Source organism: Schistocerca nitens, chromosome 4 (genome assembly GCF_023898315.1).
Source record: "Schistocerca nitens isolate TAMUIC-IGC-003100 chromosome 4, iqSchNite1.1, whole genome shotgun sequence".
Lineage (NCBI taxonomy): Eukaryota > Metazoa > Arthropoda > Insecta > Orthoptera > Acrididae > Schistocerca > Schistocerca nitens.
The window spans coordinates 477233543-477305631 of record NC_064617.1 but is presented as its reverse complement, the minus strand read 5'-3'; the positions used below and the strand labels follow the sequence as shown (position 1 = coordinate 477305631).

The 72089-nt window shown below is 42.7% G+C and overlaps 1 pseudogene; it reads right to left on the bottom strand.

The window, feature by feature from the left end:
* Positions 1 to 44551: 44551 nt before the first annotated feature.
* LOC126254043 (5S ribosomal RNA) lies at positions 44552 to 44669 on the bottom strand (annotated as a pseudogene).
* Between the last annotated feature and the right edge of the window lie 27420 nt (positions 44670 to 72089).

Genomic DNA, 72089 nt, shown 5'->3' with positions numbered 1-72089 from the left:
AGTGAATAAAAGAGAAAGGAAATTATGGTAACAGTAATAAAATAAAAACTTAACATTTCATTCATAGTACAAAAAAAAAAAGAAGTATCCTGTGTCAATATAATGTCTTTATCTGCTTGTAGCCTTTAAAAACGGACAGATTAGCACGAAAAGTACAGTTCTTAAACCACAGTTTTTACCCTTTAGTACTGACTATTCATAATGCCCAAATAGTCGTATGATCCCGATTAAAACATGTTTTTTGAGCAGAATTTCACAAAAAATTAGAGTCAATAAGAGGATACTGGTGATTTTCTGTAGTATTTAACCACTTATAATTTTTCGAGAAAAACAGCGAACGGTCGATAGATTTAGTCTCTTTTTTAATTGTCTATTTAATTTCAGTTTTTAATTCCATGTATCTTGAAGCAAAGTGAACAAAAATTTTTAAATCTTTTGTTTGATTTATTGCAGTAAAAATTGGGAATAAAAAAACCAAAAATCGGTTATTTCAGAAATCAGTTATTTTAATCGGTTTAACAGCCAGGTTAAACTGGCGTGGGAGAAAACGATATGCACGAAAACCTGTCGTTTTAGCGATAATCCGATGTCGCCGATAGAAATGTCATAACACAACTTTAAGGCAGCAGTCGTCGACAAGACTCGTAAAAAACAGACTTCTCTTTCTGCATCTCATATTTCATGGCTGGACATCACTCTCATGCCGGATATCACCCTAAGCCTGTACTGCGATGTCGTACAAAATGCCCAAGTGTATTATATGTTACCTTACTTCTAAATTTTTGCCGGCCGGGGTGGCCGAGCGGTTCTACGCGCTACAGTCTGGAACCGCGCGACCGCTACGGTCGCAGGCTCGAATCCTGCCTCGGGCATGGATGTGTGAGATGACCTTAGGTTAGTTAGGTTTAAGTAGTTCTAAGTTCTAGGGGACTGATGACCTCAGAAGTTAAGTCCCGTAGTGCTCAGAGCCACTTTTTTTTCTAAAATTTACGTATTTCAATTACTTGTTTATTTTCCACGTGAAGTAAAAACTCTCTGAGATTCTTCACTCACCAATTTATTCTCTGAAAGAAATAAGAAAAGTAATCACCAGCAATAATTTTCTAATTTGGATGGCTCTAAAAATATTCTTGTTTTATAACTTTGAAAAAAAAAAAACCTACAACGCGGGTTACGAAGAAGAGATATTTTAAAGACTCTACCAGCACAGTAAATAAATCTTAATTTCCGTTGACTCCTGTTGCAGAGTGTAGTGTTTTACTTGTGCGTACTAGAGAAACGTGTCCACTAATTACTTTATGTCTGGCTACAGACATTTTTTTCGCAGATATATTTTGCTTTCTGGCTTGGTACAGACTACTGACTACAACATTAAGGAAGTGCACAAACGAGCTTTCTAGTAAGGATGTTTGCGAGGGATGGGACGATGGTTGAGTCACACACACACACACACACACACACACACACACACACACACACACACGCATTGTGAGTGGGAGGCATGTGAAGCCCGGGGCCACAGTGAATTCTCCACTTCTTGATGGGGAATCGTGCTCATCATTCTCAGCTAATAGCTGCGGTGGGTGGCCCGTGGCGCTGCAGAACGTCTGCCTCCACAGCCATCTCCAGAGGAAATTAATTTTCTTGCGAGATGACTCTTAACGAGCTCTGATACGCGTCTTAGGCGCACGGTAAGCAGACGTTCACGTATTTTTATATATAATTTCATATTATATTGCAGGAATGTCTACCACATTGCGTCTCCATCATGTCAAGGACTGGGGCTGACGATTTAACTATCGCAATTGTTTTCGGCGTACGGGACGTTATTTCTCCATAATTACTTCCAGAACATAGATTGACTTCATAAATGATGTCAGAAATGACGTCTTCCATGTCACTTCTTTACTACAGTCCACCATGCTTAAGCATCTAACCTAACTTCAGGTCTTCAATCAAATTGTTCAATCTCTTCTGTCATGCAGAGTCACTAGGAGGGAAATTAATATTCTGCATAATTATGTGGCCAACTCACTAGTGATGAAGGAACGTGTAAGTTGAGAAATATCGATAGATTGATGTCATCTCAATAACATTTACTCTAAGTACGCATTTCACGATAGAGAGCTGCAAACACAGTGGACATGAAAATTTTAATTTCAGTATATTTAACGGACGATAAGATTAGGAAATGAGATGTATGCAAAGATGTTAAAAAATGCTTAGGTTCCTTTTCGTCAATTGATAGTGGGATACACAAGATGTAGAATACAAGAATGAACCGCCCGCAGCATTAGTAATCGGAATCATAAATCACCTGGAGGATCCTGACAAGTATTCGAAGAAAATTTCTCCCAATTACGTGTAAAGTATGTAAAGGTTTTTAACTACCGCTACCAGTCACAAAGTCTGTTAACTACGTATTGTGCGACATGTTTCGAGTGTATACCTCATCTTCAGGCTATATGGCATTACAAAAACTATTTCAACACAGGATCATGCAGATGTTAAACAGTCTTTTCATAAATGCTGTGGTTATCTTTGTTCGTATGGCGTGGCAGTCTCGTTGTGATGAGCTGAAGTGTTTCCATTTCTGGTCAAGAGAGCCGCAGAAATGGAAAAACTTCGGCTCATCACAACGAGACTGCCACGCCGTAAGACCACAGACAACCACAGAATTTATGAAAAAACTGTTTAACATCTGCATGGGCCTATTGTGAAATTGTTTCTGTAATGCCATATAGCCTGAAGATGAGGTATACCCTTGAAATATGTCGCACAGTAAATAAATAATAAATAAGTTAACAAATTTTATGACAGGTAGCAGTAGTTAAAAACCTTTAAGTAATTTTTGGGACAGTCACGGTCGAAAAATAGGCAAAATGGCTTCAAAATCACGTGTGAAGTAAATAAAACGTAGAAATAATTACCGAAAACGATCAAACTTATTGTTACCTCACTTACCGACGGATATTTTTTTTTCTTCATTTCGACGACTCCAATGAACTGCATACGCTAGGAGTGAAAAGGCTTGACTTAGGTATAGCTTTTAAGGCTGGAAAAACTCTGTGTAACTTTAACACACATTTTCAATTCATACATATCTCTTCCTAAAATTATGTTGTTACAATGTTTTCTCGCATTTGAATTTTTCTGGGAGGAGCAGCAGAAATATACTGAAATTCAAGTAGTAAGGATGGATTTTTTCCGTATCTTTAAAAATTCAAAATGTCTGATTATTCATGATCGATATGAATCTCATGTTTCTGATAGATTTAAATCAACAAATATTTTGTAGATAAAAAACGAACATTTCGTTACTATCAGAAAATAGGTTTCATATTACGAATCCATCAATTCGTTATCTGATCAACAACAAACTTTCAAAAAAGCTTCAACTTTTATAGTAAAAGGCTACATTCCAAACTTGTGTAACTTACTACCATGGGCAAGAAAAGAAAGTACCTTCAAGATCGCTTTAAAAGCCAATGAACTGCATTTTTAGTTATTTATTGTATTAATTATTTACAGTTGTATATGTCGTTCAAGTAGTTTTTCTATTTTGAATAAATATCGTAAAAATAGATATTACATCGATGCATAAGCAACATTTGCCATTAGAGGCAATTTACTTTGCTACCTATTGCTACATATGTGTTACAGTGCTTTACAGCTTCTTGTAAAAAGCAACACATGTTCTGGCGCTGATCTAAAGGTTGCTGGTGTGTTTGTTAGTAAACTTTCGTAGACACCAAGCAGAACTATGTTGCCATTACTATTGCCATATTAATTTAGTGATAGTAAAGATGGACGTATAAATAAACAGTCACGATATCAGACTCCACGTGTCAACAAAGAAGCGGGGCTGACCAGTTCCCCTGCTGTTATTATAAGGCTATGTAGCACTCATCATCTGTTATCTGCTATATTAGCAGGTCCGTTGCCTCTCCATTTTCTGCGATCCATTGCTTCCTTCTTAAGACTGCTGTATGTTGTACCGACCATCATGTCATCCAGCATCTGGAATCTCTTCCTTCCTCGCTTCCTTTTCCCTTCTACACAACCTTCTAAAACTGTTTTTATCAGTCCGTCATTCCTTCTTAATATATGCCCAATCCAATTTCTTTTTCTTCTCTTTATTACATCTAGTAACTGTCTGTTCTCTCCCACTCTTCTCAGAACCTCTTCATTTTTTACTCTGTCCATCCAACTTATTCTTTCCATCCTCCGCCATGTCCAGATCTCAAAAGCTTCCAGCCTTTCTCTGTCTTTTTTCCTCATAGTCCATGTTTCAGCGCCATATAGAAGAACACACCATACAAGACATTTTATGAGTCTCTTTCTGAGTTCTCTGTCCAGACCGCTGCAGAAACTTCTGCTTTTCGTATAAAACGCCTCTTTTGCCATTGCTATCCTCGTTTTAATTTCTGTGGTGCACTTCCAGTCGGTGTCTATTCTGCTTCCACTCACTGTAACACTCACTGAATCAAGAAACATTAGATTCTGTTTCAGAAATATTCATACGCTACATGACATGACTCCTTGGTCGGAAGAAACGGCTGTCTAAGTGCTATACTAGGTGTATAAAAAGTGCGTCCGGAATATCAATTAGCTGAATATTGTGACTCTGGAAAAACAGCGACAGAGGAGACTAGTCAATTACCTCAACAAATTAAAACATACCGGCAAACCTTGGACAAGTTGCGTTAATTCACTATCTTCTGAAAAAAACACAAATTACTCATTCTCAAAAATGGTTCATATGACTCTGAGCACTATTGAACTTAACTTCTGAGGTCATCAGGCCCCTAGAACTTAGAACGACTTAAACCTAACTAACCTAAGGGCATCACACACATCCACGCCCGAGGCAGGATTCGAACCTGCGACCTTAGCGATCGCGCGGTTCCAGGCTGTAGCGCCTAGAACCGCTCGGACATCCCGGCTGGCTACTCATTCTCAGCTTTCAAGGCAACTCAATAGATAACGTATTGCTGAAAAAATTTAATCACTCTGTTTCGATTATATCATGTCATTACATTTCCGTCAAGGTAATAAATAAATATTATGAACGGGAGGGGGGGGGGGGGGAGCATGTAGACCCGCCTCCATGTAGCCGAGGGTGTTTCGAATACGCTGCAGAAGTATCGCTGAGAAGACCTTTGACATTCCCCATACTGTCCCGATCTCTCACCATGCGACTTCGACATTTTTGGAGGCCTGAAGGTAGATATTCGTCGCTGTCGATTTGCTTCGGACGAAGAGGTGCAAGCCTGCGTAAAATTACGGTTCCATAGGCAACAGAAAATATTTTTCCATTTCTGCAATGACTGTCTTGTCTCACAGTGAGATAAATGTAGTATAAACAGTTATGGCGATTATGTTTGACATAATAAACAATTTGCTTACTTTTTTCATTTATCTCGTTTTCATTTGACTGCCCCTTATATTTACAGTTATGGCGATTATGTTTGACATAATAAACAATTTGCTTACTTTTTTCATTTATCTCGTTTTCATTTGACTGCCCCTTATATTTACAGTGATCTCTTAATGCCTAGTACTATCTTACATTTTGTGCGTTATATATCATACTAGGTACAAACGGAAACTACTTACAACAAGTGTTTTAAAAACAACTAGTCAGTCGCATTATCACTTCACCAATATCTTTAAAATCATATTTTTTGGTTGAGTATTCCAGTGAGAGCTTTATCTTGGTTTATATTTCTTTACAGCGACCGTGTACACGTTGACACCGTCGATGATTCTTAGTTCGCCGTGCAACGGCCATGAATCTGACAACTGTTTTACAAGATGAACGATTCGGTGAGTGAACGAGTCAGTCTTCCTGTCAAACACTGCTCCTGCTATGGAGCAGGCTTACAAGCTTGACGATACTACCAAGGCGCTATAGTGAGATAAGTGTAATGGTTTACGAAAGATTTCAAATTCTGTAAATCTCGCGTACAGTGATCATCATTTTTTCATTTACTATTGGCTGCATTTGTTGCTATATGGACAATTTTCTTCATAACAGCTCATTCATTTTTTCATAAATTAAATAAATTTTTGAACTTCCACTGCTATGAGTATGAATTCTTCCTGTTCATGCTGACGAAGTTTTATGAATTTATTTGTAAAAGTACAGACAGTGGAAATTAAAATGTCCTGTGGTGCCTCTCCTGCTCCAGGTCAGCGCCTTTGACGTCCTAACGCCCTTACGGAACACTATCGCCATTTCTTGCAGTGTTTATCAGGATGATACGCAGTTTCAATCTGGCGTCGTTTAAACTTTATATGATGCGTTTCAAACACAAAATCAACCCACACACTTATGTGGTTACCATATTTTGTGTTTGAGTTCAGCCAGAATAATCACCTCTGTCTCCCCTTCTTCCAGAGAATAACGGAGCGGCATCCATCCAGCTCAGAAAATGAATGAATGAAGAATCCGTTTCAGTGAACGAATGGGAAAAAAAATTACAAGAGCCACATAAGCAGCAGAAGCAGACAAGGGGAGCGGGGATCCCTATCTCACGAAAATAATTAAAACATGTTTTTTCTTAAAGACTTGTTACTACTATGAGGAGGATGCCAGTTCAAATGGCTTTCGATGATTCAGAACAGTTACATTTTTGGAAGCAGCATTAGTGAGTCTGTGTACGTGTGCGTTTGTGTGTGTGTGTGTGTGTGTGTGTGTGTGTGTGTGTGTGTGTGTGTGTGTGTGTGTGTGTGTGTGTGTGTGTGTGTTTTCCATAGGCGCCGACCAGAGTGGCCGAGCGGTTCTAGGCGTTACAGTCTGGCACCGCGAGACGGCTACGGTCGCAGGTTCGAATCCTGCCTCGGGTATGGATGTGTGTGATGTCCTTTGGTTAGTTAGATTTAAGTAGTTCTAAGTTCTAGGGGACTGATGACCTCAGAAGTTAAGTCCCATAGTGCTCAGAGCCATTTGAACCATTTTTTTTCCATAGGCTATGGAATGAAAAGCATCACTATGGAGACGACTACTTCGTAAATTCACTACAGTGACAGCCTATTTTATAAATTTACAAATACATTTAAACAGAACACTGTCCATGAGATACGTATTTGATGTATTATATTGTCTTCACACACGTTAATTTTAAAGTTACGTCAAGTCGAAACTGGTCGACAGTAATAAGTACATCTACTACTACATCACATTCATCACATCTACTACATCACATTCATCGCATCATACATCTACTACTACATCTCAATAAAGTCACATTCATAGCCGTTTGCACATGATTCTGAAGGTGATTATATCCTTCTAATACAAAAATTAGCCGTGCAGCGCATGACGCAAAACATTTGTCAGTTTAATATGACCTCTTGTTATTAAGATGGCTAACGAAAATAAAGGCCATAAGAAATGTTTTCCGTGATATCTACGTATTTTCTACATGCTTACTTCATACACCGCCTACACTGTGTGGCAGAGGTAATTAGGAACTATCTGTATTACTAAACGGCTAAAGCGGAGCACGGTCATTCGATCAATTTCAGGATGTCTATCTACTAACGGCTTCCAGGGACAGTAAAAAATTGATTTTTTAATATTTCGCATAATTATTGACCGAATTTAAGATGCTTTCATAATCTACTCGTTAGGAGTACAGTGTGTTACAGGTTTAACACAGTAAGATAATTAGTACAGTCAGAAACTGTGTATTGTCTATTTCGTGAGGCTGCATAACCTACGGCGCTCAAAAAGTTGTATTTTACTCATCCAGTGTTTGAGAATGAGCGCATTTAGCGACTTCCAAAGTACTTAACACATAATTACAAACTTTTGCGATATTTTTTATCGCCAACACTCCCCACAAAATGATGAAAGGAAGAAAGATGGTCGCTTATCAGGGTACTCCACTGTCTGAGGAAATTAAATTAGGTTGGCTGGTTCAGGGAAGGTGAAGAAACAGCGACGTCATCTGTCCCATCGGATTAGGGAAAGATGATGGAAGTCAGCCGTGCCCTTTTAAAGGAACCATCCCGGCATTTTCCTGAAGCGATTTAGGGAAATCACGGAAAACCTAAATCAGGATGGCCGGACGCGGTTTTGAACCGTCGTCCTCCCGAATGCGAGTGTATTGTGCTAACCACTGCGCCACCTCATTCGGTGATCCCATTATCACAGGTGCACTACTTTTTTCAACATTCAAAAGCTAATATAAGTAAAAATATACGAAAGAATGACTGGTGATCATTTGAGTACTGGATTTATCTTCCCCAAAAATCTGAATACGAGAATTTTACAAACTGATCTGCCGACCAACCTTAAAACTGTGTCACTGTTGCTACAGCATAGCACATAGGATGTTCACCACCATTTTAAAAGAACTCTTTGAATTGTGCACTTATTTTTTTGTGGAAACATTGAATTCACACGGATAAAACACTTTTAAAAATTTATCACTCACAGATACTGTACAGTCTACCTTTCATCTGCTTACACAAAGTCTAAATTGCCGGACAATTCATAAAATAGGCGTTCATAACAAGTTTTAGGTCAGCATTCTGGAGAATAACAAGAACTTGTTCAATTTCAAAGTAGGATACATCCTTCTCGTCAGTTTTGAACACCTTTGCTGAGTTCATGAAGATCTCATACACATAATGGACATTTTATTTTACAATTGTTCTGTATTTGACTAATCTCTGTGAAGCTGTATTTTTGTAATTGAAGAATGGTCTCAAAATGTCGACGAGACTGGTGTGTAGTTAATTTCTAGGAGATATGAGAATCTGAAGATAACAACTAGTTACTGTAAAAACTTGTCATGAAATAAACTGTTTCACAGCAAACGATCTTGGCTTCTCATATTACAAATTACTGAATTACTCCACTTTCTTCAACACCTCTCTGTGAAGTCGCAGCATAACTTTATTTGGTTGATTCACTTCTTCTTTACTGAATTACACTCTGTAAAAGGATCCTGGGAGTGGTGCAGCCTAGTCTTTCCATAAATTAATTAGCTATTGAAAGATTCCGATCTGTTCGTGAAGGTGATGTAATAAAAGCGGTTTTATGCTGGTATTTAAAATTTAGTGTTTCCTTAGCTTCAACTAAAATACACTGGATTGTATTGACATATTATTTTAGAGATCGGGTAACCTCAGCCACAAATCCTCTTATCTATGCAGATACTGTAAAACAGATGTCTTGTCAGTACCTTTTATTTTCTCCACGGATCGTTTCGGGGGCTTACACTTTTATCTTCATGGGGATAATTGTTTTCATTTGTCTTTTATATCTTAAAACAGTCATGGTTTTCTAGTCAGAATACAAAGACGAAATGAGGGAATGCGCCTGACAGGCACCAATATTTTTCCTTGTTGGAGCTCAGAGCGTCTCTGTCATCATCGGCGATGCCGCTGCCTTCACACCTGTCATACATGTCACCGCCGCCATTATCACCTGCCATGTTTCTCAACGCATACTTCTTTGCCTGTCATCTGTGTGGCAGGTCCCTTCATCACCTGTACGACATTCGTGCCATCGCTGTCGCCCGACTGTTCAACTGCTGTTTGTACTACATTGTGTATGTTTGTTCCTGTTGTCTTCCTTTTCATACCCTGAAACATCCTTTGCTTGATGATCTCTCTGTCTACATGCATTTCTTATCGTAACCAGAAATAGATCCTCGACCACCACAACAATAGTTACCTACACTCACCTCTATTCCAACAAACGCCTATACATTTACCCTTTGCTAATGACTTCATTGATTCTTCCCATCTTTTCCACTTACCCTTCCGCCAGCGCAATTCCAATAGCCTCCGCAACCATTTGCTTACCGGTACCAGAATTTTCTTTTGCGTCTTGTGAGATATTTGCATATTCTGTATCTTCGCCGGCCGAAGTGGCCGTGCGGTTAAAGGCGCTGCAGCCTGGAACCGCAAGACCGCTACGGTCGCAGGTTCGAATCCTGCCTCGGGCATGGATGTTTGTGATGTCCTTAGGTTAGTTAGGTTTAACTAGTTCTAAGTTCTAGGGGACTAATGACCTCAGCAGTTGAGTCCCATAGTGCTCAGAGCCATTTTTCTGTATCTTCACTACCACCTTCTTGTGCAGTATACCTACACTGCACTTGTGAACAACAGCACTAGCATCGTAAACAGCATCGGATGTTACATCCATACCGTCCTCCGCACAACAGTCACAGCCTCATTAACATCATCCGCGCACAGCCTCATTAACATCATCCGCGCAAACCTGATCAACGCCAACTTCAAATTCCTGAACATCTTAAAGTCAGTTCTCAGCTTCCAAGTAATCCATTCCTCCGCAACAAACCGATTTACTCCAACCAACGACCATTCTCGCACACAGTGGTCCAAAACTACATCTGTAAAACATTGATTCGAAGACCAGACGTACCACTGCCTGGATTGCTTAGGTACAAAGTACATATAGGTCATATTCTTCCCATTTGTCTCCAAACCAATGTTAATCATCTCCTGAAAAAATACCCCATCTTATGATTGCCACCTCATACGTAATAGCTGAAACATATCTTACCCCACGTAATCCTAAACATATAACGCAAATCCCCCTCCCACCGAACGTGATTCAACCTTCCTCTTCCATCCTACCTATAGACCACTCCACTCAAACACATCGTTACTTAAACTTGCATACTGAAACTTATTACCGCGCTAAACAACATCCCTTTCAGTGCTCCTACATTCTTACATGAACTTATTGTCACTTACGTAGGACTAATTCACAACAGTCGTAACTCTGTTGTCATAATTACAGATCCACAATTTCAAACTATCACTATGTGTTTTATTTCTGTTTATCAGGAATTGGTTTTCATGTATCATGTATATTAGCAAAAGAGACCTTTTCGCAACAGATATTAGAAAAGAGAGGAATGTGAAGTTAGAACGTTTGAAAACTATCCAGAAAAAAATCGTTATTAAAATAAGCGTTATATGGAATCTCGCTCCGAGCAAACGATTCAGTTAACCATGTGATGTTACCTGATACAGCTGTAGTAAAATCTAGCTTGATTTTGAAGAAATAACAAACTGGTGTTAAAACTAGCCTCTAACTCATAATTTTGACTTATTTACTTCTTGAAACATAAAAATGTAGTAGACTTGGGCAACATAGTTAATGAATTGCAGTTAAAATGTAACACAAATTTGTTGATGGAAGGAATGTAGAGTCACGAAGTAGAATAACCACAGAAGTCCACTCTAGGTGAAGCAAAGATAAGGCTACAATTTGCAGGAAGCATACACGGACCTGATGTCTGCCTACGAAAGAGATCTGTTTCACGATACTTTTTTGGCCAATGAGTACTGGTAAAGTACGCGGGATCCATACCAGATCTGGGTAACAGGAGACAAATAAAGGTGAGCGGCGCGAGATGACACCGGACTGTGACTGATAGGAGAGTGACACAGAAATTACAAAAACCCTTAGGTGAATTGTCAGCCAAACAGATACTATAGGTCGGTCTCCGGGGAATCTACGTAGAAAATTACAAGAACCGACTTTCGGTGTGGGAACTACGAATATTCATCAGTCTTCTCCACCCCGTGTATTGACACACATGAGATCCTGTGGATAAAATTACAAATGTGTGTTTGTTCACAAAATTACGTGGTGATTACCAGAGACCGGAACGTTGACAGAAGGCCTTTTTAAATGTTAAGTCTACCTTCAGTTTCAACGTGAAGCTTTACGATTTACATCTTTTGCAAGTTTTACGTTAACTTTTTTTGCTTTTTCTTGCACAAACGCTATTTGTTGCTTTTTTAGTATCATTTAATCCCTTATTATTAAAAACAATGAGTGTCCCCGTAAAACGAGATAATAGTTTACATGGCTTCTTTACTTGGCTTCCTAATGGATCATACCTCCTTTAGAAACACCAATGAGCGCCGGAATGAAAACACGATATCATTATTGTTACAAATTTATGTTTCTTTCTGTTTCCATTGTGACGACGTTGTGCAAGGTGGTTAGTAACATGCCGAAATTCAGAGTTCCTTTACGCCTTAAATTGTAAAGGTACGTTAATCCGACTAACGATAAAATACTGCAATGGGAAATACGTGAGCGGTCAGTGAACTACAAAGAGAAATATTTCATTTCTCAACACATCAGAAGAACCAAAGGCAAAAATGACTTCCTAAGCCCACTGGGAAGAAGGTTTCTTTGCTACCAATGGAAATTGCAACATAGAGTCGAGAATCAAGACTACCGTAAATCTTTCTGTGATGCTGCCATCTCTTTTTGGAAACTACATAATCCTACATTAAGGCAGTTTTTGGTAAAGTATACTGACCAATCTGTGCTCAGTGAGTCAAGTTTGCGAAAATGTTACTTAAGTGACAGTTAGGATAAAGTAATGAATATCATTATAGTTTTAAGTAAAAACTGAAACGGTTTATGTTTCAATTGACGAGTCAACTGATCCTAGAGTGTTTTTGTTGCGAATGTCAGTATTGGATCTCTAGATCCTTCAGAAACTTGATCAATTAAAGCATTCCTGCTTACAACAGAGAGGCTGGAAGAAGTTAACAACTCAATTATCGCACAATTACTAACCAGTTTATTGAAGCGACTGTGGCCTTAAGACACTGGGTGCGGCACTGTACTACTTTTCATGACAGACGCTACACCTGCACGAAAATGGCCGGGATAACTTTAGAAGTGCTATTTCCAAACAAGCTTCACGTGACCTGCGTAAAAAACGGTTTTCACATCACGTCAGGAAATATACGAAGCTTGCTTCCGGATATCGACAAACTGATTTTCCGTGTTAAGATTTTTGTGAAAACCAAGTCAAGGATTTAGACATTTATTGGCACTAGGTCTACCTCTGCCACCTTAGCCTATCATAATGAGATGGGGGAGGAGGGGGGGGGGTTGTATTTCAGCAGCATTTTACTACGCTTGCGTCCCGAGCAAAACTACAGTGGTTATCGCTCTGGAGGATAAAACATCTTCAGCTGCAGCATCAAAGAAATTTCGCGAATCTTCGTAAGTGAGATATGACAACTTTCATTGCTGCCGAGTTCGGTTTCCCGCCACAAGTGATTGCCAGCTTCAAGAAACAGCGCAGTCTTTGACGAAGTGAATTGTGGATGATGCAGAGCGAAGACTGTTGAGTGTGCCAGGGAAACGTGGTTCATTAGTTAGGGAAGACTGTAAAATGGTGTTGCCGAAAAATCGTGATCTACACAAACTTATAAAGAATTCAAAAATTATAAAGGCCGACAGTTCTATTTCAGTAGCAATGTACCCTACAACAGTTCATTGTTTTACATTTGCTGTAATTACCTATGAAGATTTTGAGAAGTCATTTTCTCAGACGAAAAATGTATTATCTGATAAAAGTGAACATTTCCGCAGAAACTTTAAATAACAATTTCGTAGTCATGTGCACAGGATAAGCCGATAAGTCATTGTATGCATACGCTTTTCGTTCTTATGTCTAGTATAATTAATATTTTGTTCAAAAGTTTCAAGTTACTTTAAAAATATAATACAACACCATGTTGACACAAATATATTCATTGTATGACTAAACTGTGCAATCTAATAAATGAATAGGCATAACGTAAGACTTTTACTAGATTGCCTTTTATTGCCTATTGTACTGTCTTTTTGTCTGAGTATTTTAATGATTTATAATGCCTAAACTTCCGGTCTCCGGTTTTACACTATTGCCGGTATTGTTACGGCAGCCCTCTTCTGGCAATATTACTGCTGCGACAGCACAGCAGCAGAGTTCAGTCAAAAAGAATAACTACGCACTGGCCTGGGAGCCGAGAAAAACAAAATATACATCAAATTAAGGCGAAAGGTTTAAGATAATGTTGGCTGCATGAGAATCTGAAGTGCAACAGTTTGCTCAAGACATACAGCAATAAGTTACATCGCAACTATTTGAAAGACTGCCTAGATTTCATTTCTTACCATAATTTAAACCATTATTCGTACATCGAAGTCATTCTAGACAAAAACATGGCTGGAAAAACATCGTAGCGATACAGTTCTTTGAATCAAAAGATTACAGAATCACAAGAAAATATGTTACAAATTTCGCTGACCGTTCCAAGCAATATCTACCGCTAAATTCAAGTATATTTAACGTAAGCAACACTGTACACGATAATGAAGTAGGGGGCATTTCAATTCTTATTAAGTATTCCAAAATGGATGCGTGATATTTAAGATAAGAAGAATATTAACTGCTGTCGACAGATATGACTTTCACTCTTTACCAACGAAATTTACTTGAGGCTTAAGAAGTGCAAAATTTCTTACGAACGCAGCCAAAACAGCAAGCTAAATGCTAACGCTCTCTACAACAAAGCATAAGCATCGAATTAATTAGCAATGCAAAATCGGAAACTTACGCTTTAGTGTTTTTCACGTCTCTTGTTCTCTGCAGTTCCATGCAAACAAGGATGAAAGAACCCATCAGTCTCTGATCTTGTACGTGTAACATTTACGGTGGCGGACGTAACCTGCGACTGGTGCAAATAATGTAGCTCTTTACGAAATAAACGCACACGCTGTGCTGATAGTAGCTGTTGAACCGCGTATGAACGACGACAATACACGTCGCCCTCAGTTGTGTCAGAGATATAACGCTACGTTTATAAACAAGCAGGATCGCATATAGTGAGGGACGCTGCTTAACACTGACAATAAAACTGCAATAAAAATGTAACACTGTCCAGATTATCGTAGAATACCCTATTTATAGGCAACAGTGAATAATTTAAATCCATCAGTTGTGGTAACAATGCTACAGTCTGTCAAACGAAAATACATGCCTACGAAGCTGACTATTTTCTTTGACTGATGCGCGGCACCTAGGTGAAATGCAAGTGTTAACACTCAACTTTTCACCTTTCAAAGCTTGTTTAAGAGTAGCTAACATATCTTTCTTCGCAGATAACATCATATTGTCGGATACCCAACTAAACAAAAGTTCATATTCGTTTTTTATGTAGCAGAGTTGTTGTGAAGCAGGACCCGTTTATTATTTTTAATTTGCTTTATTGTTTGCTTATTTGACACAGCCAGCTTAAATACGAAACTGTACTCTTAACTGAGAACAAACTAAAATTCTGAAATACCAAATATATTTTTAAGCTGTGTAAACTCTTACGACAAATCGCACAAGATGTTCACAGTACCTAAAACGAAAGTAGTTAGTTGTTACGACATTTCTGTTGCAATTAGCGTTGCCATACGTCCCGATATATCGGGACCGTCACCATCATGACCCAGCTTCGTACAGATTTTGCAAAATACTGTTTCGAGCTTGGCTCAGATTGTGAAGTAACGCAGTCTGTTAGCGCAACATGTAAAGGCAGCCTCAGTTAGTTTTATTTATGTCAACGAGTTTAATTAACAAGGTAGTCTGACAGATGGCGTTGCACGTTGCGTGTCCTGTATTGACGATGCAAGCACCTTCTACACCTAGCACCATCATTCGAGAAGATACCAGACTTCTCCAGTACTACAGAGTTGGAACTATTTAAGGAGTGCCACACGGAAAAATCGGGCAGTTTCCATTTGAATAGTGGTCTGATAGGACGATTCTTTCGAAATCTGATATGAACGAGTGCAAGTTAGTAATGTTTGAAGTGTTTACTACGGCTATGATGTGCATAGTGACTTCGATGACTAAAGTGTGATTGTCGACTGTTTACCGTCTAATAAACATATCATACCTTACGAAAATGCATGAAGATGGGAAGAGAAAATGTCACTTTTCGCATGATTACACAAAAGAGTGGTCTGTTAAGATAGGACGTATAGATCACGAAGCGTTGCGTGAGATATGCAGCTGCTTCATTTCATCATATTTCTACAAAGAATCATACAACTATATTCGCGGCAGCATTGACATCAAAGCCTATTTATATTTTAATGGTCAAAGAAGATACCCAGGAAGAACTGCTCGTTGCTGCTACAGAACTAACAACAGCTTGTAAAGTTGTTAAGCATCATCCATCCTTCACTGTACCGTAAAATTGAATGCCGCAATGTATCCTGACTTCAAAGTCGCCGCAAAGCAGTCTACAGCCAGGACCAAAGCTACAGCGATTGTTAGAAATACTGTCGCATCACACTCCGTGTTCGAATGCGTAGAACAATTGTAAGAAGTTTCATTTTACGGCACAGGCACCGACGCATCGAACTACACGGCTACTGTTTCCTTTAGTTGATCAATACTTTACTAAAACTGACAGAATCCAACAGAAGCTTTTGATTCGCCGATTAACGAGACATCCGAGACAATTGCAAAGTTTTGTCTAGACACTTTAATAAGACAGATGCAGATTCCAGATAAATTAATCGCTTTTTGTGGAGACAATGCCAGCACCAACTTCGGAGGGCTTCATCGGCACGGCCAGCAGTTTCCCATGTTCTGCACGACACTATATCAAACGCTCCTGGAGTTTTAACTGTCGACATTGAAATAATCGTCATGAAAATATTTAATTATTTTTCAATGTACACGGTAGGGGCAGAGAAGCTGAAATAGTTCTGCAGAAGCGTTGATATTACTTATCAGACTCTTCTATCTCTCTCAAAAACAAGAAGGCTGTCGTTAATGCCCGTAGTTGGGATTCCATTAAAACACTATCAGATTTTTTCAGAAGTCCGATCAGAAAAATTTACTTCGTTTCTGCACTCAAACCTGACTCTGTTTGAAAAAAAAAAATATAAAAATCGTAGTGAAGAATGAAGTCTCTATAACTGAAATAAGAAAAACGTTAATCGATACTCAAAGATACCTGATTGAAAGAAGAGCGTCAGTTTTATTGGCTTGCAAGCCAAGATGAATTGGAACAAATTAAAGAATGAGAACCCTAAGTAAGGGACGGCCGCTGTGGCCGAGCGGTTCTGGGCGCTTCAGTCCGGAACCCCGCGACTGCTACGGTCACAGGTTCGAATCCTGCCTCGGGCACGGATGTGTCTGATATCGTTAGATTAGTTAGGCTTAAGTATTTCTAAGTTCTAGGGGACTGATGACGTCAGATGTTAACTCCCATAGTGCTCAGAGCCATTTGAACCTAATTTAGGGTGTCCATTCGTCCCGTTTTTCCCGGGACAGTCCCGTTTTTTACCAAAATGTCCCGCTGTCCCGAAAGTTTTTTTGGGGACGCTCAAATGTCCCGTTTTTTTTATGATTCCGCTTGGCTAGGGTATTTTACGCTACTGGTTGTTTGACTTGCTATTAACTGCGCAATTATTTACGCTAGGAAGCGTGTAATGACTCAGCATACCCCAAACATGTACCGAACTGTCAAAAATCGCAAGTAATTTTAAACGCACTATAGGTTACGAATAACAACGAAGAATCTTCTCTTCTAAATCGATCCACTGAATCCGTCCTTTCGGTCCAGAGATACTCTACATCACTGATACTTGCTCTCTGGCTTTCGTCGCCACACTGTTAATGTTTTGCACTGTGCAATCACTGTTTCATTATGCCAAAACGAAAGTGTAATTTTAACAGCAATATAAAAAGCGAGTTTCCTTTTATCGCTGGTAGTGGAGAAATTGTAGAATGTATGCTGTGCAGAACAAAATTTGCTATTGGTCATGGTGGAAGGTCTGACATTGTGAATCACATTAAGACGAAGAAACATCGCATGCGTGATCAAACTAAAAGAGCAAATAAATGCGTGAGTGACTACTATGTAAACTTATAATTAGTAACAGAAATGGATAGGCAGTTGGCAGCACAAGAAGCTACGTTTGCATACTACAGTGCAATGCATAACCATAGCTTTAAGTCAATGGACTGTACTACAGCAGTTGTTAAAAAACTTTTCAACCCTAAATTCATATGTGTGCACACAAAATGTAATGCAATCATTTCAAATGGGTCCGCCCCCGACAGGTGGGTGGTCAGCGCGACGGAATGTCAATCCTAATGGCCCGGGTTCGATTCCCGGCTGGGTCGGAGATTTTCTCCGCACAGTGACTGGGTGTTGTGTTGTCCTAATCATCATCATCTCATCCCCATCGACGAGCAAAGCGCTGAAGTGGCGTCAAATCGAAAGACTTGCACCCGGCGAACAGTCTACCCGACGGGAGGCCCTAGTCACACGACATTATTATTTCAAATGTTTTTACACCGTATGCAGCTCAGCAGGTGCTCGATTCATTTCTTTAATGATTGATACATCGAATCATATGGATTTGAAGTTGGTTCCTCTCCTAATCAGGTATTTTCACCCTGAAAATGGCATCACGGTGAAAGTGCTCGAATAGGATTAAGCTGGAGGAACTTCAGATTTACTTCAGAATTATGTGCTGGAGGTTTTAAAGAAATATGATCTTGAGGGAAAGGTGATTGCAGTTTCTGCAGACAACACTAACACCAATTTTGGTGGTAAGCAGAGGAAAGGAAAAGCAATTTGTTCTATAAACTGCAACAGAACACAGTGAATAATATAGCAGGTGTTGGCTGTCCAGTACATGTGGTGCACAGTTCCTTATAAACTGGCTCAGATTGCCTACTCATCGACTGCCAATTCATTGTAAACAAAATCTACCAGCATTTCCACATATATACAGTAAGGGTTGAATCTATGAAGTCATTCTGTAAGTTTGCTGAAACTGACTACAAAACTGTACTTGGGCACAGCAAGACAAGGTGACTATCTCTGCTACCAGCATTGGAAAGAATTATAGAGATATTTCCTGCTTTGAAATCATATTTCATTTCCCTTGATAAGTGTCCTGTTATCCTTAAACAATTCTTTGATAACCCTGTGTCTATTGTTTTTCTACATCTTCTTGTTAGGCAGCTAAAACCTTTCTCCACAACAATTAAATGTATTGAGAAACAAGAAATTACAATAGTGGAATTTTATCAAGAAATAAACAAATTATTGGGCAAATTGCAATGTAGAAAATCTGAAAGATTTCTCACATCCATTGTACATGAGACTCTAAGAAAGCTGGAAGAGGAGGGTGAAATTACTGTAGAACAATTTCATATTTATGCTGACATCTTCTATGGCTCTTGCATTAAGTATATTAAAGAATGCTGTTTACCATTTCTCACACCTTTTAAAGCATTTGACTGGGTTAATACTAAAAACGAGCAGCTACAGTGGAAGGATATTCAGGACTGTTGTGTTTTTGTTAAAAGTATGGTACCAAATTTTCCTATCGATGAAGACGAACTGTTCGATAAATTTTCATGTGCACAGAACTTCATAAAAAAGTGAAGAAGGAGAAAGAAAGTGTTAGTGCAACGTGGTGTAAAATATTTGCTTATTTCAAAAGTAAAAACATTAACATGAAAAACATGATTCATTTGGTGGAGTTTTGTCTGGCAATTCTTGGGTCAAATGGTGCTGTGGAACGTGTGTTTTCGTTAGTGAAATCTTTGTGGTCAGATGAAAAAAACAGAATGAAAGTTGAAACAGTGAGGGCCTTGCTCATTGTCAAAACACACTTTAATGCTGTATCGTGTACTGAATTTTATGATACAATTTCAAACGAAAATGCACTTCTTGATAAAGTACATAAAAGTGAAAAGTACGGTGATAGTGTGGCAGAATAATTGTAAAAAGTGATTTGGTATCATCTGAGTGCATATTGTAAAGGTAAACTTGTATGTGTATTAAATTTAGTCAATACAATATTTATGTCCCGTTTTTTACTTCATTGTCCCTGGTTTTTCTCTATTTTAAATGCCCCCTTTTTCAAGGAAAATGAAATGGACACCATAACCTAATTATTGCTTAATTAGGTTCAAATGGCTCTGAGCACTAATTTGATTTCGAAATTTGAGGCAGAGACAATGGCTTTGTATACCTAGCGTTTGATTATATAGAGAAATGGGTCAGTTCTTTTAATAAATATCAAGTATTTGCTTAGATGACACTATCTGAAACCGCAGACTGAGTGATGATTTAAAACCGTAGTATGTACCTGACTAAAAATGGTTTGAAGATTTCAGACGACAATTATTTTCAGGAATATCTGTTATTAGAAGAGTTTTTTAGAAACTAAGCGGTCTCGGAAGTTTCGCAGTCTAAACACTCAATGGATGGAAAGTGATTTACTGTCTTAAGGAAACCGAAAATCCTGAACGCAAATGCCAACTGCTAAAATTATGCGCGTATTTGTTTTCTCTCCCCGCACACAACGCATTGTGGAAAGAGTATTTTCGCTGATATCGGCCGAGTGCACTGATGAAAGAAATCGACTGCTGCCAGGGACTGTGGAACCAGTATTACGGTGTCAGTTTAACTATGACGTTACTTGCATGAAGTTTTATAAATATGGTAAAGAGAAAAAAATACTTGTTGAAAAAGGTGAAATCTTCCGAAAAATGTGGTGTACCAGCTACTTCTGCCACAAGTTCCATGCTAATGTGTTCTAAATAAAAGGTAATTATATTAAATGAATATTTCACTTCATATCTACACCCCCATCTCAGAGTGTCCCGACGAGATCCCAGCTAGATATGGCAACCTTAAGCGCAATCAAGCTTATAACCTGATTATAACAGAAAGGTAAACTCTCAAATGTGCTAATCAATAGCATAGCGTCATAGCATATTAGGCGATGGGAATTCGACGGAAAGTCGTAGCATTCTCTGCTGCTATAAATCTTAGAATCAACGCCGATACGAACATTAAGGCCAAGCGAAACTTGTTTGTAAGAGAGTCAATAAACATTTACGTTCGTCTATATGTGAATATCTTGGCTTTAGTAGAAACGGAGGGTTGTAAAGTACTGTTTGTGATATTAATAGACTTTATCCGTGATTTATGGGTAATCATTTATCTGCACATGACTGTTCGACATATCAAGCGAAGTGAAACTAATCCATTCTGTGCGTCCTGCATACAAGCACACTGGGGGTCCTTCTTTAAAACTTGTAGAATGTTCTCAAGACAACATAGAGTTTCAAACTCAGAAAGATTCAGGATCGAGTATTAAATAATTAGCTGCTGTGCTTGGATACTATCCATTATGAACGGAGTGTTTTTATTATGGAACTGATCTATGCAAGTCCAACCCAAACGACCCTGCGTGTCGGGAGTCTTAAGCAAAAGTCTGTTAGCAAGTGACTGTCTGTGAAGAGTAGTTATTCACCCTCTACAACGGAGAAACTTCGCTCTAGTTGCTCATTAAGATGATTGCCTCAGCCTGCACGTCACTGTCCTTAACGACAGTTGTTTCGGAGCTCAAAAAGATGCGAATCACGAGGCTGCCTAGCGTATGGTTCATTTTTACCGATGAGTCTATATGTTTTCTCATTTTTGGTGACTGTGCGTGGATATCTATAAATATGTAACTTGGATTCACATTTGTAGTACATAGCTTGTTATATCGTTTGGATTGCCTTATAAATACCCCAGACAGGATAATAATATTGTAAAAGCGAAAATTCGTGCAGTATTTCACTCAAAAGATGGGGCATTTAAACGCAATCTTCCTTCACTCTTAGTCAAAATACTGTACGCCTTACGCGTTTCATCCTCACTGAACGCAATCATGATTTGCATTACAAGTTATTTTTACAGCTTGGCTTGAGGTATGGGAACTTCCGTGCGGCGAGCCATTCATATGGTCGCAACAACCGTACAAAAATCCTCATTATCAAGTATTTTTAATGCCTATCGTGCTATTATATCCACAAAAGAGTTGTAACACTGAATTTACATATTTACTGTCCTGGAACACAAAAATACCCTGGCCGCATTTAATAAAGCTAATGGTCGTTGTTTATACTATTTATTAGGCAAGTGAAGTGTTAGGCAAGACACATACACACAATTATACTAAACGACTAGCTGGATCCGGGGGGGGCGGGGGGAGGGGGGGCCGCAGAATTGAAAGAAAGTATCCGAGAAATTCAGGTACACACTCATACGACATTATTTAAGACTACATGGTTTGAAACGCATCAGTATCCCTAAAATCAAAAAACATAAACTCCGGGTAGAAACATCAACAAGGCAGAAAAAGACAGATTACTACTTACCGTAAGACACGTCAAGTTGCAGACAGGCACAAGTAAGCCTCATTTAATTGTGTCTGTCTTCTTTTCGGTAAGTAGTAAGTTGTCCTTTCCGATATTGTCAATATCCATAAAAGTTATTCGTTATTAAAAATTTTATGGCTCTACGAGAATAGTAGCCACTGAGAAGTCATCTATAGCTTACCTTAGACATGGTTAGTTCCAGTCAGTCTTGCAGTCCGCCAGAGAGAGTTTGCTTCAGAAGCAATTCTGACATCTCGCACTGTCCAAGTAACCTCGGCATCACAGAGCAAATGTACAGAGAGTTCGGAAAGTCCCGTTACAAACTTCAGTGACTTGTAGAAGGGAGTGAGTACATAATATTTTGAACTGGAACCCATGTCCGGAAACGTGCCGTTTCCGTACTACGGCCGTTTGAAAACGTGTTTACTAGGTAGGTACGTAACATTGTAGTCATGGTGTAGAGTGGTTATGTTGGATCGTCGGATGTCATTTGATGTCTACCCTACCTCCCTGATCTGGTTAGAGCCTCATTCACGTGTCTGTGAGTGTTAGAGCAATATGGTTGAGTACACGTTTGCAAAGTACACCGACATGAACCTTCTGATTGGCGAAGCTCACGGTAATGGAAGAGCCGTCGCCTTTATCAAGATAGTTCTCTACAACGTCCGATTCAAACGCATATCCTTTTCGCCACATTTACGCAACGATGTCGAGAAATGGTACCTCCACCGACAGCAGGCATGACTGAGGTGCTCCAAGGAGACACCGCACACTCAAATTGGGAGAGCTCGTTGTGCATCACGTTGAACAAAACCCGTCAATAAGTACACGAGCAATTTCGTTGGCTATTAATGAGTGGAACCGTAAAACAAGCAATGTGCTGAGTCACGCCTAATCAATTTTTGTAAAAGTGGTCGCGTTACAACATGTTTGAACATTGGTTCCTAATCAAAACATTATCTACTCACTCCGCTCTACAAGTCCTAGAAGTTTGTAACGGGAATTTCCGAACGCCTTGTATATTCCCGGGTCTTTGGCTTCAGTGGTCACACCGAATACTCTCCTCCATGTTAATGTGTCATGATTCTGTGGCAGGGCAATGAACTGTGTCTTAACACTACACAAAACACAGATACCGGCAAGCATGCCAACATTGACACCTTCCAAGCTGTTCGCCATATTTCTGCAAATACAGGAAACAAATTCCGCCCTGAGTGTGCTGCAATTGAGGTAATAGCTTACCCAGAGATTATAACTGGAGTGGACGCTGAAGTTGCGCCGAAACGATATTACTGAAAAGGAACGTCATAGGAGCGCACAGTATATATGTCACGAAAGTTTTGGCCACTAATTGCATCATTCTCACCAGTCATTTAGCTGCTCTCTGTTGGCAACAATGATGGATTCCAGAAGCAGCGCACGGTGGCGCCAGGACCAGCGGCGGCAGACCGCGAGAGAACGGCCCCGTCTGCGATGGGAGCCGAGCGTCAGGCGCGCCTAATGATGACAGATGGAGCGCCCCAAACAATAACTCATTCGGCTGCTGGCCGCCACGAACAATCCGTGCGAGCCGCAGTGCGAGTGTGCGTGTGTGTTTTATTACCGCCACGCTGCCGCCGGTCGCCCTGTAGCAATATCGGATACTAATTGGACAGCTCCGTGCAACAGCCGCACAAGTCCCCACTGGCAGATCGCAAGTCGTCACTAGGCGGAAGGTGGGGCTCATTTCAGAGTGCTGTACCTACTGCACTCTTCCTACGCTATCACTTCTGGTTAGTATGCTTTCTCTACACTTAGATAGTTACTCTGCAACCCACCGTACGGTCTGTGGTGGAGGATACTTTTGGTAGCACTGTCACATCGCTCTCTTTTATTCCACTCGCGAATGACATGTGGTATAATGTTGCCAGATGTTCCAATTTCCGAGAGATGCCCCAAATTTTAGGGGTGTCATGACCCGACAAATATTCCTAATTTTGGGCACTGCAACCAACTATTCGAAATATAAATTGTTGTCGCTTCAGAAATAGTCAAGTACATGAAAGTTCCGAAATGAGTTTCTGCTCACGTCCATTGCGGTAGCCAAGAACGAGTACGCTGCTCCAGGATATTGGTAACTACAGGGTCGTCTCAGCGCTTGTCCGAACTGTAAGTTCTGAAAGCATTCTGAAGTATCGTTTCCGTTGCTGCCTTACTCCCAACATGACGATGTTTTCTGAGCAGTGTTTCAACTCTCCCACCTCCCTTCCCGGCGCTCTCACCCATTTACAGGCCACAACTTCTCTTGTCACAACTAGTAGAAGTAGGTGAACTCCGGCTGTTAAGGGGTAGTTGTCCGCCCCCGGTAGCTGAGCGGTAGCCGGCACGATAGCTCAGTGTGTTCGGTCAGAGGGCTGCATGCTCTCTGTAATAAAAAAAAAGTGAGTCAAAGAATCAACGATCCACTTGAACGGGTGTCTAGTGACGTCCGCCCAGACCAAACGCTACGAGCAGTATCGAACAAAATGAATTAAAAAAAAAAATTGTGGTCAGCGCGACAGAATGTTAATCGTAAGGGCCCGGGTTCGATTCCCGGCTGAGTCGGCGATTTTTTCCGCTCAGGAACTGGGTGTTGTGTTGTCCTAATCATCATCATTTCATCCACATCGACGCGCAAGTCGCCGAAGTGGCGTCAGATCGAAACACTTGCACCCGGCGAACGGTCTACCCGACGGGAGGCCCTAGTTCAAAATGGTTCAAATGGTTCTGAGCACTATGGGGCTTCACATCTGAGGTCATCAGTCCGCTAGAACTTAGAACGACTTAAACCTAACTAACCTAAGGACATCATACACATCCATGCCCGAGGCAGGATTCGAACCTGCGACCGTAGCGGTGCAGCGGTTCCAGACTGAAGCGCCTAGAACCGCTCGGCCACAACGGCCGGCGAGGCCCTAGTCACACGACATTTTTATGGGGGTAGTTGGGTAATATGGAATACCGCGATTTCTCATTCCTTGAGTTGTGCTTTCAAGCCTAAGATGCACTACTTTAAAATGTTTCCGTGATGTTCTGTAGCGAGTCCAGTTGGTCGCAAACATAGTGTGGGTTACGGCGCAGAAAAAACAGTAGTTTGAAAAAAGGTTTTGGAAGTAAGTTTTCAAGAATCTGCAGTTTACCTTTTTTACTTATTTTGATTGTGCCTTTTTCCCTCATTGGTGCATGTTTGGGGTGGAACGAAGAATTTTGGCATGATTAGATTAAGGGGTGGACTCATGCCCTTCCTGTCACCACTTTCAAAAATATGCAATAATTATTGAAAATGTGCACTAACAATTAAAATCGTGTTGATTATTAAGTAACACAGTAGTGGATCGTTACGGAATTCTGGATTTTTGGCTATGGATGTAGTCGGTTCTGTTGTTAAGTGAGTGATATCTTGATGGCATGTCGGGTAGTGTGGAATACATCTTGACTCGCAGAACGAAGACAAAGTTGTGACTTACGCAAATACATGAACATAAAATGAGTATCCTGTCATATATAAAAAAAATGAAAGGTTTCAGTCTTCATTATGAAAGTAATAAACGTAACTGATTTGTTCTCGAATCAGTTTATTTTTTATGTTACTGATAAATAATTATTTTAAGAGTTTAAATTAAGTACATAATGTGTTTTTTCCCCAAATTTACCTAATTATCAGCATTTTACTACACTATTCAGCATTTCCCGGCTATTCTATATTAGCTCCTAAGTGCCACTTGCTTTTAAAACTTTTTCGGTGGTAAGTTTTTTTTTTATTTCACTGAGAGAAATGCAAATACTGAATGCCGTAAAGTGCAACTTTATAATAAAGTGTACTGAAGGGCTAAGAATGAGTTCTCTTTGGAGATACATCTACAAACGCAAACGGTACTCCGCAATACTCGAACTTAATCTACTTTGTTGACTTGTGCCTATCTGTGTCGGCAATTTTTTACTACCGGGCTACATCCAGTTTACATCGTTTTCGTTTTCATTTCCTTGTTTTTAGGTTCTTGTCATCCGATTTTTTAAAACACCAATCCTTAAGTCTGCAAACTGGATCTGATAACAATTGTGTGGGACTATTAGTTGTCGATAATGCTTGGGGTAAGCTGTAATTTATCTGATTTTCTCTCTGTCATCATTTCGAGAGACTAATGTGAAAGGAAGCGAAATGTGGGCCAACTATTCCAAAAACGTAATCTCTCGGAATTTTCACAATCCCGTCTGTGATACACGATGTCTCTCTTGCAGTGCCGGCCACTATACAGTTTCTTGAGCATCTGCGCTATGCTACCGAGCCGACCGATCGATCCTATGATGTTGTTGTTGTTGTGGTCTTCAGTTCTGGGACTGGTTTGATGCAGCTCTCCATGCTACTCTATCCTGTGCAAGCTTCTTCATCTCCCAGCATCTACTGCAACCTACATCCTTCTGAATCTGCTTAGTGTATTCATCTCTTGGTCTCCCCCTACGATTTTTACCCTCCACGGTGCCCTCCAATACTAAATTGGTGATCCCTTGATGCCTCAGAACATGTCCTACCAACCGATCCCTTCTTCTAGTCAAGTTAAGCCGCAAACTTCTCTTCTCCCCAATCCTATTCAATACCTCCTCATTAGTTACGTGATCTACCCACCTTATCTTCAGCATTCTTCTGTAGCACCACATTTCGAAAGCTTCTATTCTCTTCTTGTCCAAACTGGTTATCGTCCATGTTTCACTTCCATACATGGCTACACTCCATACAAATACTTTCAGAAACGACTTCCTGACACTTAAATCTATACTCGATGTTAACAAATTTCTCTTCTTCACAAACGATTTCCTTGCCATTGCCAGTCTACATTTTATATCCTCTCTACTTCGACCATCATCAGTTATTTTTCTCCCCAAATAGCAAAACTCCTTTACTACTTTAAGTGTCTCATTTCCTAATCTAATCCCCTCAGCATCACCCGATTTAATTTGACTACATTCCATTATCCTCGTTTTGCTTTTGTTGCTGTTCATCTTATATCCTCCTTTCAAGACACTGTCCATTCCGTACAACTGCTCTTCCAAGTCATTTGCTGTCTCTGACAGAATTACAATGTCATCGGCGAACCTCAAAGTTTTTACTTCTTCTCCATGAATTTTAATACTTACTCCGAATTTTTCTTTTGTTTCCTTTACTGCTTGCTCAATATATAGATTGAATAACATCGGGGAGAGGCTACAACCCTGTCTCACTCCCTTCCCAACCACTGCTTCCCTTTCATGCCCCTCGACTCTTATAACTGCCATCTGGTTTCTGTACAAATTGTAAATAGCCTTTCGCTCCCTGTATTTTACCCCTGCCACCTTCAGAATTTGAAAGAGAGTATTCCAGTTAACGTTGTCAAAAGCTTTCTCTAAGTCTACAAATGCTAGAAACGTAGGTTTGCCTTTCCTTTATCTTTCTTCTAAGATAAGTCGTAAGGTTAGTATTGCCTCACGTGTTCCAACATTTCTACGGAATCCAAACTGATCTTCCCCGAGGTCCGCTTCTACCAGTTTTTCCATTCGTCTGTAAAGAATTCGCGTTAGTATTTTGCAGCTGTGACTTATTAAACTGATAGTTCGGTAATTTTCACATCTGTCAACACCTGCTTTCTTTGGGATTGGAATTATTATATTCTTCTTGAAGTCTGTGGGTATTTCGCCTGTCTCATACATCTCGCTCACCAGATGGTAGAGTTTTGTCAGGACTGGCTCTCCCAAGGTTGTCAGCAGTTCTAATGGAATGTCGTCTACTCCGGGGGCCTTGTTTCGACTCAGGTCTTTCAGTGCTCTGTCAAACTCTTCACGCAGTATCTTATCTCCCATTTCATCTTCATGTACATCCTCTTCCATTTCCATAATATTGTCCTCAAGTACATCGCCCTTGTATAAACCCTCTATATACTCCTTCCACCTTTCTGCCTTCCCTTCTTTGCTTAGAACTGGGTTTCCATCTGACCTCTTGATATTCATACAAGTGGTTCTCTTCTCTCCAAAGGTATCTTTAATTTTCCTGTAGGCAGTATCTATCTTACCCCTAGTGAGACAAGCCTCTACATCCTTACATTTGTCCTCTAGCCATCCCTGCTTAGCCATTTTGCACTTCCTGTCAATCTCATTTTTGAGACGTTTGTATTCCTTTTTGCCTGCTTCATTTACTGCATTTTTATATTTTCTCCTTTCATCAATTAAATTCAATATTTCTTCTGTTACCCAAGCATTTCTATTAGCCCTCGTCTTTTTACCTCCTTGATCCTCTGCTGCCTTCACTACTTCATCCCTCAGAGCTACCCATTCTTCTTCTACTGTATTTCTTTCCCCCATTCCTGTCAATTGTTCCCTTATGCTCTCCCTGAAACTCTCTACAACCTCTGGTTCTTTCAGTTTATCCAGGTCCCATCTCCTTAAATTCCCACCTTTTTACAGTTTCTTCAGTTTCAATCTGCAGTTCATAACCAATAGATTGTGGTCAGAATCCACATCTGCCCCTGGAAATGTCTTACAATTTAAAACCTGGTTCCTAAATCTCTGTCTTACCATTATATAATCTATCTGATACCTTTTAGTATCTCCAGGATTCTTCCAGGTATACAACCTTCTTTTATGATTCTTGAACCAGGTGTTAGCTATGATTAAGTTATGCTCTGTGCAAAATTCTACAAGGCGGCTTCCTCTTACATTTCTTCCCCCCAATCCATATTCACCTACTATGTTTCCTTCTATCCCTTTTCCTACTGACGAATTACAGTCACCCATGACTATTAAATTTTCGTCTCCCTTCACTACCTGAATAATTTCTTTTATCTCATCATACATTTCATCAATTTCTTCATCATCTGCAGAGCTAGTTGGCATATAAACTTGTACTACTGTAATAGGCATGGGCTTTGTGTCTATCTTGGCCACAATGCTGTTTGTAGTAGCTAACCAGCACTCCTATTTTTTTTATTCATTATTAAACCTACTCCTGCATTACCCCTATTTGATTTTGTATTTATAACCCTGTATTCACCTGACCAAAAGTCTTGTTCCTCCTGCCACCGAACTTCACTAATTCCCACTATATCTAACTTTAACCTATCCATTTCCCTTTTTAAATTTTCTAACCTACCTGCCCGATTAAGGGATCTGACATTCCACGCTCCGATCCGTAGAATGCCAGTTTTCTTTCTCCTGATAACGACGTCCTCTTGAGTAGTCCCCGCCCGGAGATCCGAATGGGGGACTATTTTACCTCAGGAATATTTTACCCAAGAGGACGCCATCATCATTTAATCATACGGTAAAGCTGCATGTCCTCGGGAAAAATTACGGCTGTAGTTTCCCCTTGCTTTCAGCCGTTCGCAGTACCAGCACAGCAAGGCCGTTTTGGTTAATGTTACAAGGCCAGATCAGTCAATCATCCAGACTGTTGCCCATGCAACTACTGAAAAGGCTGCTGCCCCTCTTCAGGAACCACATGTTTGTCTGGCCTCACAACAGATACCCTTCCGTTGTGGTTGCACCTACGGTACGGCCATCTGTATCGCTGAGGCACGCAAGACTCCCCACCAACGGCAAGGTCCATGGTTCATGGTGGGGATCCTATGATAAAACGCGCTATACTTCGTTGGATTTTGTCTATCTCTCCAGTTAATCCAACCTTGTAAGAATAGCAGGAATTGTGACCAGTTTTGAAGAATCGGTAGAACTAGTGTTCCATATGCCACCTCGTTTGGGGAAGAACTGCATTTGCTTATGATTCTGTCAGTGAAGCTCAGCCTCGTACACACTTTTCCTACAATCAAGTTTACGGGGATGTGCTGAAAAGTAATGTCTCCGAATTTTTTATAATTTTTTATATAAAAACTCTTAAAGCTTTCCTATCTAAAACAAACGTAATTAACATTCTACATCTGTATTTTTCATTTCTACATATTTATTTCTCACCGAGAGACCAATTACTTGATACCGTCACTGTAGAATGTTTGACTTTGTTGACGGAGCCACTCCCTCACCTCTTCTTGCACCGCTTCATGACTATCAAAATGGAGTCCTCGAAGATATTCTTCACCTTTTGGAAACAGATGAAAAGGACGAGGACAAGTCGTGACGGTACAGAGGATGGTCGAGCCAGTGAACACAAGGCGTCGGATTCTTGCAGATGTCGCAGCGCTCGTGTGTAGCCCGGCATTGTCGTGGTGAAGGACAGGGTGCTCCAAGTGTGGACGAACTGATCGACTTCGAAAATCGATTACGGCACGCTGAATCACAAGCACCGACGTACTAACGTCAAACGCCGCCTTGGCACTCGTTACAATTTGGAAGCCTCTGGTGGTAGAGGGCTGATAACAAGCAGACATGATGAACCAAAATGTTGAATGTTAATAACGTTCGTTTTATTTTAAAAGGTTCGAGAGTTTTCACATAAAAAATCGGACACTTACTCATATTTTGCAGAACGCTATCATACACGGTCATTGCACTTTATGATGCTCCTGATTATCATTCCCACGTAATTTACAATAGTTACTACGTCCAGCGATTTCTGTGAAACTATATTTTATTTAATAAATTAACTGCATTAAAGAACAGAGAGAGCAGGGAACGAACAACGCATAGGCCACGTGGCTCAGACCTGCGCCGAAACGGTAGCGAGCGCCGAGACCTCGATCGGCGCTTGTGTTTTTCGTGAAATTTATGACTCACACAAAGAAGGAACTGCAAGTGCTTTGCAAACATGGTGGACGTACCTGCAGCCAGCGATACTGTCGCTGGGAGAGCTTTGGTTCATTGTTGCGTTTGGTTTTAAGGCTATTGTTGACAGAACTCGCAACTGCTGAATAGTTGTGTTTCGCATCGATTCATGTACAAGACAGCATTGCCTCAGTTGTCAATTGTCATCGTTGTGAAGGTCAGTTTACATTCGTTTTTAAAAAATAGTCCCTCCAACACCCATAACAAAAAACGAACAGTTGTTGTTGTTCTTGTTTTGGTGTTCAGTGCGAAGAATGATCTGTGGCTCTATTCTGTGCAAGCCTTTTCATATCCGAATAATTACAGGAATTTACATCCTTACGAATTTGTCCACTGTATTCGTCTCATGGTCTCCCTTTAAGATTTTTAATCTCCATACTTCCCTCCAACAGTTACTGAAACTATAGAACGACAAAGAAAGGTACGTTCAGTTGAAAGACTTGCCTAATGTTTCTCTGCACTTGATAATGAACATCTGAACCCCTCTTTCGATGATAGTAACATTAATAGTGAAGGTGAAATTTTAACGCTGTTTAATTGAAGCATCAATGGTGGTGGAAGGTTTGGCGACAGTAATACTAGAGCTAGGAGTGGAAGCGACATTGTCGGTGTTGATGCTGAAGGATTGCGGGTTTTGATGGTAGCGTAAGCGCAGCACTTCAAACATCTGGATACGAGGAAACCGAAACGGTGACAAGAGAAGCTGCGAACAGTGTGTAAAGGATAAGGAACAAATGATGTGTGTGAATGCAAATGGTGATAAAACTGCGTATGAAAATGTGAGCAGGGAAACTGAGATTAATAAAGCCTTTGCGTATACGATTATTACTGATGTTACCCGGATGAATTTATTGCTATTCACGGTGCTCGGCAAAACGTGAACTCAAAACGTGAGCTGGAGGGGAGAGGGGAGGGGGTACTGCTAATTCTGTGACCTGCGGCACCGTTGTCTGTATTTAGCCTTGAAAACATGTTAGCGAGGCGGTAAAATATTGGACTCGCATTTAGGATGAGTAGAATTGAAATGTTCATACGGCTACCTAAATTTATGATTTCTGTGGTTTCCTTAATTCACTGATGGCAAATACCAAGTAGGTTCCTTTGACATGGATAAAGTGAATTTTTTCCCTGTCTTTCCACAGTCCGACTTTATTCTCAGTTTTTATTAATTTGTCGATTAAGGCCGCTAAGCCCTAATTTTCCTTTCTTTGTATTTCTGAGAGTACCACAGAGCACTCTGTATGGCGTGTGCGGAGAAGAACACAGTAGAAGCATTAGAAACCTATCAATATGACGTTGCACCACCTCTGGCCTGGATGCATGCACTGACTTAGTTGGGCAGAGTCTCATCAAGCCATCGTATCTCCTAACGCAGGCTGGCCTACAGCTCTGTGGAAAATGAAATGAGCGTATGGCATTGTTGGCCTGGAGGCCCATCCAGGGAAGTTCGGCCGCCAAGTGCAGGTCTTATTTCAGTCGCCGCCATACTGGGCGACTTGCGTGCCGGTGATGAGGCTGAAATGATGATGAGGACAACACAACACCCAGTCCACGAGAGGAGAAAATCTGCAACCCGCCCGGGAACTGAACCCGGCCCTTCTGCACGGGAGGCTGCAAATGTTCCTTGATAGCTTGGACACTTTCACTGGGACGGAGTTGACGTCCGACCTGGTCCCACACGTTCCCCATCTGGTAGAGATGCGGGGATCACGCTTGCCCCATGAGCACTTCAACATCATGCAAACAGTTCAAAAAGACACGTGCCATGTTCCCTGTTGAAAAATGGTATCAAGATACTGTCGCAAGACAGGTAACATACAAGAACGCAGGATTGCTGTGACGTACTATTGTACTGTCAGAGTGCCCTCAGTCAGTACCGTTGTCATCTGAAGTCATACCCAATGGCTCCTAACACCATGACACTAGGACCGACACTACTGTGCAGCTCTAAAGCATTCGAAGAATGTGACCTCTCCCTAGGTCGGTGCCATACTCACCGACGTTTGTTACCGAGAGTAGTGCAGAAGTGAGATTCATAGGTGAACACACTGCGACGCCATTCATCAACTGTCTGTCCTTCCTGGTCACGGCACCTTTCCAACTGCAGTGTAAAGGACAGTCTACGATTGGGACAGCAATTTCCTCGTCAGGCCGCTGCTAGACTCTGACCAATAGTGCGAGATGACACAAAACTTTGTTGGGAGTCCATTACTTGTTCTCAGACGGCAGGAACAGATGTGGAGGGGTGAGCATGGTGCACACTGCATCGATCTTCCCTTGTGGTGGTCCGACTTTGCAGACCCGAACCTTGACGACGAGTATGCCTCCCTCACTTTCCTATACATTGCAACATCAGGCCACTGTCGCACCTGAATGCCCCACAAACCTGGATATTTCACGACCCGATCGGCCGGCCAAATGGGAACCCATAATGAGACCCCTTTTAAACTGTGTCAGGTTCTGACAACGCTGTCTCATGCGAGTATGGGTCATCTCCTTTACAGTGATCACTCAACATCTGATGCTATTCATGCCCCTTACATGCCTATTAGGCCTGGTCACAATACTAAACACAAGAAATCCAAAAGCACTCTGGTAGGCGTTGTGCCTGTCACAGATAATTACAACCCTTAATCATTTACATACCCAACCCGTGTACGAAGTTACATTGACGTCCGACCATGTCCACTGTGTGATTTACTTCTTTTGTCAGGCAGTTATCAAATGGAAGAATGAAGTATGAAATGAAGAAGTATTATGAATAATAAGTGAGGGATACCGAGCGAGGTGGCGCAGTGGTTAGCACACTGGACTCGCATTCGGGAGGACGACGGTTCAATCCCGCGTCCGGCCATCCTGATTTAGGTTTTCCGTGATTTCCCTAAATCATTCCAGGCAAATGCCGGGATGGTTCCTTTGAAAGGGCACGGCCGACTTCCTTCTCCGTCCTTCCCTAATCTGATGAGACCGATGACCTCGCTGTTTGGTCTCTTCCCACAAACAAGTGAGGGATAGCCACTGTGTAAAGTCCTAGCCAAAAGAAGTACAGATTAGTGGAATACCTGCTATAGGATCGAAGAGTAGTTATCTTGACGCTGGGAGGAGCAATAAAGGGGGAAATGGTAGGGGCAAACAAAGACGAGAATATGCAAAACAAATTACAGAAACTACTGAATGTAAGAGGTATGTAGGGATGAAAACATAAGAACAGGCGGAGGACTAACGAAAAATAACGGCAGTTCGACACGTCGGCTGATGTGGAACACAGATATGCCGAGGTCTACAAAGTACTGTTTGACGAAACCTAAATCATGAGACGTGTCTAATAGTGCTGGGTCTCACTAATCTGAAAGACAGTCGATAACTACACTCCTGGAAATGGAAAAAAGAACACATTGACACCGGTGTGTCAGACCCACCATACTTGCTCCGGACACTGCGAGAGGGCTGTACAAGCAATGATCACACGCACGGGACTGCGGACACACCAGGACCCGCGGTGTTGGCCGTCGAATGGCGCTAGCTGCGCAGCATTTGTGCACCGCCGCCGTCAGTGTCAGCCAGTTTGCCGTGGCATACGGAGCTCCATCGCAGTCTTTAACACTGGTAGCATGCCGTGACAGCGTGGACGTGAACCGTATGTGCAGTTGACGGACTTTGAGCGAGGGCGTATAGTGGGCATGCGGGAGGCCGGGTGGACGTACCGCCGAATTGCTCAACACGTGGGGCGTGAGGTCTCCACAGTACATCGATGTTGTCGCCAGTGGTCGGCGGAAGGTGCACGTGCCCGTCGACCTAGGACCGGACCGCAGCGACGCACGGAAGCACGCCAAGACCGTAGGATCCTACGCAGTGCCGTAGGGGACCGCACCGCCACTTCCCAGCAAATTAGGGACACTGTTGCTCCTGGGGTATCGGCGAGGACCATTCGCAACCGTCTCCATGAAGCTGGGCTACGGTCCCGCACACCGTTAGGCCGTCTTCCGCTCACGCCCCAACATCGTGCAGCCCGCTTCCAGTGGTGTCGCGACAGGCGTGAATGGAGGGACGAATGGAGACGTGTCGTCTTCAGCGATGAGAGTCGCTTCTGCCTTGGTGCCAATGATGGTCGTATGCGTGTTTGGCGCCGTGCAGGTGAGCGCCACAATCAGGACTGCATACGACCGAGGCACACAGGGCCAACACCCGGCATCACGGTGTGGGGAGCGATCTCCTACACTGGCCGTACACCACTGGTGATCATCGAGGGGACACTGAATAGTGCACGGTACATCCAAACCATCATCGAACCCATCGTTCTACCATTCCTAGACCGGCAAGGGAACTTGCTGTTCCAACAGGACAATGCACGTCCGCATGTATCCCGTGCCACCCAACGTGCTCTAGAAGGTGTAAGTCAACTACCCTGGCCAGCAAGATCTCCGGATCTGTCCCCCATTGAGCATGTTTGGGACTGGATGAAGCGTCGTCTCACGCGGTCTGCACGTCCAGCACGAACGCTGGTCCAACTGAGGCGCCAGGTGGAAATGGCATGGCAAGCCGTTCCACAGGACTACATCCAGCATCTCTACGATCGTCTCCATGGGAGAATAGCAGCCTGCATTGCTGCGAAAGGTGGATATACACTGTACTAGTGCCGACATTGTGCATGCTCTGTTGCCTGTGTCTATGTGCCTGTGGTTCTGTCAGTGTGATCATGTGATGTATCTGACCCCAGGAATGTGTCAATAAAGTTCCCCTTCCTGGGACAATGAATTCACGGTGTTCTTATTTCAATTTCCAGGAGTGTATATTTATCCCGAAAATTTTAACTTTAATGTGACACCGGTTATGTATTGTCAACTTCATTTCAGTAACATTAGTCCGGAGTTCGTGGTCGTGCGGCAGCGTTCTCGCTTCCCACGCCCGGGTTCCCGGGTTCGATTTCCGGCGGGGTTATGGATTTTCTCTGCCTCGTGATGACTGGGTGTTGTGTGATGTCCTTAGGTTGGTTAGGTTTAAGTTGTGGTGTCACCGCCAGACACCACACTTGCTAGGTGGTAGCCTTTAAATCGGCCGCGGTCCGTTAGTATACGTCGGACCCGCGTGTCGCCACTATCAGTGATTGCAGACCGAGCGCCGCCACACGGCAGGTCTAGAGAGACTTCCTAGCACTCGCCCCAGTTGTACAGCCTACTTTGCTAGCGATGGTTCACTGACAAATTACGCTCTCATTTGCCGAGACGATAGTTAGCATAGCCTTCAGTTACGTGATTTGCTACGACCTAGCAAAGCGCCATTACCAGTTACTATTGATGCTGTAAAACATGTACCGTCAAGAGCGATGTTCACCATTTATGGATTAAAGTTAAGTATTCCAGCAGCTATGTACGTTTTTTGTTAGTCTCATTTCCTTGACCTGTTCCAGACCTCACGCCAGCCTGCGTGAGCTAAAACGCGTGCCTTTCGGCTTCCTCTGATAGTGGGTTGGCTGTCTTGCCAATCCACAACATAAGTAGTTCTAAGTTCTAGGGGACTGATGACCGTAGATGTTAAGTCCCATAGTGCTCAATACCATTTGAACCAGTAACATTATTGAAAGGTCAAGCATACCGTTCTTATGTCTTTTCGCCGATGAAACACCTGTTAGTATTATTACCAAACTTTCTGGCTATCCGGCAGTGGCCTAACAAGGGCACCTCCAGATAAATGTTTCGTCCTAGGCTCTCGTGCGTGGAAGGGGGCCGCACAACTTCAGTTCGCAGCACACAGTACACTACAGTAATTTCAGCAGGAAAAAGGAGAATGTTACGTTCAGTGATGTGTTGCTTCCGTTACGGGAGAACTGCATCCGTCTCTCGTACAATAGCGGCAATGTGCGATGACCTTCGACAACCGAAAATAGCGCTCAGGTTCCAAAAGCATAGGTTACTCCTCAGTGCGGTTATACTTCGCTACGAAATCTCACTTTAGCCATCATAGAGTCACTTTGTGCAGTATACTGACTCAAACCCACGACTCCGTCGTTTTCCCATCCCTTTGTTCCACTTTCCCGTGAGAGTTTACGTTTTATGACACCTATTCACATGTACACATCATACATCGTGTGACTGATGATACGTGATGTACCATGAGTAGTTATACGAGCTCTGAACGTATTTAAAGACGATCAATTTTTTTGTTATTGTTGGAGGTCATGAACTAGTAGTGTTTCAAACTACCACACCGATATCAAAGACCAGTTCTCAGAGATATTATGTGATTACTAAAGGAATTAACGATGAGGCCTGTATACAGTGCGTATTCACACTGAAGCGTCAAAGAGACTTCTATGGGGATGCGTATTCAAATACAGAGTTATGTAAACAGGCAGAATACGGCGCTGCGGTCGGCAACGCCTGTATAAGACAACAAGGGTCTGGCGCAGTTGTTAGATCGGTTACTGCTGCTACAATGGCAGGTTATCAAGATTTAAGTGAGTTTCAACATCGTGTTATAGTCGACGCACGAGCGATGGGACACAGCATCTCCAAGGTAGCGATGAAGTGGGGACTGTCCCATACGACCATTTCACGAGTGTACCGTGAATATCAGGAATCCGCAAAACATGAAAAGTCCGACATCGCTGTGGCCGGAAAAAGATCCTGCAAGAACGGAACCAACGATGAGTGAAGAGAATCGTTCAGCGTGACAGACGTGCAACCCTTCCGCAAATTGCTGCAGATTTCAATCCTGGGCCATCAACAAGTATCAACGTGAAAACCATTCAACGAAGTACCATCGATATGGGCTTTCACAGCCGATGGCCCACTCCTGTACCCTTGATGGCTGCACGACACAAAGCTTTACGGCTTGCCTCGGCCCATCAACACCGACACTGGACTGTTGATAATTGGATACACGTTGCCTGGTCGGACAAGTCTCGTTTCAAATTGTGCCGAACGGGTGGACGTGTACTCGTATGGAGACAGCCCCATGAATCCATGGACCATGCATATCAGCAGGGGGTTGTTCAAGCTGGTGAAGGTTCTGTAATGGCGTGGCGCGTATACATCTGGATTGATATGGGACCCCTGATACGTCTAGATATGACTCTGATAGGTGATACGTTCATAAGCATTCTGTCTGATCACCTGCATCCATTCATGTCCATTGTGCATTCCGACGGACTTGGGCAATTCCAGCAGGACAATGCGACACCCCACACGTCGAAAATTGCTACAGAGTGGCTTGAGGAACACTCTTTTGACTTTAAACACTTCCGCTGGCCACCAAACTCCCCAGACATGAACGTTATTGAGCATATCATGGATACCTTGCAACGTGCTGTTCAGAAGAGATCTCCACCTCCTCGTACTCTTATGGATTTATGGAGAGCCCTGCAGGAATCATGGTGTCAGTTCCCTCCAGAGCTACTTCAGACATTAGTCGAATCCATGCCCCATCGTGTTGCGGCACTTCTGCGTGCTCGGCTTGGCCCTACACGGTATTAGGCAGGTGTACCAGTTTCTTTGGCTCTTCAGTGTGCGTTGAAGTCTGTATTCCTCGATTACACATATATCACGAGACGAAGAAAACTCTCAAGTAACTGGGTATGCACGGAAACGTCTTAGTGTTCAGTTCCTTTACTCCTGCTGTTCTATGTTGAAGCTCTTGTCGCTCGGGAATTATGGACTGCACAGATCATAGAACAGGGCCACATGGGAATTCTTATTAGTTCTAAAGCTAGTTGCTACAGTGTTCCCAAAGTGTCACTTGGTTGAAATGGCTCTGAGCACTATGGGACTTAACATCTATGGTCATCAGTCCCCTAGAACTTAGAACTACTTAAACCTAACTAACCTAAGGACATCACACAACACCCAGTCATCACGAGGCAGAGAAAATCCCTGACCCCGCCGGGAATCGAACCTGGGAACAAAGTGTCACTTGTTTGCTCGAAAACGCGAAGGCCGTCTTGCTTTGCATTCAACGTATTAGCTTGCGTCTATGAGTAACATATAACATGTGAAATTATGACTCCAGATAAACATGCAGTTCAATGTATTGGCTGTTACATGTAAAATATCAAAAATAAGATTAGCTACGACCGACAACTCTGGACTGCTATGACGTAGGAATTCGTCGAAGCCATGGATTATCATTTATACCCAACGCTGCAAGAATATATAGACAAATTTGTCCAGAAACGTTGTGGTAACCTACGTTCCCAACTTATCATTACGTTGTAAGCAGTTCATTTTAGATTGGTGATGATATCTAGATGTTACAACTCTTTCACTTTGATGTTAACGACGGTTCTTACTCATATAACAGTAGTATTAAATTATATATTCAAGGAAGAGGGTCAGGTAATTTCGAAAATCCTCATTACGGTCCTCGATACGATCCTTCCTCCGTTGTGTTGAACAGTGATAAGTGTATATTTAAACAAACTGTATGACGTTTTCTGGCAGATTAAGTCTGTATGCCGGACCAGAACTTGAACCTGGGGCTTTTGCCTTTCGCAGCAAGTGTTCCACCGAATGAGATACTTGTGCACGAATCACGACTCGTCCTCATCGCTTCACTTCCGCCACTACCTCATCTCCTACCTTCAGAACTACACGTAAGTCCCGTCACAGTCCCGGACTGTTCTTATCTCTTGGAATCGAACTCTCAACTATTCTAAATGGAATAAACAGGCTACTATTGTCTGACTAAAATTACTTGACAACTGACACTCCACGTGCTAAAGCTGCGTTCCTCCAATCAGAACACTCAACGTCACGCCCGAACTGTTCGCCGTTGCTGAACTACTACAACAAATGGTCAGTTAACTTTCATCGCTGTTTATGAAACTTGCGTACATTGTTAGTATCGTTGTGTGTGTGTCGTTCCTGCTGTGATAAATCATGAAATGTGGAAGAAGAGGGATAGACCCAGGATTCTGGTTGCAAACACATCGGTAACGAAAACCGGGCAAGAAATTTCGTTCAAGTTACAGTCGCGACAACTCGAGTGGAATGTGCAGGAACACTTTGAGAGGGGGGCAGAAAATGGAGGACCTCTCTTACCGGTTTCCAAAGTTTTCGCACGAAACCCAGCCACGGTTAAGGTTATAGAATCGACTTTACTTCATGTTGATGAAGAAAAATATGATTAGGAAAGAAGTGAAGCAGGACCCTCCTGTATTCATGTGCCGGGCGGGAAGAGAAGTATTCAAAAAGGCGTAACAAATCTGGATCATTTCGCACAATAAGCGATTCAGCGTCATGTATACAGCTATTACCATAATAGAAATAGGCTTGCATTAGATAAGCGTCGCACAACATGCATGAGCTCGCTTTTTGGAAGGCAGCAAATGATCGTTGCTGCTGGTTTTGCAATATCTCAGTTTTAAATATAAAAATACATGATGCTGTAAAAATGTTGACGGAATGAGGAGACATAGACGCATGGCGATGATGATTTTTGCGTGACATAAAAGACATAAATTTCGAGAACATAGTTGGATCGATGAAATATGGGTGAATGCAGGACATGCTGTTACTAAACGTCGGAGTGACGACAAAAGAGGTGTGGCTCTCCCCAGTGACAAAGGTGGTACAGTTACTCTTCTATATGCTGGTACCTAATTCCCGGATGTCAGCTGCTTTTCAGGTTGAAGAAAAGGCATATGGAAATGAATCACGAAACATTTTTAAATTGATTCGAAAATACGTTGTCACAAAGTTTAGAAACTCCATCGGTTGTTATTCTCGACAATGCTCCATACCACTCAATTTTAAAGGATAAAATTTCAAACCTGTCCTCTCGAAAGAAACACATTATTCAGCTGTAACGAGACTAAGTTACTGTGGATGATACACTGAAAAAAGTAGAATTATTAGTACTTGTGTCGCTTCATAAGCCGCAGTTCGCAAAGTGCGTTATCGACGAGATAGTTTACAAATACGGACATATTAATAAGACTACCTTCTTAGCACTGACCCTTTTTTAACGCAACTGAACTCTGTGCGGCTGGTCCCGGTGGAGGTTCGAGTCCTCCCTCGGGCATGGGTGTGCGTGTTTGTCCTTAGCATAATTAGGTTAAGTAGTGTGTAAGCTTAGGGACTCATGACCTTAGCAGTTAAGTCCCATAAGATTTCACACACATTTGAACCTTTTTTTTTTGCAACTGAACTTATCTGTGTTCGCGAAAGTTGCTCGCGAAAGTAAAACGTTCACTATGAGTGAAGTGCAGAAACGGACTATCCAGGCTCTGGAAAAGGTCACCGAAGTGTACGGGGCTGTTGTGATGCATTCGAAGCAAGTAATTGTGGAATAGCGAAAGTTTTCTCGAAGATAATGTTACGGATCTTACGTTACGGAACTTACTACTGCTTCCAGCTGCCTACTCACCATGGAAGTTTCAGTGACTCTGAACTGAGTGGTATCTACCCTGTTTCAGACAAAGCAGCTAGCAATCGGTGGAGTTATGTATGCAATAAATGTTTACCTACTTCTAAAAGGTATACTTTATTTCTGCATGCAGTGCCTGTTTTCCCATATAACCTGTAACGCGTCAACTCCTGAAGCCATGGTGATGGTAGTTTCATGTAACCACAGAAAGCGAGAAATTTCAGTTTGCATTTAGCGCTGATTTCTGTCTTGAGTTTGCTCGTAGAGATTAGCTTTAATAGCCTTGAACAAAGTGGGCGTTATGTATAGTTATGCCGCAAGTTGTTGACCGCCGTTTTCGTGGATACATTGCACATCACGAGGTTTAGTTAGCAGTTCAGTCATTAGTCAGTGAAAAATCACTGTCGACAGAGCGTCTCGTGTACCTGTCTTATATCACCGCTGCCAACATTGCTCCGCTTTACATATAAGTTAAGGCGCATCACACCTTCAATAATATTGTCAGTTCGGCAGTATATTAACAGCCGGAGGGCGCGACTGACATATTGTCAATACCAGAAATAACGAGCAACAGCATTGATGGTCCCAAAAATATTCTCAATAGAGTCTATACAATCTGAACGTGTAAGGTCGAGCATTGACGGTTGACGATCTTCACCATTCACATGTCGCCAGAGCTTCACGAACTTCGCCACACAGCGTTACTAAAAATGGCTCTGAGCACTATGGGACTTAACTTCTGAGGTCATCAGTCCCCTAGAACTTAGAACTACTTAAACCTAACTAACCTAAGAACATCACAGACATCCATGCCCGAGGCAGGATTCGAAACTGCGACCGTAGCGGTCGCGCGGTTCCAGACTGTAGCGCCTAGAACCGCTCGGCCACTCCGTCCGGCCACAGCGTTACTGTGCACTGTTTATGTTTCAGGTTTGTCTTTGAGCATAACATCTCTCAGAATCAATTTTTCAACTAGTTCTATAACACAAAACAGTGTAATAGAACTATCCACTAGTAGTCGTATTTTAACCCTTAACGCTGGTCGTTCGAGTTTTCACTATGGCATTGCCTTATTTATTAATTTGTAGGCATAGTAGAACTCGCGATATACATGCAATCATTGCGAAATACAGGCAGCCCCCGGCGTATTACCACGAAACGTAAAACAAACTTTAAATATCCGAATATATATTATTGCAAGACGGATATAACTCCTTCACAGGTTTCAGAAACATTTTTGCTAATTCTTTTTTTTTTTGTGATACTACAAAAGTAAACTTCAAGCATTCGAACGACCTGCCTGTCGCCAGAAATCTAATTTACACCTAATCTCTCGCCGACTGCTATCGCGTGTCCCGTTAACGATTTGTGCTTCTCTTTTATGTCATATAAACATTAATAATTCGTCGTAAGATGCAGGATTCGCAAGAAAATAGTTTATGATTTCTTTTGTTCCGTGGTTCTGAGTCTAGTCAGGAAATTAACTTATGACAAGTCGCTTCTTTTTTCAGCCATTCTCGGACTTATTTCCTCTTTTTCTTCGTTTCGTGTTGCTTCGCAGCTATAGCTGAAATAATTGCAGCACACAATTTCTTTGGGAATCCGGGGCCCAGGGCCAAAAAAAAAAAAAAAAAAAAAAAAAAAAAAAAATTTCAAGCACACATCCGGTAACCTGAAGATCTTTATTAAAGTAATACAATTACCGCACTGTGGCGCCTCCCAAACCAAAATATTATAAATGTGCCGATCAAGAACAATATAAGGAATTATTTAAATTCGCTTAACAGACTAGATCACTCGTAAAAATTATTTTAAAACACCAGCAATGCAAGATCATCCAGAGTCTCCAGTAAGCGCAAAATCTAATCAGAAGCTCCTATTTACATTCGGCATCGTGAGCCAGAGGCCGTCCTCACCTTGGGTGGAATACAATTAGGCTTTAGAGCTGTGAAACAGAAAGGTAACAACATTGAGATACATAAAACAGCGTCATAAGTAAATGCATACAATCTAAAATAAGGTATCAGTTCTGCCCCCTTTTCATTTACCATTTAAGAAGGTAAATGTATTTATCAAATAATCCGAGCCGTCGGACAAAGGTTCAAATGGTTCAAATGGCTCTGAGCACTATGGGACTCAACATCTTAGGTCATTAGTCCCCTAGAACTTAGAACTACTTAAACCTAACTAACCTAAGGACATCACACACATCCATGCCCTAGGCAGGATTCGAACCTGCGACCGTAGCGGTCGGACAAAGGATTAAGAGCTTAATGTACGGCGCTGTCCAGACATTGAGTATTTACAGTTAGCGCAAGCAACCAAAACACACTGAAGCTAGTACTGACACTCATTTTTTGAAATTTTAACAAGGGACGCTTAAATAATGAGGCAGCAAGCACTTTCAATATCGAATCTCAGCATTAAGTTTATTCACTTAATGCCCCCCATTAAGGTGAAATATACTAGCTCATCATTAATATCCGTTATAGGCGAAGCTGATAACTGCCACAGAGCCTCGGAGAAGGTAAACCTCAGCGAAGTACTCCACCACATCGAATATTCGACATCGGCCATGGAGATGGTCGAAGGAAGCGACGACTTTACACGCGGTCACTCACCACATAGGCACCTCGAAACAGTAAATGCTGCCACTTAGAGAAATCGGACACCCTCCACTGTCCTGGGTCATCTTTACGAGTTTTCACTGCGATCAGACTCTCGTCCCACTGGACAGCCCGAGCCCTTCATTCCTTTTCGCCTTGCGCGGCATCTTATCAGCGACTGTCAGCTAAAGCACCCTCTCGCGGAGCGCCAAAGTTCAAGCACCGACACCAGCTTATCCGTTACATATCGATACGAACTTATTACCTTGAAGCCTGTGATCCAACATTCAAGCTTATTTTACACCCGTAAGGTACGTTTCAGGAAATGAATTCCTTATCAAAACTTTTTCTGCACTACTGAATCTCCTCTACAGCCCCTAAAAGCAGGAATTGTGAAACACCCAGTATAAATGGCCGTCCGTCATCCGTTAGCCTAGTCACATATCCTGCTCCCACCCCAATACCATTTTCTTATTGTCAAAATTAGGTCTTCTTCTACAGTCTGTTCTCTGATCCGTAGTTTGTTTTCCTATCTCTGTTACTAATTTCGACCATGCTTATCCCCACTAAAAACTAAACTCCTCCCTAACAGGCCGTGAAAGCCCAACGGTACCGACCGGCCGCCGTCACATTCTCAGCCCATAGGTGTCACTGCTTGCGGATATGGAGGGGCATATGCTCGGCACACCGCTCTCCCGGCTGTATGTCAGTTTCCGAGACCGGAACCGCTGCTTCTCAATCAAGTAGCTCCTCAGTTTGCCTCACAAGGGCTGAGTGCACCCCGCTTGCCAACAGCGCTCGGCAGACAGGATGGTCACCCATGCAACTGCTAGCCCAGCCCGACAGCGCTTAACTTCGGTGATCTGACGGAAACCGGTGTTACCACTGCGGCAAGGCCGTTGGCTGCTTATCTCCACCGCTCATTGAAAACCCATGGATTGTGACGGTATCGGGCTTTAATCCATGTTTCACTGTTGTGTGTTAAAACTGGTAGTGCGTATTGATAGCAAACTATCCTGTCTAAAAGCATCAGTACCTCACTTTAGAAAATTCTTTACAAGAAACCACACATATTCTAAGCTAGTGCGTACTGATAGCAAACTATCTGTTCCAAAAAAATCAATAACTCACTTTAGAAAATTCTTTACAAGAAACCGCACATATTCTAAGCTATTTCTATCGTTATGTTTATATTTTTCTTTTCCATCGAGTTATCGTCTTCAGTTTTCTTAAATGCAAAAAACAGGTATTCTAGTGCTAGGTTGCAAAAGTTTTTATGCTCTCGCATTCGCTCCAATAGAAGTGCCACTTACATATACATTTTCTGCTTTTGATGAATGATGTATTACTGGACGGTAGCTCTCGTTCATTACACATCCACGCTGTTGCCGCTCTCTAAAAAAAAAAAAAAGAAAAAGAAACTAATTGTGCTAAGGTGAACTAGAGGTAGGCTTGTTAATCTGGACAGTCACACTTAGAGACGCATAACTGGTGTGCAGCGCAAGCCAGGGCCCGGTCTGAGGACAGTCGGCGTGCGTCTGCCACGGCTACGTCACAGAGTTCAGGGAGAGAACAAGACAATGCGAGTGGGTTTACCAGGCGAGTGAATCATCCCATCTCCACAATGCAGACTGAACGCTCTGCACACCAATCAAAAGACCTGACAAAAACGCCAAATCCGACACGACCACACCAGCCGAGTCTTAACAGTCAGCAACCGATCCCCAACAATCTCAGCAAAGTCAACAATCTAAGTTCGCTCTCCCCCCGGCACTCATTGTAAAAGCAACAATTCTCCTCATGAAACGGAATCTCTTGAGATAAATGACGACGAAGGTTTTCAAAATATACGCTCCAGGCGTAACTCGAGGCGGAACTCCACTGATTCCACAGCACCTGATGGGAACCCATTAAAGGTTGATATGAATACGCGACTTAGAATTGTTGTTAAATCTGGACTCCAAGGAAATCACTAAGTCTTTTCATACAACATAACAATTAAGCCTTGCACAGTTTGTGACTCACCACTTATCAAACTGACTTTGGAACCGAACAGAAAAAATAACTGGCACCACTTACAGACCGGAAGCAACTATAAAGACTGCAAACTCACGCAATAAGATCGGAAACAACATGGACAAAAAAAATGGCTCTGAGCACTATGGGACTTAACAGCTGAGGTCACCAGTCCCCTAGAACTTTGAACTACTTAAACCTAACTAACCTAAGGACATCACACACATCCATGCCCGAGGCAGGATTCGAACCTGTGACCGTAGCGGTCGCGCAGTTCCGGACTGTAGCGCCTAGAACCGCTCGGCCATTCCGACCGGTACAACATGGACACTTCCCTAGTGTCGCCATCACTAATTTCGATCACAAAGGCGCCAATGAGGAAACTGAAAAGGAACGAAGATGCAGGGATAACATTTCAACAAATCAACTCACAATTGCTCGCGAAACACAAAACGACGAATCAAAAAAATACGTTTCATCTCTGATCACTAGGAAACCATAGACAAACTTCTTGCCCACCATTTCAGGTTGCATTGTATACTGCGTAAGATTTAACCCACTACCTCCGCAACCCATACAATGCAAAAACTTCAACAATTTTCAGCACACATCCGAAAACTGTCGCAAATGTGGGACATGTAGTGGACCCCACGAGATTTTCTACTGCAAACTAGATTCTAAAAAGAAAATACCTAAATGCAGCAATTGCTATGGTACTCATCGCGTTGTTGTTGTTACTGTGGTCTTCAGTCCAGAGACTGGTTTGATGCAGCTCTCCATGCTACTCTATCCTGAGCAAGCTTCTTCATCTCCCACTACCTACTGCAACCTACATCCTTCTAAATCTGTTTAGTGTATTCATCTCTTGGTCTCCCTCTACGATTTTTACCCTCCACGCTGCCCTCCAATACTAAATTGGTGATCCCTTGACGCCTCAGAATATGCCCTACCAACCGATCTCTTCTTCTAGTCAAGTTTTGCCACAAATTTCTCTTCTCCCCAATTCCATTCAGTACTTCCTCATTAGCTATGTGGCCGGCCGGTGTGGCCAAACGGTTCTAGGCGCTTCAGTCCGGACCCGCGCGACCGCTACGGTCACAGGTTTGAATTCTGCCTCGGGCATGGGTGTGTGTGATGTCCTTAGGTTGCTTAGGTTTAAGTAGTTCTAAGTTCGAGGGGACTGATGACCTCAGATGTTACGTCCCATAGTGCTCAGAGCCATTTGAACCGTTACTTATGTGATCTACCCATCTAATCTTAAGCATTCTTCTGTAGCACCACATTTCGAAAGCTTCTATTCTCTTCTTGTCTAAACTACTTATCGTCAACGTTTCACTTCCATACATGACTACACTCCATACAAATATTTTCAGAAACGACTTCCTGACACTTAAATCTTTACTCGAAGTTAACAAATTTCTCTTCTTCAGAAACGCTTTCCTTGCCATTGCGTCTACATCGCGTTACCGATCCAAATTGTTCAGTAAGGCCGAAGCGACCCATCTTCGCCGACAGAACACACATCATGTGCATTTATGAACCAACTTACTCCGTGCAGGAACTTACTCCGTACAGGAATGCTCACAAACCGAAAACCTGCGAGCATTCACCCCTGCACTACTCAGCATTCTCGTGGAACGTAGATCCCTCATTACTGAAACGATAAAAACATCTTCCAGAAAGTTCCTGCGGAGGGGTATGGAAATTACGCACGCCTGGAACATCATACACATCTACGTCAGCAAGCCACCAGACTCACCTGCCTGAGTGTAACCTATTGTTACACTCTATAAATTCGGTAATCTTTCACATTCACCTCCAGAAAAGATACTGCAGCTATATGCTTTGTCAACGCAAATGGTTTCTGTGGTAAAAAAGAGCTTCTAGAAAAACTGATTCGAGAACAAAACATTACAATTGTTGGAACTGCCGAAACCAAAAGCTTCGACAACGACATAAGCCTTCTCGCTCTTGTATGCCACAGGTTAGACAAACCCAAAACAGACGGAGGAAGATATTCATAAGAAATAACTGGCGGCTACATGACTTGATTTATCAGAAAAACTGAAAATCCACCAGGCCATTGTTCTAACAAGGCTCTACCGATAGATCTGTTTGATTGCATCTCTACACTTGGCTCAGCAATCATAGCAGGAAACCTTAATGCCAGTTCCAATGTTCTTGGTGACAAAACCATCAACAAAAACGACGATCTCCTCATTGCAGCACTAAACGACAATTTGATCACCCTAGAAAGTAATTCACCTAGTTTCATCAATCACACTGGAAATTTCATAGCTGATCACATAATTTGTACACTGCAAATTGCTAGTCACTGTAGCGAAGTAGAAACAGGTGACAGCGTCTCCGGCGATCCCGTTTTCATAAAAACAACTGTTATAAGCCACGTCAGAAATGACAACCACAATAGGAAAGCTTAAATATAGAGAACTTCAGAAGAGAATTTTTTAAGGAAAAAACTAAACACGATAACTATTAATACTACAGAAGATACTGATAACTGTAGTCAGCTAATCGTCCCAACGATACAATCTGCTATCACTAACAATGCACCAAGAAAACCGTAATAGAACATAAGGACAAACTTCCTACATATATTCTTAACATAATCAAAGAAAAAAATTATAAACAAATTAAATGACAACCTAATGAAAGGATGTAACGTTCTTTAAAAAAAGAATCTTTACGATTATGTTGAAAGAACTCTGCACATAACAAGTAATAACTTTCTTTAAATAAATTTTTTGAATGCATATCTGAACTTTGGAATGGATGCTTAACTCGAAATATCGTGTTGCGTGTTGTAACTGTAAGTGGCGTGCTTACTCTTCGATATTGTTAGCAAAACTTTATACGAATTGTTTGGGCAATGCTAACTCCCAATATCAATAAAAAGAATAGAGACACTGCAAAATACACTCCTGGAAATGGAAAAAGGAACACATTGACACCGGTGTGTCAGACCCACCATACTTGCTCCGGACACTGCGAGAGGGCTGTACAAGCAATGATCACACGCACGGCACAGCGGACACACCAGGAACCGCGGTGTTGGCCGTCGAATGGCGCTAGCTGCGCAGCATTTGTGCACCGCCGCCGTCAGTGTCAGCCAGTTTGCCGTGGCATACGGAGCTCCATCGCAGTCTTTAAAACTGGTAGCATGCCGCGACAGCGTTGACGTGAACCGTATGTGCAGTTGACGGACTTTGAGCGAGGGCGTATAGTGGGCATGCGGGAGGCCGGGTGGACGTACCGCCGAATTGCTCAACACGTGGGGCGTGAGGTCTCCACAGTACATCGATGTTGTCGCCAGTGGTCGGCGGAAGGTGCACGTGCCCGTCGACCTGGGACCGGACCGCAGCGACGCACGGATGCACGCCAAGACCGTAGGATCCTACGCAGTGCCGTAGGGGACCGCACCGCCACTTCCCAGCAAATTAGGGACACTGTTGCTCCTGGGGTATCGGCGAGGACCATTCGCAACCGTCTCCATGAAGCTGGGCTACGGTCCCGCACACCGTTAGGCCGTCTTCCGCTCACGCCCCAACATCGTGCAGCCCGCCTCCAGTGGTGTCGCGACAGGCGTGAATGGAGGGACGAATGGAGACGTGTCGTCTTCAGCGATGAGAGTCGCTTCTGCCTTGGTGCCAATGATGGTCGTATGCGTGTTTGGCGCCGTGCAGGTGAGCGCCACAATCAGGACTGCATACGACCGAGGCACACAGGGCCAACACCCGGCATCATGGTGTGGGGAGCGATCTCCTACACTGGCCGTACACCACTGGTGATCGTCGAGGGGACACTGAATAGTGCACGGTACATCTAAACCGTCATCAAACCCATCGTTCTACCATTCCTAGACCGGCAAGGGAACTTGCTGTTCCAACAGGACAATGCACGTCCGCATGTATCCCGTGCCACCCAACGTGCTCTAGAAGGTGTAAGTCAACTACCCTGGCCAGCAAGATCTCCGGATCTGTCCCCCATTGAGCATGTTTGGGACTGGATGAAGCGTCGTCGCACCCGGTCTGCACGTCCAGCACGAACGCTGGTCCAACTGAGGCGCCAGGTGGAAATGGCATGGCAAGCCGTTCCACAGGACTACATCCAGCATCTCTACGATCGTCTCCATGGGAGAATAGCAGCCTGCATTGCTGCGAAAGGTGGATATACACTGTACTAGTGCCGACATTGTGCATGCTCTGTTGCCTGTGTCTATGTGCCTGTGGTTCTGTCAGTGTGATCATGTGATGTATCTGACCCCAGGAATGTGTCAATAAAGTTTCCCCTTCCTGGGACAATGAATTCACGGTGTTCTTATTTCAATTTCCAGGAGTGTATATCCAGCCCCTTAGGCACTGAATCCTCTGGCCCTGGGCACATAACAATAAATTAAATTGCCTTACCTCTAGAGCAGCAAGGGGTGAACGCGATATATTCTGGTCTCTCATGAAAAAAAACAAAATATGCTAGCTGTAGGCTCAGCAGTGTGCAACGCTGGCCATAATTCTTTGAAATACACATGAAATTCTTTTGGCTGATAAACGAGAACATTTAAGAAAACCCAACTTCTTTGAAAAATATATGACCTGGACAGGGAGGCGGTACTGATTGTGGTGAATTATTAGCCCTGATTTTTTTAGCAAAATTGTATTGCAATTTAAGTATGTCTTTTCAAAAACAACTGACAATTGAAGTTACATTCGTCAAACAAAATCATATTTGTTAACTGATTCACGAACAATCAGATTTGTACAGCAAGTATTATCTAACGTCACTATGCGAGGTGTGGAGAAGAGCTTGTACCTCTTTAATTCAGACGAATCTTGCATGAGAACGAGACATGCCCTCGAACCCCTCCTTATCTACCAGCTAATTAATTATGCGCACAACAGTAACGGAAGGAAATGATGGTGGACCCTGCTAGTTGGTAAAATAAGGAGTGTACACTCACAAGGGACAGAGCCATAGGACAGGTAGTTGGCTGTCTGAAGACAGTAACACTCGGTCTTATCTAGACCGAAAAATTGCAATACAGGATACTACTCTCAGAGTGACTCCAACACTCGTGGAGTCATCTGATGGATGTTGAAACGAGGATAGCAGGTCGATCAATGTGGCTGATTGCTCGGGACTGCTCTCTGTAGGAGAGGAGATAATCACAACGAACTGCAGTCCAGCAATATCCAGCACAGAACTGCTTTGGGCATGCAGTCCGGCCTATTATAGTGAGTTATGCGTGCTCGTGCAGGAACTGTAATCGCGTCCGTCATAAGTGCGGCTCAAGAGATCTCTACAATGCTTCGTGCCGCCACTGTTAGAGTACGCCCTCGTTTTCCCGCACCTCTTCTGCAGTGGAATCCCCTTTTCTGCATCACCGCTGAGCGGCGCCGTGCTGTCTCCTCGGCCAGTCGCCAACGGGGTCGCCTGTCCCGGTGGGATTCCGGGGTTGTGTCCTGCCTCAGCTGTCCCAGAGCTGTCCGCCAGGTGAGCCACTGCCTTACTTTCACTGCACAGATTAGGTAGGCGGCACTCGCCTCTGAGCTGTCGAGTAGAGGGGGGGGGGGGGATGTGTCGTGACTGACAGCCGCCTGCCTCAGGCGTTTCCCTGTGGATCAGCCACCATTTACTCCACATCGACCACCTTGTAGCTTCAATTCTCGTCCAGCAGTCACTCGCTGTTACCCGTACCTCCCCAAAACGTTTTACAAAAACAGCATTCACAATTCGTAAAGATCGTATTTTGTACATTCAATAAAAAAAATTAATAAAAATATTTACATGAATAGAACTGTTACACTAATACGATACAAAATTCTTGTAGTCTGCTGAAAGACTTTATAATTAATGCTTACTTTAAAGAATAGTGACTTAACCTATGGGCCAATTGTTAATACCAGGGTTGTGTAATTATGGATTCATTAAGATAAAGAAAATAGTATATGTATTCCCAACTATGGCCTACGCGTCACTGGAGCATACTCACAACTACTGGCTTCAATCTCGCCCTCTATTTCTGTTTCGGGATAGGACCAAGTATTTCAATTGACTCATCCTGCTGTTGATCTGAATCTCTGCGCCTCCAGCTCGTGTCGTACTGGCGGGTACCGTTTTGTCTCTGCAAGTTAATCTGCCGTCCTGAATTTTGTCTCCCATAGTCCTGCCTCCAGGATGTTCCATCGCGTTCATTCCTCCTGTCATTGTGGTTGTGGTTGTTGTTGTTGTTGCGTGGTGCTCCACGAAAGTCGCCATTATAATGGTTATGTTGCCCTTTCCTTCGATCATGTGCCACTTCTTCTTGAAAAATTAGCTCCAACTCGCGCAAAAGGCTTCTGAATGTTTCAATATTCGATCCGTACTTTCCTACCAGAGCTTGCTGCTAGTTGCTTGGCAGTTTCGCGAAACAGAACTTAATTATTTCAGCATCACTATATGACACATCAAGAAACTGATTCTTTTGAATTAAAGCCTCAAAGAGCTTCGTAGGGCTCTTGTATCCTGACGCCTCAAGATCTGTACACAAAATTATTTCATGTTTTATATGATCTCGCATTTCGCGCGACCAATACGTTCCGAGAAACGCGTCGGTGAATTCTTGGTACTTTCGGCATGCACCTGCAACACCGCGCATTTTCTCAGCTGCCGTACCCCCGATGTGCCCGCAGATAAATTCTAATTTTGCTGTCAATGGCCAAGATATTGGTAGCGTGTTAGAAAATTATGACAGCCAAATTTTTGGGTGAAATGAGCCTCTATTTTCCCGGAAATTTTGGAATTTGAGCAACGATAAAAAGTGTTTGTAATCAGACTTTGGCTCCTCTTGCATATTTCAATTGGTTCTAGTATCAAACGCACCCGTCCGTTCGACGCGAGCTGACATCTCCTGGTGCAGCTGTGACAACATAGTTCTGCCCCACAATGATACTGGAACTGAGCGTTGTGGGCCGCCGTCCGGTGCCACACTTTCATGTCTTCCGCTCGTCGCCTCTGGACGCGATGTACCAATTTGCACTTGGCGTTCTAGGCGTGCTACACGTTCTTCTACGCTTTCGCACCTTTGGGTGGTACCCGCAACGCGTTCTTCAACGCTTTCCATTCTTTGCGTTGTGCTCGCAAGTGCTTCCTTCCCCTGGCCTTTATTGCATCAATTCCTCCGCATTGACGTGTCCAATTCGCCTAGCGATTCTTGCACGGTTATTTGCGAGTTTTGCCAATTTTCTGGCGACAGCTGCTGCAGCCCTTGCCAACTCTGCTTCCTTCTTGGCTTCAACGGCCCTTTTCTTCGCCTCGACACTCGTCTTACCGACCTCCGCTATCTCATTCTTCTCTTCGTTCACAACCGCAAGTACTTTATTCTCTACTTCATCCATTGTCTTTTCTAGGCTCTGCTTTATGTCCTTTACCACCCCCACATTCTCTAATAATAAATCCTTCGGCTGACTAGGTCAGTCTTCACCAATTGATGATGTTATTCTAGACACTTGAGCACTGTTATACTGTCGAGGACGAATTTCCCTCAGTATGTTCTCATCTGTGTTGTTATTTATAGCCGGCCGGTGTGGCCGTGCGGTCTAGGCGCTTCAGTCTGGAACCGCGTGACCGCTCCGGTCGCAGGTTCGAATCCTGCCTCGGGCATGGATGTGTGTAATGTCCTTAGGTTAGTTAGGTTTAAGTAGCTCTAAGTTCTAGGGGACTGATGACCACAGATGTTAAGTCCCATAGTGCTCAGAGCCATTTGAACCATTTGTTATTTATATAAACAAGAGCCTCCACGTGCATGTTCACTTCTACCTCCCCTTCTTTCTCACTGATTTCACCGTTCAGATACTCCTGTTCTCGGTCTGCCTCCGATTCGCGTCTAACGTCTGTGTTCCACACCTCCCGTCCCGTAGGAAAACTCAACAATTCTTCATCTGGCTTAACCCCGTTACTACCCTGATCCTGCTCCATCGTGTGCAGTCTATTTATTTGAGATGCGTTCGACAACAGTTGCGCTCTGCTACGAGTGAACATTCATTCACGGAACATCAACAACAACAAAAATATGACAGCGAAATCCCCATATAACAGTTGACACAAAAATTGCACTAATCCACTACTATTACTTAAAAAAAGAATTTAACCCACAAGTACTAATGTTGATAAAACAACCCCTCCAAAGCTGGCCGGAGTGGTCGTGCGGTTCTAGGCGCTACAGTCTGGAACCGAGAGACCGCTACGGTCGCAGGTTTGAATCCAGCCTCGGGCATGGATGTGTGTGATGTCCTTAGGTTAGTTACGTTTAATTAGTTCTAAGTTCTAGGCGACTGATGACCTCAGAAGTTAAGTCGCATAGTGCTTAGAGCCAGCCAATCCTTCCAAAATAACTACAACGCTGAAGCAACGCTGTCAGCTTCAACGGAATGTGATGTGGTACAGAACCCACACACATCAACCAACACTCATAAAATAAAACAACATGAAATTATTAAATAAATAAATGAACAAAATCAATGGCTATTACATGCGCGATGCTAAATATTTCTATCGCGAAATCTAATTACAGCAACGGAAATTAATTATGGTGTTTTTGTTTAATCAGAAAATGTTACCGATCAAGTCCTGCCAGCGTCTCAGCAGTCACAGGAATGAGCCAAGGTAAAGGTCGCCATATTATGCAAGGTGCTGGGGTGGAGAAGAGTTTGTACCTCATTAATTCAGACGAATCTTGCATGGGAACGAGACATGCACTCGACCCCCTCCTTATCTACCAGCTAATTAATTATGCGCACAATTGTAACGGAAGGAAATGATGGTGCACCATGCTAGTTGGTAAAATAAAGAGTGCACACTCACAATAATTTAATAAAAATCGCAACCTACTCAAAAAAAGAGAACTTTATCATAAGAAACAACAGGAAATGGGATTCTGTCTATATCTACGAAACGATATACGGATTAAATGTCACAATGAGATTTGTTATATATCAGAACATAAATGCACATGATTGTCGACACACACAGTAGGTTACAGGATAGGGTATACTGAAATATTATGAGAATAAGAGTTGGCTCGAGAACAAGGGGCTCCTACTCTCTAAGATGCAATAACTTGACGATAATGACTGGAGGTCCTAATGCCGGCCTAAGTGGCCGTGCGGTTCTAAGCGCTGCAGTCTGGAACCGCGAGACCCCTACGGTCGCAGGTTCGAATCCTGCCTCGGGCATGGATGTGTGTGATGTCCTTAGGTTCGTTAGGTTTAACTAGTTCTAAGTTCTAGGGGACTAACGACCTCAGAAGTTGAGTCCCTTAGTGCTCAGAGCCATTTGAACCATTTTTGAGGTCCTAATGAATCAAGTATTATATCTCCCGACTATATAGCAGTATGGCAATTAGTAGGGAGACCTCAAATGGGATCACATGGAGAAACAAGCAAGGTGGACTTGTAGCAAAGCGTACGCGCGTGCTGCTGAGGGATTCAGTATAAAACTGATAAGGTCCTACAATGGCGGAGCCGCAAAATACTGTACCAGTACTGAAATCTGCAGCACGTTGTCGGTAGGCAGCGTCCTGATGATGTAGGCGCCGACTTCTGCCATGCAGCAACTCTTGGTCAACCCCTGGCTGCGAAGGCTGTCCGAGAATTCTAAGTTCTTCAGAAAACGAGCGACCAAGTCGCAAGACCGTCCGACTCTGAGGAAGATCAGATCCCGAATCCCCTGCCCGCACAATGCAAGAGCGAAGCCAACATTGCTCTACTCCCTACTCTTCTCGAAAACTGCGAATTAGCATTTACTTATGATTCGAAAATTCCCCCACACTGTCTCGTAACATCATTCGCGCCAATAGCGACCGTTCTCTCCAATTTCGAGCAGGGTTTTATGATGTCAACTACCCTCACTTTAAGTTGACCAATCATGCCTCCATTATTCAGCTGAGGGCACTGAATGTGCCGTTTGACTGGCTACAAAAACAACCTGCCTAGACCACCGGCCATCCGGCGCCAGACAGTCGCACCCAGCAGGGCACAGTCCATAAGTATTCTCAGAATCATGAGGACTATGCAGTCAGTCAATCCCAGGAATCTTCGTTCCGGACGCGCCGGAGCGGTAAACACATAAACTGCGGCGACACTCTGACATCTCGCAGGTCGTTTCGCCCTGCATACAATAGGCGAAACTCGACCGATGTCAGTCGTTCCACCAGGCGCTTAAGCCTATTGTGCGAACCCCTCAGAATTCAGGGAAGTGCAGCCCCCAACCGGAAGTGCTGTGTGCAGCGTCCTCCGATGCGTGTCTGGCACAGGCCACCCAGGGAAGTAACCCAACATGTTTAGCAATCAAGTGAAAAGTATTTTTTGAGCTCTCAGTGCAAGTTCTCTCATTACAATAACCTCATTCGGTCTGTTACTACCGTGCAATGACATATAACATTAATAAAATTGATGAAAATGAGAGGAGACGTGCAAAAGAGGGCATGGACCCTCTCTACTACACCAGCATAAGTTCAAATCATCAAATTACATACTCTGTTAACAAATCTTAGAAACATTACAAAAATGAAATATCTAACTAGTCTTTTTATCAGTCAGTTTACGTACATTGTGTGGTCACTTCACAATTATAAATTATCAGCCATCTCATCTATACTAACAAGCTGGCAAAACAAAAATCATAATTATTTAACACCTTTACCTTGGTTCCACGAAGACTTCTGCTTCCATGTTCAACAATACTGACATACCTACGTTAATCTAACACTTCGCGTATTCACAGAGCACACCACAAAAACTGCCTACTCCTCGTTATTTCGCTCACAGACAGCTACCTACAACTGTGAGCCAAACGCTCTCTTACTCCAACACACTTTGACCAGAAACAGTATCTTTGGCTCTGCGGTAGTGCACAATCAGCGATCCTCTTTATAAAGCCTATCAGAGATATACATCATAGCTTCAGTGTAGTTTACATCAACATCCTTATCATATTCGTGCGTCACATACAAGTATGCCCCAGTAGACTCCTTTCAAGGGCTAAAACGGAATGGAACCTTCTTAACAATCAGTTTAGATAATTGATTCGCCAATCTAGGGCAAGTAGATGGAACCGTAGGTCACAAGGACTTGACCCACGTAACCCCTCTCTCTTTTGGAATAAATTCAAGAGAATCATGGGCAAAACCGTCACCTCTGAACTGGCTTTACAAATCGATGACCACATCACAGCAGAGGAAGAGGGCTGAAATATTCCTCAGTTTACTGGGAAAAATACACGATCATCCGTAGGGTCTTCAATATGACGTCAACCACGAGAAAATTATTACAAGGAACTTCATTCACTTCTATACACAAGTACCAACCCAGCCGATTACCCACTATTGAAACAATTAACAGGATTCGAGATAGCCTCTGCCATACCAAGCAGAAAAACTCCGGCTCCTCGACATAACGGCAAAGGACAATTTCATCTCAAACTACTTCTACCTCAAGGATTCACTGAAACAATAAAACCTTTATTTAATGCTGCATTAACTCAAAAAACTGTACCATCCCAACGAAAACATGAACATTTTAGAATGATACCGAAACCTGGCAAACTCAAAAAACAAACCTGACTCAAACAGACCGATCACATCACTTCCAATAGGTGGCAAAATCTTTGAAGCAATAATTAACAACAGACTGCAACAGTTTCCAGAAGACAACAGCATTATACCACATGAACGAGCTGACTTCAGAAACAGTAACGCTACCAATGATCCATTACATAAGACTAACTAGCGAAGCAGCAGAAGCCTGCAACTTAACACATGATAATGCTGCTGCCTCTTTCTCGATATCGAACACGCCTTCGACAAGGCATGACATGCGGGACTTCATCGCGAAATGCTAAAATACGACTTCCCACCTGAAATATCACAATTAATAGCTAACCTAACTGGAAATAGAAATGTATCAATTAGGGATCAAAAATTTTCTACTTCATAGCCCAACCGGGAATCCGGCAGGGTGCAGTCATCTCCTCATTGATGTACCGAGACCCAGGAGGTGGAATGAAGACATAAATGGCTCTGAACACTATGGGACTTGACTTCTGAGGTCATCAGTCCCCTAGAACTTAGAACTACTTAAACCTAACTAACCTAAGGACATCACACACATTCATGCCCGAGACAGGATTCGAACCTGCGACCGTAGCGGTCGCGCGGTTCCAGGCTGCAGCGCCTAGAACCGCTCGGCCACTCCGGCCGGCGAATGAAGACATAGCTCCGTAAGCAGATAACTGGTGTCATGCGCCCTCCTTCAATGCAATCATTGAACCAGCCAACAGCTACATCAGTAAACTTGTAAAGTGCCTCAGTAAACAGAGGATCCGACCTGATCCAACGAAAAGTCAACTCATCATATTCAGACAGAAATCTTACTAACCGCCAACAACAGGATCCCTACAAACTAAACATTCGGCTTTGGGGACAAGAAGTTACGTCAAACCAAATGTCAAATGTATTAGAATCTTCTAGATGAATTCTTAAACTGACAAAAAACACGATTAAAAAGATTAAACGAGTTGAAAGCCAGATGGTACTTTGGAACACAGTGTTCACCGAAAGCCATCCCACACAGATCGGTATCTGCAGTCTAAGAGTTGTCATCCTCCACACCGACGCAGTGGCGTCCTTAGGACTTTCGTGCGGAGAGCATAAGCCATTTCCGACGCGGACAGAACCCAATAACTTGGGCATTTGATGGCTGTTTTTAAGGAAAATGGATACTCCGAGAAGCAGATTCGTCGGGCTATGGAGTTTGGACCATCTCTGGAGGTGCATGAACAGGAACATAGATCGACTGCCTTTTTTCCTTATGCTGGAGGCATATCGTTTAAGACTGGACGAATTTTAAGGAATTTTAACATTAAGGGTGTTTTCCGCCCACCTTCTAAGATTACGGCACTACTCGGTTCTGTGAAAGATGATTTGGTGCTTAGGAAACCCGATGTATACAAAATTCCGTGTCAATGTGGGAAGACTTACATTGGCCATTCGATTCGCAGAGTTCATGACAGGTGTGTGGAACATCGCCTTCATATGTAGCTACAAGAGCCGGAAAAATCGGCAGTAGCAAAACACTGCGTAAATGAGGGACACAGTATGAAATTTGATGAAACAGTGGTAGTTGCCAACATTTCCCATTTTTGGAACAGTGTCTATAAAGATGCGATTGAAATTAGGTTGGCGAATAATTTAATCAGCAGAGACAATGGGTTTCCTCTTAGCAAGACATGGAATCCTTTATTATCCCACATCAAAATTGAAAGTTCTTCGGTGCGGTCCCGAGTGCCATACATCGTTGCCAGTAGTGTTCTACAAAGGGCGGTGCCACCTCCCTTTCTTGGAGGGCAGCAACCGTGATGGTCAGCGCATGCGCCGTGTACTGAACTGTGGCCTATATAGGACGTCGATTTACAACCTGGCGTCAGTTCTCAGCGGGACTCTTCAGCAGAAGAAGCATTCTCCTGAAGACGGCGACCAGTTGGATCTCCGAAATATCAAGTCAAGTTGATTTTAGGATCCGGCAGCAAACCCGAAGAGACTTTCAATGTCTTTACTAGTATTTAGTGAAATGATGCGTTACGTGTGTCTACTGTCACACTGTGTGAGGCGAGGAAATCTTTTGTGAGTGTAAGCCAAATTTGTTTTTGTATATGAAGCTTAAAACAACGATGAAATTTTCAAAACGAGAAGTTCATTATGTATGCAAGATGCAGAGAAAATTAAAGCTTCCCCTGTTTTTAATGTGAATATAACCCTGGCATGTGTAAATTGTCAAGTGTAAAATAATAGAAGTATCTACTTTTACATGCGAAATTCTCGTGTACTGCTGACGACCTTTCCTCGAAATTTATTTGCAATCCCAAATTTTCTTTGCCTTTCATTTTCATGCCTTTTATGAAAAAATTAGTAAATAAAATGTGTTAAGCATTATTTTTTGTAGCGTAAGTAACGTGACGACCCAAAAATGAAAACAGAGCGTTCCGCGTAAGGAGACGAACCCACGACCTTCGGATGACAGCGCTGTACCATTTCCCCTGGGCCAACCACCGTCTGGCAGCTATGCTACCGTAAACGACTCATGCCTCACCCGACCCTTGCTAAAAATGTGTTTTTTTTTTCCAAACACATAAGTAACTGGAACTCCCACTCCTCTCGCTTTCATTTCTGGCCAAGCATTGCATACACCATAAATTCTGACGAAATCGATGATGACGAATGGACGCTGTCTCCTCGTAAGTTCAAGCGGCCAGGAATCGCGTGATAACTATAGCAGGGAGATGCTTGCAAGTGCTTTGCGGCCAAACTAATGAAATACCCCTTTTAGGTGTATACGTGCGGCTGCCCGTGAAAGCGGCCGGGATTATTGAAATTTCTCGGTCCGAGGAATGACCAACAGCCAGTAATCAGATATCCGGATGCCGCGTCAGGTCGACTGCCCCGTGTGGCATATAAACGAGCGATCGAGAGTAATGAGGGCAGGAGTCTAGAAAGCTGTGGAATGCGACCCAGGGCAAGGCAGAGCGGAGGATGATGGAAGCCCACGGTGGCCTGCTCGCCCGGAAGCGACGGCCAGTCGTGAGTCGGGGAGGGTAACGGGTCACCTGCTGCGGGGGCCTCCAGAGTACGCATCCTGCCCGTGCCGCGCCGTTGCGACTCTTCCAGAGACCTACTTGTCTCACGGCGAGGCAAGTGACCTACGCGTATTCTGCCCGCATTTAATCCACTTTAACTGCCCGCGCCATACACTGCAACGTATCGCCGAAGAAGTCCACGGCAGCTACCCACATCTCTCTCTCTCTCTAATAAGCAGTCGTTAGGCCGGTTGGCAGTGGCTCGCTGTCCTTCTCGCTGGTCCGCCTTTCAGCTCGTACTATGAAGAACAATTATTATCTTCCATCATTTGTTTAATGTACTCCACTCTGGGTCTTCCGTTGTAATTTCTGCGTTCTATTGCTCTCTCAATTATACTTTTCAATAGACTGTCGTGTCGGCGTATAAGGCCTATGAGCTGACTCCTTCTTCTTTTTAGGAGTTTCATTCAGCAGCTTTTCTCTTTTGCCCTGATGGAAACTTACTCACTCGCGATTTTTTCTCTCCAGCTGATTTTCATCATTCTTCTGTTGTACGATGTATGAAATGCAGAGAGTCTCCTCTCCTCTCTCACCCCTATCGTCGCAGCTTCGCTGCCGAATGTTGAAATGTTACATACGTAGGTCTTTAGAATTTGTTTCCTCACGTCAAGATTTATATTCTTTGTAGAGAACATATTATTCTTCTTATTTAAATAATTCTGCGTACTATCTCCATGTAATTTCTTCCATCACTCGTGATTTTACTTCCCGGGTAATTAAACTTGCTCACTTCCTCAAGTGTTTCATTTTTCAACTTAACCAAAAATGGTTCAAATGGCTCTGAGCACAATGGGACTTGACATCTAAGGTCATCAGTCCCCTAGAACTTAGAACTACTTAAACCTAACTAACCTAAGGACATCACACACATCCATGCCCGAGGCAGGATTCGAACCTGCGACCGCAGCGGCCACGCGGTTCCAAACTGAAGCGCCTAGAACCGCTCGGCCACTCCGGGCGGCTCAACGTTACCGCTGACTTGCCTTCTTAGGTTCTGCTGCACACTAGAACCCTTGTCTTGTATATGTTTATGGATTAGGTGGAGATCGACTAGTAGTAGATTGGACAATGCCGGGCAATTAGCTCGTAGAAAACAGAAGAAAAAGGGTTATAATAAAGTGCTGAGAACACATTCCTTTCCAAGAGCTTTCTTCTTTTTTATAATTTCACTTTCCATCTTTACACTTTGAGCGCAGAAAACTCATTGATAACTCACTGAAGTCAAATTTATTAGCTATATCGTATTCTATTTACAAGATTTGACAGTCAGCTTCACCTATGCTCGGCCTTTAATTTGCTGAATCTGCGTTAAAGTTGTAATAAATATCCTCAGAGCCGTTTAGACGTTTGGATAAGTATCTCGAAACCCATAATTCGAAAAAAAGTAAAATATCCGAATTGTAATCCGTGTCAGTGATCTTCTTTAGCTCTTTCTACTGGCATTTGAGGTCAGGTATGTTCGTTAGCTAGCTCTGCTGTGTGACCACCCGCCAACAACCTGAATAACCACCTTCTGAAGCTCGGACCGCTGCTAGATGTGCAGGAAGAGAATCAGTGAGGTTCTGGAAGGTATCGACAGGTGTGTGGAGGCATGCCGACTCCACTGCCGTGGAGAATCCACGGCGCGAACAGTCCGGTCGAAATGGTCCTACAGATTCTCGATTGGTTTTAAATCCGCGGTGTTTGGTGGTAGAGGAATTCGGTAAGCTCGTCGTGGTGCTCTTCGAATCACGCACGTAGAGTGAGAGTTGTGTGACCCGTTGCTTTGTCCTGCTGGTAAATGCCATCGTGCAGAGGAAAAACAAACTGCATGAAGGGGTCGACATGGTCCCCAAGGATAGATACATAACTTGTGCTGAGCCGTTGTGGCTTCCAGAATGACGAAATCACCCACAGAATGCCACGAAAACAGTCCCCAGACCACAATGCTCCCTCATCTGGCCTGGACCCTTCAGACGATTGGTGCAAGCTTTGCTTTCAGACTTTTTGTGCATTAGACGCCAACGGCCATGTGTTCGGTGGGGCATAAAACGTGATTCATCTGGAAAGAGCACCTATCGTCACTCAGTGGACGTTCAGTTGCGATACTGGCGTGCAAATTCTAGCCTTCGTGTCGCCGGTGAACAGCAGTCATCATGGATGCATGAATCAGCGCCTGCTGCAGAGGCCCACACGAGGCTACAGTCACTGAACGCTCGTTGAGGAAATACTGTTTGTAGCCCCTTGGTTCATCTGGACGGTCATTTTCATGTCCATTCGCCCATACACATCTTCGCAGCCATCGTTCGTCCCTCTCATCTATAGCTAGTGGTATACCAATGTTGCCTCGGTGCCGACTGTGAATAGCGGCATTTGTCATGCGTGGTATATGTTAACGAGGGCGGCGCGTGAGCAGTTTACAAACTTAGTCGCCTCGGAAATATGTCCACCCTTGGCCTGGAAGCAGTAGTAATGGTCTGTTGGACGTCTAATAGAACGCTCCTTTTCCACTTTAACACCGCTGTTGTCAGGGTTCTCCTTGTACACTTTGTATACCCTTCAGTGCTAGTGCTGCCATCTGCCGACTGTGAGTGGTTACTATTTGTTGACGGTGACCATAGACAGTGGTCACATTAATGTTCGTGGATCGTGTAGGTAAATTACATCCTCTGCTGCATGCTACCACCTGGCAGAAGTCTCTCAATAACTAATTTTTCAAACAAGTAGCCAGAAAAAGTTGTATGACGTTTCAGGAAAACCTCGAACAAAATACTGTATTTCATCTATTTTAAAGGTTTCATTTACGTTACACTATACTCGAATTTGAGGATATCTGACTGAGGACAAAAAAGGATGTTACATTCTGCTCGATTCGAAACTTCTTCGTCAAATCTCAGAGCGGATGGCTGCATTCATCTCAGTGACTATTGTGACGTCTTTCTTACCATAATTCGTTTCAAATAACTCCATGGATTAAAATCTAGGTCGAATTACTCTTCCGACAGACAGAACCTACTGCTCTAAAAAGATACATTCCAACCATCCACACGATACGTGGTACAGCCAGATACCAGCAGTGCATTGGGATATTCCTCCCTTGCTATCTTTTGGAACTTTCGAGGCCTGAAACTATGTTAAATTCCCGCTGGTCTTCTTTCAGTTCTCTCAGCCACATGTGGTAATGTCAAACTTGAGTACCCATGTCCTCTAGTTTATCTGTTAAACCAGAACTACTAATATTTCCGAAAATAAACTTTGCATCGACTGGCTTTGGATACTTCGTTGTCTTCCAGGTGGCACTTGATGCTGAGGAGAGATGCCGCAGCGCACAGCAGCGGTGAGTCAGCCCTTAGTTCACGATTGGCCCAGAAATACGCTCGTGTTTTTCTCGTTTCGGAACGGGCTGCGAGAGTTCAGCGAATCGAATATGATGTACGGCAGCGCGGTTCCTATCTATTACTGCCTGGCTTCTGGACCAATATCTTCGATCCAGAGTAACGGAAACTGCGTCATACTTTAGAATTCTCTAGACCAGAGTATCTGAGTAGTCATATCAATTGTAAATTTATTTGGAAACTATACTGCAGCAGAAATTAGATTAAATCTACATTATCTACATTTCTGCCGTGTGTGTTCTTCATGTAACCACACTCGATTTCCAATGTCTTGCAGTGTGTGTTACTGGTAGCGGAGAATTTTTAATGAGATCTTTTTTAATTCAGCAGAATGTTTCAGTCATTAATCAAGCGACTACGGTGACCCCACACTGATAGTACGATGTCTTCTATGAATCATTTTAGACTAAGCATAGCGAGTTTACAATTTGTAATATTTGGTGGTATCACAACGGACATTTTCAGAACGACTTACTGTGGACTCTTACTTTGCTAACCTCGTATTTTAATTTTAAAAAAACTGAAAGTGGCTTGCTCGAACTTGTACCTATCTAGGATAATGCTTGCACGGTCATCTGGCTGTTACAGGAAAATCATTAAAATACATATACTCGTAATTTAGGTCCCAATCTGACGTGAACGCTTCATTATCTGAATGCACTGCACGTTTTCTTCGCCAACTTAGAATACTTCCCTTTGAACATGTGATTATTTACAAGGCATGTTGTCGTGCTCTGTCTGTATTGCGTCTCGTAGCCATTTTCAGCGACAAATTTACCTCATGTGCTGCAAGACAACACACTTACGTAAGTTTATGTCTAACGTACAGTCTGCCAAAATAAAGCGAGATTGTGCGCACGGGAAAGACGTGGGTAATGGTTGACATTGGTTTAACAAACCACCAAACCAATACATTATAAGTCAAATTATAAAAGGCAACGGTGGCTCCAATTCCAGAGATTTTACATGTGCATGTGTCAAAATTTCTAAGTCTTTCAACGCATGATCCATGGTCACATATTACTGAAAGTATAAGCTTCAAGAACTCAAAAGTAAATTATGATTACAGAAGGCACTGATAAAACCCATTAATTGAGGGAGTATAAATGGTTGCAAAGAAAGAACCTGGGGAGCAAAAACGTCCGTGTGGGAACCACGAAAATGTACTGATCGAAATTGAATGGCCATAATATCTCTAAAATGTGGCTTTAATTTTGAAATAACTAACGTAACAGAGACGATTGAGGAAGATAGTAGGTCAGCGAAATATGTAATAGTTCGCCTACATAGCCCCATCTGTTTTCTTAAAGCTGCTTAAGATCATTTCATACCGTAAAAAAAACAAAAACAAAAAAAAAGTGGAATTCACTCGCTCTTGTGAAATGAGTTAAGCCGACCTCATTCCGAAGCGCGTACAAGAATAACGGAGAATTTCCTTTCCAAGTCCAAAGCTCGCAGCACAGCCCAACTGACGCGACCGTAACCAATTTCCCTCTTCCCATGCTGCGTAGGCTACTGAACGCTCACAGGGAGTTCTGCCTGCCTTTCTTACAACGGAAATTGTCATCACATTCGCTGATCCTGCTGAAGAAAAACAAAGTAACTTATACATGTCTCGGACCCAAAGACTTCCCTGCTTCAGGCGTATCGATAGTGATGAGATACCTTTGCTTCAACATAAAGCTCGCGTACGGACGACTGACGCAGTACGAACAGTGCGATTGAAAGGGTACAGTACCTCCCGACATTGAAAATAGGTACAACATACTTCATTATTTTTGTCAGAACAACACATTTTTTTGTAAAATAACTCAATTTGAATTAATACAGCGAAGCCGGATACCAGTGTGGGAAAGAATGACAATTTATTTATTTAATTGATCACATGTGCACTCCCACAAAGTAAATCCCTACATCCAGTTTGGTGAGATCTGTGAAATGAATGAATGAATGTATGGCCGTCTGCAAACCACAGATAGTGAATGTGAATATATGATCATCTTTGAGACGATCCTTTGGCCACCTTTGGTGGGACCAAAGAGATGAAATTTACCTGAGCTTTGAGCGCCTGAAATGTGGCTGACCAATACGGTAGCAAGGTGCACCCCCACTTCAGCAAAGGTGCGAGAGGACCTGGAGAACGGCCATGTTTCAGCACTCTGCCGCTGGATCTTGTGCTGTTAAGACCTGTTTTATTTGTGCTCCGTAATGATGAAAGAGTGGAGACATGGTATGCATGTGGAATATTTAAGAGTAGTTTGAAATAATAATTTCTCTATTTCAGGAACTTTTGTGGGGAGAATTAAATGTCAGGCAGGTAACATTAATGGGATCGTAGTAATCTTCGGAAGTGACCAACGGTCACAATGAAACCACGTGTAGCAATAAGTTGAAATACTTCCGTGTGCTTAAGTTAAGCTGAATTACTAGCGTGTGTACAATAAGTTGAAATATTTAAGAAATAGCGTGTGCAGGACTTGAAATTAGAGACGACTACTTCCACGTGGTGAGTACTGGGGTGAGTCTCAATCTGTGTATGAGACAAAAGATAAAGAGAAGTACTCGTCCATGGTATCAGTTGAGGACTCGCGTGTGTGATGAATACGTTCTTAATATTACTTCGCATGATATGATTCCGTGTGACGCTAGATTCAAACTCTGAGAGAGAAGTAAGGTGAGTCGGCCGTCTATCCAGCAACGCCACTTGGCTTGCATTGCACAGGAAGACGTGCAAATATCTCCAGAGTTCATAGTAGGAAAGTAGAATTACAAAGTGGGGCAGTGTCGTGTGAAACTGGGATAAATACTAATTGAAGTGGGAAAGCTGAAAGTGATAGTGTTGTGACTATTTAGTGTTTTGTATTCCATGTCGTAGTGTGGTGTATGTCATGTAATTTGGGTATGTGTGGTTTTCATGGGAGAGTAGCAAGGTAGTTTCAAAAGATTAGTGGGTTATGCTTGTTCCTTCTGTACCGATCGGTCTGGAGGAAAGTTTCGTGATGATGATTGTGAGAGTCGAAGTGTGAGAAATAATAAAAGATCCACCATCCTATCCAGAAAGTGCACTGTAGCGTTAAATAATTACGAGACCATAATATAGAGTTTCACCAATGTTAAGCCATGCCCACTGGGCGGAATTTCTAATGTGTTATTGTTGTAGGTTATAGAATTTGTGTGTTTAGGTTAGAGAATTTATCGGAATAAATAAGATAGTGAAAAGAAAAAGATTGGTGGACTTTTCCTTCGAATTGTATGTTGTCATTATGTCCCGAATTTATAATGTGTGCGCCATTCATATTCAGTGTGGTGGCCACGTGTTGACAAAAGCCGTTAAATAAAAAAAAGAAAGAAAGAAAATGTGGTATTGCCAGTGCGTAGTGTACAGTCAGAGTTCTGTAAATTACTGATAGTCAGATGCGTGTTTCCGTTGCGTATTAATCATATAGGAGGATAACTTGTAACTTAAGTGTGAGTACTAGAGTTCATGTTACTCGATAAATAAGAATGAATCCACTCGCTTGGCAGACCACTCATCTTGCAGGCCTGACTGCTTGATGCCACAGTATGAGCAAGGCATGTGGGTGCCTCTCACGATGATAGTTGGAACTTAACAGTTTGTCGTCCTTTATGTGACCAACTCAGCCAGCTTTCTATTTTGTCTGCTGCAATGAAATTATTACGATAAACTGTGAATTTAACGTCATTCAGTTTTTTTGTTTTCTCTTACCGTGGCTGTAAATAAATCGACCTGCAATTTTTTTCTTATAGCTTTGTTTGTTAAGGAAAGTAGTAGCTAGTATCCGTGTGAGTGTACTTATGGCTCTCTTCGCCGTAGCTCGTAAGATATTCGCTGTGGAATAAGTAACTACAGTAAAATATAGTTGTTTGCCGAGCTTACAGTATACAGATAGTATTTTTGTTTATCATAATTATTCGTTTCCAGTTTGAAACAGAGCCAGTACCCGATGGACTGCATCAAAGCGATATGTAGGCCTGGCGATGAAGACAAATGGCTCAAATGGCTCTGAGCACTATGGGACTTAACATCTATGGTCATCAGTCCCCTAGAACTTAGAACTACTTAAACCTAACTAACCTAAGGACATCACACAACACCCAGTCACCACGATGAACACAACCAAGGCCGTTTCTTACTTCGAATAGGAATACCTAGCGCTATTCCTGCGGTAAGAGTAAATGAGAAGCACTAGGTACAACTATTTTCCGGTACTTACTATTCGTTTCCCCCACGAAACAACGGAAACGAACCAAGATGTGTACAATTACTTAAAATATCTGTAAAATGTATTCGCATCCTTCGAGGTACAAACTTCTGCTCGGTCGGACAGTAGTTTATATGCTATTCTATAGTTAAATCGACGCATTTCGACAACGCTGCTGTGCCTGTCTATGTGGAAGAGTTTGAACGAAGTGAGGTGAAAGGGGTATCTTCAGTCGAGGGAGTTTTCGTGCAGGTAAAAATGAGGGGTAACGAGGAGTAACGGTGCGCCCAGGTAAAGATGAGAAACAAAAATGCTTCCTTTGTTGTTTCACCTACAGTATTACCAAGTGTGGTGAGTCAGTTCAGTACCCTTTTGTAACTGCAGGTATTATTTGTCTAGTCAGGACAAGAAAAATTATTTGTTTGTATTGCAAGTTCAATTACTTTACAGCTTGTTTAACCACAGCAAGAATATTTTGTAGCTAAGGTTTCGCATTATAATCTATTGTACACAAACAAAACTTTCCTGACTGACTGGTACTTAACTTTTAAATACCTATTTGTATGTTGAGAATTTTTATTTGGTAACAATACAAAAAAGACTATTGTAGATGAAGACTTGGAGACACGTTGTTTTACCCCTTTCAGCAACAACTGCTCATATCCATTCAGACTTTCAGTCATACGACAACTGCAAGATCCTGTCAATGCTGCAATCAGTACATTAGCTGAAGACATGTATGCGTTCTGTTCTCATTGTAAACGACTGTGCATAATAAAAGTGCTGTTGATTAAATTATTGTAGAGTGTCTTGTTTGTAGTAAGTCCTTGTACTGATTCCTTTTTTAACAGTAAGGAAGGACATTAACAAGTGCTCGACAAACCGAACCGCAGACCCGGCCGTACCGGGAATTAGCTTGGTCACGTGACCGGGTACAGCCGTATCCCACTTCAAAGTAGTATCTCGTAGAGCTTGCATCTAAAGTGATCGCTGAAAATGCCTCCACAGTCACCGCGACGGCTTGTTGCTGCCGTCGTGAAATTTGTTGGCCGTGAACATAAGAAAGGACTGATAGTACTGAAGGACAAGATGGCGGAATGTAGAGCTAAAATGTTAAAACTGAATTGGCCTCTGGTAGAACATGATATGGAGCTGAATGGACTTCAAGTATATGCCCGAAAGATGTATATCCCATTGACGATATGGATTATCGTTTTGTTAGCCCAAATTCTCACGGAACTGGCGTAGCGTAGAGGTATCGCGAAGTGGTGGCGGGGACGTGGCGCTGTTTCGAGTCGTCCCCTTGTCAACAAATGGAACTAGGGGGCACAGAGGTGGCATGGCGGCGACACGTCCCTTCGTCGTCAGCGCCACGTCCGTTTGTAGCTCAGCGTGGGGCTGCAAAGGGACGCGTGGCGGAGATGTCCAATGCGGTTCCGCATGGTTTGAGGATAATGAGATAGAACATAGAGAGGTTGTCAGTTTCAGATCTAGTTGAAAGTATAATACAGGTAACCTGGTAACAGCTTATTAGAAACATTTAACTTCAACCTTTCTCATAAGTGAAGCACCTAAGCTATCGTCTAGAACATTCTTGCAAATAAAATTTTATACAACTGGTTATTTACTGAATGCAATAGCTATTCTGAAATGAGATTAGGTAGCGTTCTAGGAAGTATGTGGAAAGAGGTTGTGACAATACCGTCACATACATCACTGCGGTAATAAGTAATACTGGCAGTTTGATTTTCTTAACATTGCTGGACGGAAATATATCGTTAGTGGCATGTGGTGTAAGCTTCGAGAATTTCCCTTCGCTGAGGCAGGCCTGAGAGGATACAATGATGGACCTCGGTGGTCTCAGTGTTATGAGTACAGGACAGCTCAGCTCCGCCGTGTTGGGCTGACAGAAATCTTGTGACCACACACTGGCCAGTTTCCGTTGTCCGCCAGGCGGCACCGTCTTGGATGATATAGCAAGGCAACCACAGGTCCCTTGGGCATTTCTGGTGTAAGGAATGTGCATTTACTGTCGATGGTTGCAAATAAGCGACACCAACAGCGTTCCGTGGTCTGTGTAGGAAATTTCCGGAATATCCGGACGACGTCGGCTGTCAGAAGGCACATAGGCGTTGCAAATTGAATGTCTGAAACAGTGAGTGGGACGATACAGCTTATACGGTGTACCAACCTCTGGGCACATCATGGGCATTCTGTAATCGAGAGTGAAAAACTTCTGACAGGCATCCCCTGCGTTTCAGCGTGTCGAGAAGAAGAGAAACATCAGACAGAGTCGCGGAGTCGGTGCGGTGACTCGGGGCCGAAAGGACACATCGAGAGAGAGAGAGAGAGAGAGAGAGAGAGAGAGAGAGAGAGAGAGAGAGGCGCCAGTGGTCGTGGCCTCGTGCAGTTTTGGCTGAATCGATCGAGTAAGTGTCGCTTTTTTTCTTTTTAGAGCTACTTTTGTTCTGAGGAGCTCACAATTTGAGAGAGCAATTCTGCTACTTGTTTTGCTTTTCAGTGTCTTCACTTATTTGGATCTTGGATATGGTTCTAACTTGCGTTTGCGAGATGCACAGATTTTCGAAAGCCAGTGGCAGTTCTATAACAATTTTCTGATCGATTAGAGATTTCCACCACTTGTTAAGAGAAAAGTCTGTCCGATGAGAGCTTCCCTGAAGCAATCATTTATTGCACTTTTGAGCACTTCACTGTACATATAAGGTTGTTAGATTTTCCAGAATTGTTGTTCTTTCATTGAGGTTCAAGTAATCAACCATTTTTGTCTCAATCGACTATAAATATTCATTTTAAGTGTTCAGTAATTCAGAGAAAATAAATACAGTGTTTACAAGAATTGATTTGTTTGCCACTCTTTTTTATTGTCCTACAACAGTTCAGGCAAGGCGACTCGACTATATACGTATATAAATATGTTCGATCCTTTCTCCACATCTGAATTTTGCTCTTACTGTGGCGCCATTCCATTGTAAAGTAAGTGTCCCTACATGCAACTTTGCATGGATCCTAGTAAATTTAATTAATTTGTATGACAACTGACTAATGAGAACTGCTCTCATTTGCGTTCAATACAATCTTCAGATCACAGAGGTTTTAAGTTACTGTGATCAGCAGTTTGCTCAGTTAAGACAGTATAAGGCTTACAAAAGTTTGGATATCGTTTGTGTCGTGAGCAAGTACGTGTGGCAGCCAGACAGCACTTTCCACTGCCGAGACAGGCCCAGCACATCACGCCCACAGCAATAATCACTACCGTCTGCACTCTTCAAGGTTCTTGATTAAAACTTGCAGACGGCTGTTGGGATTGAAAGTAATTGTTTCTTTGATTTCCTATTATGGTATTGCTATATTCAGATCTTGGGCATATGTCGTTACAAACTGGAGTAACGTTGTGTAACATTTTAATGCCATGGACTTTCAAAGGGTTGCAACACAGTTTTGTGTTAATGGTTGAAATGGTTGAGCTGCTGTTGGTATGTCAGCTGACGTGCTGCGGCTCGGCAATAGAGTGTGCAAAGTGCCTATCTCATATACGTACTCATCACATAAACGTTATATAAAATAGTGTACGCCTTGTAGAACATAAAATCAACAAATCACAAGTTACTGTAACTGAAACATTCTGTAATCTCAACACTGTGGTAAATACAAATTGGAACAATTCTCCTTAATCGTTAGTGATGCAAATGTAGTAAATTTCCTACGTCACACGCTAGATGATACATATAGGGCGCCTGTTTTACAGAATACTGCCACAGTTAGAGCATCCTGAAGAAGTCGGTAATATTCATTTCTTAACTAGGATCACCAAATCCGAATTGTTGTATGTCAAAAGAGAATACCATCCTAAACTTCAATGTATTAGTATATTTCCTCAAGTTTGTATGACAATTAAATGATTTGCATTTATTTATCAGAAGCGAAAGCTGAATATCAATTACCTTAAATTATGACAAAGAGGATTGCTTAGTGGAAGCTCCAGAAAATTTTTAGTAGGCCTGTCTTAAA